This window comes from Cannabis sativa, chromosome 4 (assembly GCF_029168945.1).
Source record: "Cannabis sativa cultivar Pink pepper isolate KNU-18-1 chromosome 4, ASM2916894v1, whole genome shotgun sequence".
Classification (NCBI taxonomy): Eukaryota; Viridiplantae; Streptophyta; class Magnoliopsida; order Rosales; family Cannabaceae; genus Cannabis; species Cannabis sativa.
This window is the reverse complement of record NC_083604.1, coordinates 74,461,813-74,533,901: the sequence shown is the minus strand read 5'-3', so window position 1 is coordinate 74,533,901 and position 72,089 is coordinate 74,461,813. Positions and strand designations below refer to the sequence as shown.

The following is a 72,089-nucleotide window of genomic DNA, read 5'->3' as shown; positions in this document are numbered from 1 at the left end:
GAAAGCAATCATTTCCACCGGGTTTTTCTCAACAACCAAGACCTCAACAACCTCACCAACCTCAAGGCTCTCAAACTAGTTCTTTGGAGAGCTTAATGAGAGATTATATGGCCAAGAATGACGCTGTAATTCAAAGCCAAGCAGCATCTCTTCGGAATCTTAAAGTTCAATTGGGGCAATTGGCCAATGATTTGAAGAATAGACCACAAGGCACTTTGCCTAGTGACACCGAAAACCCAAGAAGAGATTGCAAAGAACATTGCAAAGCGGTAACCTTGAGAAGTGGAAAAATAATTGAGTCAAATGTGGCTGCAAAGGCAAGAAAGAGCCCTCTTCAATCCAAAAAGAGGGGGAAATGAAGAAAAACCAAGAACTTCACCGCCGAAATTCCCCCAATAGTTACAAAGCATCCACGCATTCTACGCGAGAAAAGTCTTTGCAAAAGCCACCGCTACCATTTCCTCAACGGTTCAAGAAGCAACAAGACGATGGTCAATTCCGGAGATTTCTTGATGTTCTAAAGCAGCTCCACATCAATATACCTTTAGTGGAAGCTTTGGAGCAAATGCCAACTTATGTGAAGTTTTTGAAGGATATTTTGACAAAGAAAAGGAGGCTTGGCGAGTTTGAAACGGTCGCTTTGACGGAGGGATGTAGTGCTATGTTGAAAAGTAAAATTCCACCCAAATTGAAAGATCCGGGCAGCTTTACAATTCCTATTTCTATAGGGGGTCGAGATGTTGGAAGAGCTCTTTGTGACTTGGGAGCTAGTATTAATCTCATGCCTATGTCTATTTTTAGGAAGTTGGGAATTGGAGAAGCAAGGCCAACCACCGTCACTTTGCAATTAGCGGATCGTTCCATGGCTCATCCGGAAGGGAAAATTGAAGATGTGTTGGTACAAGTGGATAAGTTCACTTTTCCGGCCGATTTCATTATTCTTGACTATGAGGAAGATAGGGAAGTTCCAATCATTTTAGGGAGGCCATTTCTTGCCACGGGAAGAACTTTGATAGATGTTGAAAAGGGAGAGCTTACCATGAGAGCTCAAGATGAGCAAGCCACATTCAAGGTCTTTCATCCTATGCGTGCTCCGGATGCAATAGGAGAATGCTTAGCAATTGGAGATATGGATCCTAACATGGTTGAGGAGTCCAAATTCAAAAATAGTAAGAAGGTGAGAAAGAAGATTCCCCTTAAAGAAATTGCTAAGGATCACGAGCCGCAAGAAAGCAAAGACAAAACATCATTTGACCCTAAAAAACCACCCAAAAGGAAGAGAAAGAAAAAGAAGTTTAGTAGAAAATTTTGGTCTCAAATGTTTGAAGTTGGGCAACAAGTGAGTTTTGCTAACTCTTTAACGAAGGCTACTCATGGACGACTAGATTCAAGGTGTGATGGATCTTTCTTGGTGGTGAGAGTGTACCCCGATGGGGTGGTAGAACTACGTGATGAACTTTCAAGAAGAAAATTTTTGGTGAAAGGCCAAGGAGTGAAGTTTGGGAGTGGTGAGGTTGATCGAGCAAAGATGTAATACCCGGAATTAAGAAATGGATTAGCAAAACCCTAACTAGATAATTATGTATAATGGAGGAATTATATTATTATATAGTTCAATATATGTGATTTATATGAATTTTAATATATTAAAGACCCCGTTGGTGAGCCAGGGGCATTTTGGTAATTATGACCCGAGAAGGGTAAAATGATGAAATTCATTTGATTACGTGCTTAATGGAACTATATTATTATATAGTATACCTGTGTTGTCTTTTCAGGTGTGTTCTGACAGGTTAGCGCGGTATAGTCACAACCGGGAATTTCGGGCCGAACCGGGTTCGGGCCCGAAATGTAAATTGGATTGATAATTTGGCATTTTATTTGATGAATGATAATCTGAAATTTATTTGAAATTAATTGAGCATGAAATGACTTATTTACCCTTGTGAGGGTGTAGATGTGAATAATAAGCCATGAGGGCATTTTGGTCATTTGACCCCTATTTACTATGTTTGATTAAAATTGATTTTTAATGAAATGAAATGCAAAATTCTGGTTTTACTTTCACTCTTGGCCGACCCCCTCTCTCTCCCAAACCCTCTTATTATTTCAAAGTTGAATTTGAAGAAAAGCTTGGTTCTTAGCTTGTTTTGGAGCTTTGAAGTTGTGAATTCTTGAGCTTGGAGTTGAGGTAGATTCTTGCGAAGTTTATGTGAAATTTATGGTTGAATTCTTGCTGAAATTATTGTGGAAAAAGCATGCTTTAAGTTGTTTGATCTTGGTTTGCATGTTTAGGGAAATGGATGTTTAATCTTGATAATTTGTGTATTAATCTCTTGATTTGTGTTTGATTGGGCTTAGAGTACAATTCAAGGATGTTTTACATGCTTAATCTAATTTTTTTATCTATTGTTTTACTGCTGGAAATTGAATAAGTATGTGTTGGGTTAAAGTTCATGTTCTTGAACTTGGAGTTTTGCTAGTTGAAGCATGATTTGTGATTATTGTGCAATCTGAAATTATGGGGTTTATTGTTGGATTTTGATGCATAATTATGTGTTTTAGACCCTATAATATTTGCTAGCTGCTGTAAGTGGGTTAATTGTGAAATTGGTAGTGAAAAGCAAGCTTGAGTTCATGGAACTCAAGCTTGAGTTCATGGAACTCAAGCTTGGTGCTTTAATGGCACTTTTTGATTTTTAGTGCAATTGTTGGGTTTAAGTTGTGGAATATGTTTATTATGACATATATTGATGCTCTGGAAAGTTTGGGAATGTTTGGGAATGATTTGAGTGAGTTTTGGGGGTTTAAAGATTGAGAAATTTCGTGTTCTCTGCCCAGACAACCGGAATTCCGGTTGGTTCATCCGGAATTCTGGTTGGAGTTCATCGGGAAATGCTGAAATTTGTTTTGGCCATAACTTTTGACTCGGGACTCCGTTTGGGACGTTCTTTATACCGTTGGAAAGCTCTTTTCGAGCTCTATATGATTATCTGTATTTGAAATGCCATGAATTTATTTTATGAATGTGAAATCAGGGGTTAACCCTATTTGTGAAAATCCCGGATTGTGTGTGACTAGGATTACCGGCACCTGGTCAGGAGCACCCGGGGATTTGGAATCTCTACTATTGCGGGACAACAGGTAAGACAGTGATTAGCACGTAGAGTATGCGCAGTGGCGCTTATGTTGAGAATGATATGCATGAATGTTAAGTAACCGGGATTAGGGTTATTACCCTAATAGGAACGGTCTAATAGCCTAGGGTTATTACCCTAGTGATATATGTGTATAAATGCCATGCCATGTTAATTGAAATGAGATTTAAGGATTATGTGCTCAAGGCATAATCAGGTTGGACTCGGTACTCATAACCGAGATGAACCGCTTCTAAGGCCTTAATGTATTTAGACGTGTGAGAGTAACACGTGGGTCTACGTCACGTAGATTTAATTAGATGTGTGAGCGCAACACATAGGTCTACGCCACGTAGACATAAATGGGCATGATGAAATAATGATCAGGTCTGTGCTATACAGACATATGTGAATGAGCATAATATATTTGTTATGATTTATACTGTCTTGCTGGGCTTGGCTCACGGGTGCTCTACTGTGCAGGAAAGGGTAAGGCATTAGCTGATCAACCATGAGTTTCAGGAGCAGGGCGAAGAATGTACATGTTCATGCCACTTCAGACCAAGCGGGTTATGGGTCTAACAGTGTTGACTTTTGTATTCTGTTTTGCCGCTTAGGTCGGCTAGTAAGAAAGAACTTGTAATAAGTTTGTAAATATTTTTGGGATCCCAACTATTTTGAAAAGTTTTAAATATATTACAAGTTTATTTTCAGTCTGTTTAATATAAAAGTTTAAATTCTGCGCTATTTTAATTAGTAATCCCGGTTAGGGGATTAGGACTTTATAAGTATTTTGGGTAGCGTGCCTAATTATTTAGGGCGTTACAATTTGGTATCAGAGCGCCAAGGTTTTTAAACTTCCTGTAGACCGGCCGAACATGTACATTCGTCGTCAGAGATAGGCTCGACTCATGGTGCAGTAAGTATTGAGAGTAAATACTTGACTGTATGTGTGATCATCTGTTTACCGCTTTCCATTTTAGGCAGTATGCAAGTATCTAGAGTATGTATGTCTTATGTGATGCCATGCTATAAATGCTTTTTGTTTATGTAAATATGTATGAGGTAAATAGATGAGTTAGGGTTTAAGGCAATAAGTGCGTAAGTGTGGTATTGGTGCTTAACTCGCTGGGGTTGTTGATTACAGGGGTACTAGTAATGGACCCTCCGCAATCATCTAGACCACAGGGCGAGCAAGTAGAGCCCGGGGTTACCCGAACCGATCCACCAGCACCGCCTCCACCTCCGCAAAATCCAGGGGATAATGCGGGGGCCGTTAATGCTAATCCTCCTGCTGACTGGCAGCAGATGTTTCATGAAATGCGAAGTGTCATACTTCGTCAAGGGGAAGAGTTGCAACGTTTAAGGCAACAAGCTGCCCCAGTTAATCAAGGGTTACCACCAGCTCCTGTGCCAGTGGTGGGTAACCAAGGGTATATTATGCCGCACCGGGACTCTGTGTTCGAGCGGTTTGTGAAGCTGCAACCTCCGGCTTTTCTGGGAGGCATTGATATTATTAAGGCCGATCAATGGATGAGCACTGTTACTCGTATCCTCGATAATATGGGTGTGACGGGAACTGAGAGGGTGAATTGTGCGGCCTTTATGTTTCAAGATCATGCCCGCGTATGGTGGGATATAGTGAATCAGACTCGAGATGTCAGTGTGATGACATGGGAAGAGTTCAAGAAACTTTTTGAAGAAAAGTTTTATAACGTTGCAGTGAGGACTTCACACCAAGAAGATTTTGTGAAGTTGACTCAGGGGAAAATGTCTGTGGCCGAATATACTCTGGAATTCGATCGGTTATCTAAATTTGCTGGTGATCTGGTGCCTACAGATTTTACCAGAAAGCAGAAATATGTTCGAGGACTAAATGCTACAATTAGTCGGGACTTGAAGATTACCACATCACATGACACTCTGTATAAGAGAGTGGTAGACTTGGCCTTAATTGCTGAGGAGGCCGAGCAGCAAGTAATGAAGGAGCAGGCTGCAAAGGATGCCGCCATGGCATCAAACCCTCCTGCTGGTGGTAATGTCAGTAAGGGGACCGACAGTGGCAACCCTGAGCACAAACGGAAGGCTGAGGCTTCCGGAGCTTCAGGGGGAAATAGATAGTTTCGGGGAAACAGAGGTGGCCGTCAGGGTCGTGGGTCCTTATTCCGATCATATCCAGAATGTTCTAAATGCAAGAAGCATCATCCTGGTGAGTGCCGAGCCAAGGCATGTTTCCAGTGTGGCATGGTGGGCCACTTTATCAGAGACTGTCCCCAAGCCAAGAGAGAAGAGCCTAAGAAGAATGTTGCTCAGAACCCGGGGCGACTTTTCACTATAACTCAGGCAGATGCTGATGCTAGTCCGTCAGTTGTGACAGGTCAGTTATCTATTAATGGTTGTGCTTATACTGTGTTATTTGATTCGGGAGCTACTCATTCATATGTATCGAGTAGAGTGATAGAAAGTTTACATAAGCCATGTGATATTTATGCTTTGGGGTTTGGAACCCTGTTACCCTCGGGAGACCTGATAGTATCCACAAGGTGGATTCGGTCCTTGTCTTTTTGGATTGACGGTTGTGAGTTGACCGCCAATCTAATTGAGCTGCAATTATCTGATTTTGACATAATCCTGGGAATGGATTTTCTGTCTAAATATGGAGCGATGATTGACTGCAAACGGAAGATGGTGGTGTTTGAGCCCGACGGTGCTAACCCAGCGGTGTTCGTGGGTAAAGTTCAAGGGGCACGCATACCGAGAATATCACTGTTGAAAGCTAAAGACCTGATGGGTAGAGGTTGTCTAGGGTTCATAGTTACTACAGTGAACACTAGCCAACCTGTGACATCAGGGCCTGAGAATACGAGATTGGTATGTGAGTTCCTTGATGTCTTTCCAGAAGATTTGCCGGGATTGCCACCTGTTCGGGAAATTGAATTTGTTATTGAATTGGCTCCGGGAGTGGATCCAGTGTCTAAGGCACCGTACCGAATGGCTCCAGCTGAGTTGAAGGAATTGAAGATACAATTGCAAGAGTTACTGAATCTGGGATTCATTAGACCGAGCTACTCACCTTGGGGTGCTCCGGTTTTGTTTGTGAAGAAGAAAGACGGAACCCTACGAATGTGTATTGACTACCGGGAGTTGAACAAGCTTACCATTAAGAATAAGTATCCTTTACCTCGAATTGATGATCTGTTTGATCAACTGAAGGGGAAGACAGTCTTTTCCAAGATTGATCTTCGCTCAGGCTATCATCAGCTGAGAATTCGAGAGGAAGATATCCCGAAAACTGCGTTTCGTACTCGGTATGGACACTATGAATTTCTTGTGATGTCTTTTGGACTCACTAATGCCCCGGCGGCATTCATGGATTTGATGAATCGGGTGTTTAAGGATTACCTAGATAGGTTTGTGATTGTGTTTATCGATGACATTTTGGTGTACTCTGAGACAGAAGAAGAGCATGAGTTGCATCTCAGAGCGGTTTTGCAAAGATTACGGGATCACAAGCTTTATGCTAAGTTCAAAAAGTGTGAATTCTGGTTATCTCGTGTCTCATTTTTGGGGCACATTGTTAAATGCCAAAATATTACATATTTCATAGTATAAAAATACAAAGTTAATTAAAATGAAATTAAAGTTATATATTTTTATATTGAAAATATTTTATTTAAGACTAGTTTTATCTTTGTTTATAAATACTAATTAATATTTATGGCATAATTGAGAAAAAGAAATAAAAGATAAAAAAAAAATGTATTATTTTTATTAAAAGAATTACAAATTAATTAGATTTTAAAATAAATATTTTCATCTCATGTATTTTGTTTGAGAATATTTTGTTTGGATTTAATTTTGTTTGTGTTTGATTGAGAAAATAGCATTTCTAAAAAGAAAGAAATAAATAAAAAAAAAAAGGGATGATAAAATTGTGGCCCAAACAAGAGAAAAGTGGTTTTTTTTGAAGACCAAATTGAGCCCAAGGAGCATCAGGCCCAACCGGCCCATTTCTCCTCTCCCAGCACATTGCAGCCACGTGGCGCCCTTGGATTCGCGCATAGCCACTGCGCAGCTCCTTTGTCTCCTTCACCTTCCCACGCGCATGTGCACTCCACCTCCTCACTTGGTCCAAGTGTGTATGTCACACAATAATCTCTCACGTGAACACTAAAGGCAGCCCACAAAAGTCAACATTTCAACTCCCAAAAAGTCCTTTTATCTTCTCTCTTCTGCATGCACCAAGTGGCGCCCTTTTGTCAAACTTGCTCCACTTTCAGCCAACATCAGCGCGACACGTGGCACCGACTCATCAAAGGCAGCCAATCCAATTGTGACACGTGTCACTCCGAATTAACTTTTTTGTATTTACATTTTTACCCACATGCAATTTGTAATAAGTTTAATTGCGCATTAGTCCTTTTACCCTTCTATAAATAGAAGCTTGGGTTTTTAGAATTCAGTGACAGTTTCAGAGTTTCAGACAGAAAAATCCAGAGAAAACGCTCAGTTAGTTTACCGCTTTTCTTAGTTAATTTTCTTATGGGTTTCTAAGTTCCCTTATTATTAAGGTGGACGATGAAACCTAGTGCATTTAATTAAGTATTTATTTTTATTTTGATTCTCAGTACAATATATGCTTATGATTTTCGCTTCTTAAAATAATTTCTTTCATCTTTAATATCAAGTATTTTTGATAGTTAGAAATTATTTATGCTTGGTTCCATATTTTATTAAAAATAATATTCTTTGATTTTTTGTATTTACATTAAATTGTTTCACATTTAATGCTTAGAAGTTATAATTTTAAAGCGAAGGAAAATCTATTTTTTTATTAGAAAATAATTGGTTTGATTACTGATTAAATTATGAGAATCAATATAAACATAAATATTTTTATATACACTTAAGTGGATTCTGAACCCTTAATAATATCCCAAAATATTTCTGAAAATATCTATTACTGTCATTTTTATCGTTTAAACACTTTATTTTATTTTGTTACCAAAAACCTCACCATTTTCGGAATTAGGTTAGAGTTTTATTAACTTAGATTAAATTAGTATTTTCTTCGATTTCACGCAATTCCCATGGGTTCGACCTCGTTCTTCACAATCTCCATACTACAATAAAGATTCGTGCGCTTGCGAGTTGATAAATGTAAAACTTACCATTTTGGTACACAACAAGTTTTTGGCGCCGTTGCCGGGGAGCTGCAAGAAGAAAAACTACTTTAATTCAGGTTGGTATAATTCTTCTACTAGTTATTATATTATATATATTATATATTACGTTTCTTAATAGTGAAGTAAGATTTATATATATAATTATATATTATTATTATTATTATTAATATTATTATTATTATTATTATATATTACAGTAAGTAACTTACGCGTTACTTACTGTTAATTATTTTTATATATATAAATTTATATTATATTATTATTATATATACATTACTTAACTATTAAGAAAAGCATATTATTAATATAATTATATATTATAAATTATAATTAATATTAATATTTATATTTCTGTCAAATATATATCTATATTATTTATTTCCCGCTATATTTTAAATTCAGTCTTTATTTCTGCACATATATTAATATTAGTATTTATATTTCTGTCAAATATACATATTATTTATTTCCCGCTATATTTTAAATTCAGTCTTTATTTACGCAATTATATGGTAGGCACCGCCTCCTAATTTTTTCTTGTTATTTTAATTTTTGTGATACTTGGTGTATGATTCGCTGGGAACGAAATTCTAAAAATCGTTTGGTAAAAAGAAAATTATTGTGGGTTGAAATTAAAAGTGAAAATTCTGACATCATGGAACCAAATCAAGTAAATGTGGAAGAAAAAACTCTTATTGATCATTTTTCTCCCATTTCTGCTAATCCACCATCATGCATTATTTTTCCTGAAACAAATGCTACACATTTTGAGCTGAAACCTTCCATAATTCAACTTTTGCCATCTTTTTATGGGTTAGGTAAAGAGGATCCATACATGCATGTAAAAGATTTTTTTAGAAATTTGCTCTACTTTTAGATTTCAAAATTTTTCTGATGAATCTGTTAGGCTTAGACTTTTTCCATTCTCATTAAAAGATAAGTCTAAAGCCTGGTTAAATTCACTCCCAGCCCGATCCATTTCTACTTGGGATGAATTAGTTAATAAATTTTTGTCCAAATTTTTTCCCATGTCTAAAACGGATAATATTAGGAGAGAAATCTCCGAATTTTATCAGAAAGATCACGAAGAATTTTATGAATGTTGGGAAAGATTTAAAGATTTATTGCTAAAATGTCCACACCATGGTTTTGAAAAATGGAGATTGGTAAAATACTTTTATGATGGATTATCTCCCTCAAACCGACAAATGGTACAATCAATGCACACTGGAAAATTTTTGCAATTTAGAGGGGATGAGGCTTGGGAGTCTCTTGAGAATCTTTCTGTAAATTCTCAACAGTGGAATTGCCAAGATCCTAGATCGAAAGCTTCCAACACACCTAAGAGAGGTGGAATTTACGATGTCAAAGATGACGTAGATATTAAAACATCATTAGCAAATCTAACTAGGAGAGTTGAAGCTATGTCATTAAGTCAATCCATGAATACTCCTATACATAGGAATGAAATTTGTTCCTTATGCTATAGTACAAGTCATAGTGCCCAGTCATGTCCATCATTGCCTATATACCAAGAGGCATTTTCTGAAGAAGTGAACGCTCTTCAAACTTATGGGAAATCATCTGATAGCCCATTTTCTCAATCCTACAATCCAAATTGGAGAAATCATCCAAATTTTTCATGGAGACAAAACCAGCCTCCAATGAATCAAGGGCACCAGTACAACACGCCCAATCAGAGTCAAGCCCAACCTAATATGCCATATCCTCAACAACAAAGAAAACCATCTTTAGAGGATACACTACAACAGTTTATGCAAACCACCCAACAAGCTTTACACACAAATTCTCAATCCCTGTTAAAGCTTGAAACACAAATGGGTCAGCTTGCTACTGCTGTAGCTGAAAGGGAAAAGGGAAAACTTCCCAGTCAACCCATTCCAAATCCAAAGAGTCAGTACGAGGTAAGTACATCTAGACCTACTGAAGAAGCTAAATCAATTTCTATCCTTAGGTCTGGAAAAATTATTGAAAAACCTGATTACATACCTCAAACTGATGCTGAAATAAACAAAGACTCATTGAAAGAAAATAAAAAGAGTCAGCCTGAAAGTTCACATTCCAAAGACTCGGTTGAAGAATCGAGTCAAACTTTACCGTTCATTCCAAAAGCTCCATTCCCACAAAGATTGCTCCCGATCAAAAGAGGTAGTCAGTATGGTGACATCTTAGAGGTATTCAAACAAGTAAGTATAAATATCCCTTTCTTAGATGCCATTAAGCAAATACCTGCCTACTCTAAATTCTTGAAAGATTTGTGTACTGCAAAAAGAAACACAAATGTTCCGAAAAAGGCATTTTTAACGGAACAAGTCAGCTCCATAATTCAATATAAAAGTCTTGTTAAACACAAAGATCCGGGGTGTCCCACCATTCCTTGTATTATTGGTGATCATGTGATTAACAAAGCTTTACTTGATTTAGGAGCTAGTGTGAATTTATTGCCTTATTCTGTTTATAAGCAACTTGGTCTAGGGGAACTGAAACCAACATCTATGACACTTCAGTTAGCTGATCGTTCTGTGAAAATTCCTAGAGGTGTCATAGAAGATGTTTTGATTAAGGTAGATAAATTTTATTTTCCTGTTGATTTCATTGTTCTTGATACTCATTTTGTTGAAGACATAAGTGCTCAAATTCCGATCATTTTGGGTAGACCATTTTTAGCCACATCAAATGCAATCATCAACTGTCGTAATGGTGTTCTTAAATTATCATTTGGAAATATGACTGTTGAGTTGAATGTTTTTAATGTTGCTAATAAATCTGTTGATTGCGATGATGTATATGAGGTAAATTTTATTGATTCTGTCACACAAGATTTCATGCTAAACAAAGATAATTCTTTTGAAAATTGTGTAAGTCATTTTGGTATGAATTTTGAAAGTTCTTTTGATAGTGTAAATTCTTTGTTAGAGTCTACACCATTGATAAACACAGAAGAGTGGAACACCAAAGTTGAGTCAATTGAACCCTTTCGCCAATTAGAATCACAGTCACTCCCTGAACCACCAAAGTTAGATCTAAAGGTTTTACCTGAAGATCTAAAATATGCATTCCTAGGAGAGTCAGAACCTTCCCTGTTATCATCGCATCTGCGTTAGACAAGAAACAAGAAGAGAAATTGGTACAAGTTCTTAAGAGTCACAAAGAAGCCATAGGGTGGACCATGGCTGACATCAAAGGAATTAGTCCTTCGGTGTGCATGCATCGAATCCATTTAGAAGAAAATGCAAAGCCATCCCGTGAGTGTCAAAGAAGGTTAAATCCAAATATGAAAGAAGTAGTGAGAGATGAAATACTTAAAACATTAGATGTGGGTATTATATACCCAATTTCTGATAGTTCATGGGTCAGTCCGATCCATGTTGTTCCTAAGAAGTCTGGAATTACTGTAGTCAAGAATGCAAACGATGAATTAATCCCCACTAAAATCCAAACTGGATGGAGAGTGTGCATTGACTACAGAAAACTGAATAGCCTCACCAGAAAAGACCATTTCCCATTACCCTTCATTGATCAAATGCTTGAAAGATTAGCTGGTCACGAGTACTACTGTTTTCTCGATGGTTACTCGGGATACAACCAAATCCCGATAGCACCCGAGGATCAAGAAAAGACCACCTTCACATGTCCTTATGGAACATTTGCTTATCGACGCATGTCTTTTGGCTTATGCAATGCACCTGCGACGTTTCAAAGGTGTATGATTGCAATTTTTTCTGATATGGTTGAACATTTTTTGGAAATCTTTATGGATGATTTTTCTATTTATGGATCTTCTTTTGATGAATGTTTACACCACCTGTCTCTTGTCTTGATTCGTTGTAAAGAAAAGAATTTAGTGCTAAATTGGGAAAAATGTCATTTTATGGTAAAACGTGGAATTGTCTTAGGACATGTGATTTCATCTGAGGGAATAGAAGTTGACAAAGCTAAAGTTGATCTTATTTCAAAACTTCCACCACCTAAAACTGTGAAAGAAATTAGATCATTCTTAGGTCACGCCGGTTTCTACCGGAGATTCATAAAAGACTTCAGCAAAATTTCACGGCCTATGTGCCATTTACTTGGAAAAGATAATGCATTTGTTTTTGATCATGATTGTCATATTGCTTTTGAGAAATTGAAAACTATGCTAACTACTGCACCCATTATTCAACCTCCTGATTGGAACCTTCCTTTTGAAATAATGTGTGATGCTTCTGATTATGCTATAGGAGCTGTCTTAGGGCAAAGAATTGATAAAATACCACATGTTATTTCCTACTCTAGCAAAACTCTAAATGATGCTCAATTAAATTATTCCACAACTGAGAAAGAATTGCTTGCTGTAGTCTTTGCCTTAGAAAAGTTTAGGTCTTATCTGTTAGGATCTAAAATAATTGTTTATTCTGATCATGCTGCTTTAAGATATCTTTTGTCAAAGAAAGATGCAAAATCACGTTTAATCCGTTGGATACTTCTTTTACAAGAGTTTGATCTAGAAATTCGTGATAAAAAAGGGTCTGAAAATGTTGTTGCTGATCACTTATCTAGGCTAGTTATTGAAACTAGTAAAGAGCCTACCCCTATCACCGAAACTTTTCCTGATGAACAATTGATGCATGTTTCTTCTCTGCCTTGGTATGCTGACATTGTGAATTATCTTGTTACTGGTGAAATACCATCTCACTGGTCTAAACAAGATAAAAATAAATTTTATTCTGAGGTGAAAAATTTTATCTGGGATGATCCATACTTGTTTAAATATTGTCCTGATCAGATAGTACGTAGATGTATCCCGAATTGTGATCAAACTAAAATCATATCTTTTTGTCATGATCATGCCTGTGGAGGCCATTTCAGTAGTAAAAAGACTGCTGCAAAAATTTTACAATGTGGTTTTTATTGGCCCACAATTTTTCGTGATACATATGCATACTGTAAAGCCTGTGAACGTTGTCAAAAGTTAGGAAGTCCGTGCTAGAAGAAACATGATGCCTTTAAACCCTATTCTTATTATTGATGTATTTGATGTTTGGGGTATTGATTTTATGGGACCTTTTCCTAACTCGTTTGGAAATTTGTATATTCTTGTTGGAGTTGATTATGTTTCAAAATGGGTCGAAGCTGTTGCATGTCACACAAACGACCACAAAGTGGTGGTTCGTTTCTTGAAAGAAAATATTTTTTCCCGTTTTGGCACACCACGTGCTATCATTAGTGATGGAGGTACACATTTTTGTAATAAGCCATTTGCACATCTCATGAAAAATTATGGCATTACACACAAAGTCACTACACCATATCATCCTCAAACTAGTGGTCAAGTTGAAATCTCCAATAGGGAAATAAAGCACATCCTAGAAAAAACAGTCAACCCAACTAGGAAAGATTGGTCCCTGAGACTAACTGATGCTTTATGGGCATATCGTACTGCATACAAAACTCCCATTGGAATGTCACCTTACCGCCTAAAGTGTATGGAAAAGCACGTCATTTACTCCGTAGAGTTAGAGCATAGAGCCTTTTGGGCAATTAAAAAACTGAATTTTGCTCTAGACAAAGCGGGAGAGAAAAGAAAGCTCCAATTAAATGAATTGGAAGAACTGAGAAACGATGCTTACGATTGTGCAAAAAGTTACAAAGAACGTACAAAGTTGTATCATGATAAGAACATCTTGCGAAAAGATTTCTCCACTGGTCAGAAAGTTCTTTTATACAACTCTCGCCTTCATCTGTTTCCCGGTAAGTTACGTTCCAAATGCACTGGTCCATTTACTGTTCGTACTGTTTTTCCTCACGGAGCTGTTGAAATTGAAAATTCTAAAACTGGTAACATATTCAAAGTCAATGGACAACGGTTGAAACCATTTTTAGAATTAACACCACCTGAAGTGGAGGAAACACTCCTTCACGATCCAATTTACCAAGGTTAGTGAATTCTTTCACTACTGGTCCTATCTTTAATTGCTTTCTTTATTTTTCAGTATTTTAGTTTATTTTCTGTCATTTGTTTTTTAGAAAATCAACATCTATCACTGTGCATATTCTCTGTTTTTTTTTCAGTTCTCATCTCATGTTCTTATCATATACATATTTAGACATTGAGGACACTGTCTCATTTTAGTTGGGGGTACTGAGTATATTCTTGCGTTAAGTTCGATAAATTTCTTACCTTTTTGAAAATTTTGAGTCAAATTCTGCTGCTAATTATGTGAATAAATAAATATTGTGTTAAACTAGTTTATACTATATTTAGTTACTTAGATAGTAATTCCAGTAAAAATAGCACAAACCAAACATATGATTTGATTGTTTTTAACACATTTAATTGAGAAAAATCTTAAGTTAAAAGCTTTCATTTTTCGTGAGAAGTGAGAATTGAGAAAACGACTTTTTGAACATATATTGATCTTCTGAATTGGTAAAATAGAAATTTTTTGAAATTTGAAAATATGACAATTACTAGAGGGAATTTTTTTTTTTAGAATTGAGCCTAATTGTAAATTTATTATCTTTATATTTTCTTATCACATGTTGCCTCTTGTAAAAAAAAAAAAAAAAGATATATATATTGTGGATATTGCCCCTAAAAAAAATAATAAATAAATAAATAAATATACATATATATCATATAAAGAGCAATATCTTACATACTATATATATATATAAAAAAAAAAAAATCAAACAAGAGCAACATTTCTCTGTCAGCGTAGCTTGGTCAAAATTCAAAAGATACCAAAGAAAATTTTGCTACGGTAAATAGTTATTGTGGATATTGCCCTTAAAAAAAAATACATATATATCATATAAAGAGCAATATCTTAGTTTTAATCATTTAGCAAAGTAAAAAATATATATATCGGTAAAAATATATATGCATATATAATATATATATATATAGAAAAAAAATAATATATCATCATCAATCAAAAGAGACTTTGCTATAGTTTATTTTTCGTAAATTTTAGTCACCAAATACAACAAAAAAAAAAAAAAAGAAGAAAAATCGTTGTTTATTTCTTTATTTTGGCTCTAGGTATTGTAATGAAATCCCGAAAGTTAACTTGTCATTTGAATTTCAAAATATTTTTTGGTTAGCCTATCTATGGGTCAATAATTGTTTACATTGTTCGTCCTAAAAATCTTTATCCATTTGAGCGTCAATTAATATATCTTTCCAACTCCTAGAGTGACAACCCTTCCTCCTTTCAAATATTTCAATACCTGTGAGGATTTGGAGTTGAGACTTTTTACTTTAAAGATTTTTCAATATTATCTGTGTTATGGATTAAAGCAAAGAATATGATTTGAAACACACACACACACAATCTGGAATTATATCTATTGTAATTTTTTATATAGTATTTTCTAGTGTTTACACCAATATTTTATTTTGTTTCGATTAGGCAGAGTTTGTTTTGATTTGTTCATCTTGGTAATATTTTGTTATCCGCTTGAATTGCTAGGGACTAGCAATAAGCTAGTTGGGGGTTGTGTTAAATGCCAAAATATTACATATTTCATAGTATAAAAATACAAAGTTAATTAAAATGAAATTAAAGTTATATATTTTTATATTGAAAATATTTTATTTAAGACTAGTTTTATCTTTGTTTATAAATACTAATTAATATTTATGGCATAATTGAGAAAAAGAAATAAAAGATAAAAAAAAAATGTATTATTTTTATTAAAAGAATTACAAATTAATTAGATTTTAAAATAAATATTTTCATCTCATGTATTTTGTTTGAGAATATTTTGTTTGGATTTAATTTTGTTTGTGTTTGATTGAGAAAATAGCATTTCTAAAAAGAAAGAAATAAATAAAAAAAAAAGGGATGATAAAATTGTGGCCCAAACAAGAGAAAAGTGGTTTTTTTTGAAGACCAAATTGAGCCCAAGGAGCATCAGGCCCAACCGGCCCATTTCTCCTCTCCCAGCACATTGCAGCCACGTGGCGCCCTTGGATTCGCGCATAGCCACTGCGCAGCTCCTTTGTCTCCTTCACCTTCCCACGCGCATGTGCACTCCACCTCCTCACTTGGTCCAAGTGTGTATGTCACACAATAATCTCTCACGTGAACACTAAAGGCAGCCCACAAAAGTCAACATTTCAACTCCCAAAAAGTCCTTTTATCTTCTCTCTTCTGCATGCACCAAGTGGCGCCCTTTTGTCAAACTTGCTCCACTTTTAGCCAACATCAGCGCGACACGTGGCACCGACTCATCAAAGGCAGCCAATCCAATTGTGACACGTGTCACTCCGAATTAACTTTTTTGTATTTACATTTTTACCCACATGCAATTTGTAATAAGTTTAATTGCGCATTAGTCCTTTTACCCTTCTATAAATAGAAGCTTGGGTTTTTAGAATTCAGTGACAGTTTCAGAGTTTCAGACAGAAAAATCCAGAGAAAACGCTCAGTTAATTTACCGCTTTTCTTAGTTAATTTTCTTATGGGTTTCTAAGTTCCCTTATTATTAAGGTGGACGATGAAACCTAGTGCATTTAATTAAGTATTTATTTTTATTTTGATTCTCAGTACAATATATGCTTATGATTTTCGCTTCTTAAAATAATTTCTTTCATCTTTAATATCAAGTATTTTTGATAGTTAGAAATTATTTATGCTTGGTTCCATATTTTATTAAAAATAATATTCTTTGATTTTTTGTATTTACATTAAATTGTTTCACATTTAATGCTTAGAAGTTATAATTTTAAAGCGAAGGAAAATCTATTTTTTTATTAGAAAATAATTGGTTTGATTACTGATTAAATTATGAGAATCAATATAAACATAAATATTTTTATATACACTTAAGTGGATTCTGAACCCTTAATAATATCCCAAAATATTTCTGAAAATATCTATTACTGTCATTTTTATCGTTTAAACACTTTATTTTATTTTGTTACCAAAAACCTCACCATTTTCGGAATTAGGTTAGAGTTTTATTAACTTAGATTAAATTAGTATTTTCTTCGATTTCACGCAATTCCCATGGGTTCGACCTCGTTCTTCACAATCTCCATACTACAATAAAGATTCGTGCGCTTGCGAGTTGATAAATGTAAAACTTACCATTTTGGTACACAACACACATAGTGGATAAAGATGGGATCATGGTGGATCCGGCTAAAATTGAAGCTGTACGGGATTGGCCAGTACCGAAGTCAGCTACAGAGGTCAGAAGTTTTCTGGGTTTGGCTGGTTATTATCGTCGGTTCGTTGAGGGTTTTTCAAAGATTGCTGTACCCTTAACGGAGCTGACCCGAAAGAACCAGAAGTTTGTTTGGACTGATCGGTGTGAGAAAAGTTTTCTGGAGTTAAAGCAACGCTTGATTACCGCTCCTGTACTAACTCTTCCTTCAGAAAAGGAAAAGTTTGTGGTATATTGTGATGCCTCGAGACAGGGTCTCGGCTGTGTGCTTATGCAGGCTGGGAGGGTAATAGCTTATGCTTCTCGGCAGTTAAAGGAGTACGAGCAGAGGTACCCTACTCACGATTTAGAACTCGCAGCAGTGGTATTTGCGCTAAAGATTTGGCGGCATTACCTTTATGGCGAGAAATGTGAGATATATACTGATCATAAAAGTCTGAAATACTTCTTCACCCAGAAGGACTTGAATATGAGACAAAGACGTTGGCTAGAATTGGTGAAGGATTATGATTGTGAGATCCTTTATCATCCTGGTAAGGCCAATGTGGTTGCTGACGCTTTGAGTAGAAAAGGTCAGAGTCAGTTGAGTACTATGAAGCAAATCTCCCAACAGTTAGCAAATGAAATGACTCGAGCTCAGATTGAGTTGGTTGTGGGGCAATTGGCTAATATTACCCTACAATCCACTCTTTTAGAGAGAATTAAAGAAGCACAAAAGCAAGATTCAGAGTTGATAAAAACCCGAGCTAGGGTTTCGGCTGGGAAGGCTAGTGACTTCTCAGTAGATGAAACGCGAATGTTAAGATTTGGAAATCGAATTTGTATGCCCATGGATGAGAACATCAAGAAAGAGATCATGGATGAGTCTCACACAACTCCTTATTTGGTTCATCCAGGGTCAACGAAGATGTACCAAGACCTGAAAGCCATGTTCTGGTGGCCAGGCATGAAAAACGACATCGTTGAATATGTTGCAAAGTGCCTTACATGTCAGCAAGTGAAAGCCGAACACCGGCGACTGCGGGGTTGCCGCAACCACCGAAAATACCGGTAATGGAAATGGGAAGATATAGCTATGGACTTCGTGGTAGGTATGCCTAGAACCACGGGACAAGTTGACTCTGTGTGGGTCATAGTGGACGGAGTTTACAAAGTCTGCTCACTTTTTACCTGTTCGGACGAATTTCTCCATTGATCAGTATGCTGAGTTATATGTTAGAGAAATTGTGCGTCTGCATGGTGTCCCAAAGTCCATTGTGTCGGATAGAGATTCGAAGTTTACATCGAGATTCTGGGAGAGTCTGCATCAAGCTATGGGTACTCAATTAAAGTTCAGCACAGCTTTTCATCCTCAGACGGATGGACAATCCGAGAGGACCATTCAGATTTTAGAGGACATGCTACGGGCATGTGTGCTTGACTTTGAGGGATCATGGGTAAAGTACCTTCCCCTGATCGAGTTTTCTTTTAATAACAGCTATCAGGCAACAATCGGGATGGCTCCTTATGAACTTTTGTATGGAAGAAAATGTAGATCGCCCATTCACTGGGATGAAGTGGGTGAAAGAAAGTTCTTGGGTCCGAAGGCATTCAGAAAACAAGTGAGGCAGTTGATAAGATTAGAGCGCGAATGCTCGCGGCTCAGAGTAGGCAAAAGAGTTATGCCGATCCAAAGCGTCGAGATATTGATTTTCAAGTCGGGGACATGGTATTTCTCTGAATATCTCCGATGAAAGGCATAAAATGCTTTGGGAAGAAAGGAAAGCTTAGCCCGAGGTTCATTGGACCTTTTGAAATCCTTGAGAGGATAGGGCAAGTAGCGTACAGGTTGGCTATGCCCCGGCATTTGTACATAATGTGTTTCATGTTTCAATGCTTCGGAAATATGTCTCAGACTTGTCCCATGTTCTGAGTTATGAAGCATTGGAACTTCAGTCGGATTTGTCATACGAGGAACAACCAGTGCAAATACTTGATAGAAGAGAAAAAGTCTTGAGAAGCAAGACAGTGGCACTGGTGAAAGTACTGTGGAGGAACAGTAAAGTAGAAGAGGCAACTTGGGAACTCGAGACGGATATGCAGCAGAAATATCCGGAGTTGTTCGAGTAAATTTCGGGACGAAATTTCTATAAGGAGGGGGTAATTGTAATACCCGGAATTAAGAAATGGATTAGCAAAACCCTAACTAGATAATTATGTATAATGGAGGAATTATATTATTATATAGTTCAATATATGTGATTTATATGAATTTTAATATATTAAAGACCCCGTTGGTGAGCCAGGGGCATTTTGGTAATTATGACCCGAGAAGGGTAAAATGATGAAATTCATTTGATTACGTGCTTAATGGAACTATATTATTATATAGTATACCTGTGTTGTCTTTTCAGGTGTGTTCTGACAGGTTAGCGCGGTATAGTCACAACCGGGAATTTCGGTAGCCAGGGTTCGGGCCCGAAATGTAAATTGGATTGATAATTTGGCATTTTATTTGATGAATGATAATCTGAAATTTATTTGAAATTAATTGAGCATGAAATGACTTATTTACCCTTGTGAGGGTGTAGATGTGAATAATAAGCCATGAGGGCATTTTGGTCATTTGACCCCTATTTACTATGTTTGATTAAAATTGATTTTTAATGAAATGAAATGCAAAATTCTGGTTTTACTTTCGCTCTTGGCCGACCCCCTCTCTCTCCCAAACCCTCTTATTATTTCAAAGTTGAATTTGAAGAAAAGCTTGGTTCTTAGCTTGTTTTGGAGCTTTGAAGTTGTGAATTCTTGAGCTTGGAGTTGAGGTAGATTCTTGCTAAGTTTATGTGAAATTTATGGTTGAATTCTTGCTGAAATTATTGTGGAAAAAGCATGCTTTAAGTTGTTTGATCTTGGTTTGCATGTTTAGGGAAATGGATGTTTAATCTTGATAATTTGTGTATTAATCTCTTGATTTGTGTTTGATTGGGCTTAGAGTACAATTCAAGGATGTTTTACATGCTTAATCTAATTTTTTTATCTATTGTTTTACTGCTGGAAATTGAATAAGTATGTGTTGGGTTAAAGTTCATGTTCTTGAACTTGGAGTTTTGCTAGTTGAAGCATGATTTGTGATTATTGTGCAATCTGAAATTATGGGGTTTATTGTTGGATTTTGATGCATAATTATGTGTTTTAGACCCTATAATATTTGCTAGCTGCTGTAAGTGGGTTAATTGTGAAATTGGTAGTGAAAAGCAAGCTTGAGTTCATGGAACTCAAGCTTGGTGCTTTAATGGCACTTTTTGATTTTTAGTGCAATTGTTGGGTTTAAGTTGTGGAATATGTTTATTATGACATATATTGATGCTCTGGAAAGTTTGGGAATGTTTGGGAATGATTTGAGTGAGTTTTGGGGGTTTAAAGATTGAGAAATTTCGTGTTCTCTGCCCAGACAACCGGAATTCCGGTTGGTTCATCCGGAATTCTGGTTGGAGTTCATCGGGAAATGCTGAAATTTGTTTTGGCCATAACTTTTGACTCGGGACTCCGTTTGGGACGTTCTTTATACCGTTGGAAAGCTCTTTTCGAGCTCTATATGATTATCTGTATTTGAAATGCCATGAATTTATTTTATGAATGTGAAATCAGGGGTTAACCCTATTTGTGAAAATCCCGGATTGTGTGTGACTAGGATTACCGGCACCTGGTCAGGAGCACCCGGGGATTTGGAATCTCTACTATTGCGGGACAACAGGTAAGACAGTGATTAGCACGTAGAGTATGCGCAGTGGCGCTTATGTTGAGAATGATATGCATGAATGTTAAGTAACCGGGATTAGGGTTATTACCCTAATAGGAACGGTCTAATAGCCTAGGGTTATTACCCTAGTGATATATGTGTATAAATGCCATGCCATGTTAATTGAAATGAGATTTAAGGATTATGTGCTCAAGGCATAATCAGGTTGGACTCGGTACTCATAACCGAGATGAACCGCTTCTAAGGCCTTAATGTATTTAGACGTGTGAGAGTAACACGTGGGTCTACGTCACGTAGATTTAATTAGATGTGTGAGCGCAACACATAGGTCTACGCCACGTAGACATAAATGGGCATGATGAAATAATCATCAGGTCTGTGCTATACAGACATATGTGAATGAGCATAATATATTTGTTATGATTTATACTGTCTTGCTGGGCTTGGCTCACGGGTGCTCTACTGTGCAGGAAAGGGTAAGGCATTAGCTGATCAGCCATGAGTTTCAGGAGCAGGGCGAAGAATGTACATGTTCATGCCACTTCAGACCAAGCGGGTTATGGGTCTAACAGTGTTGACTTTTGTATTCTGTTTTGCCGCTTAGGTCGGCTAGTAAGAAAGAACTTGTAATAAGTTTGTAAATATTTTTGGGATCCCAACTATTTTGAAAAGTTTTAAATATATTACAAGTTTATTTTCAGTCTGTTTAATATAAAAGTTTAAATTCTGCGCTATTTTAATTAGTAATCCCGGTTAGGGGATTAGGACTTTATAAGTATTTTGGGTAGCGTGCCTAATTATTTAGGGCGTTACAAAAGACCTCCATCACATTGGAAGAGGCTTGAGGAAGAAGGGTCTCGGGTTGTCATGGCTGTAGTGAATCACATTTGGACAACCTAAGAGCGGAGGAACAAGATTATATTTAGTTATATATATGCTATGTAATAAGTTTGGGGTGTGCCACCCCTTGAAAAAAATATATATGTATTTACAATTAAGTTTGGGGTGTGCCACCCCTTGAAAAAAAAAGAAAGAAAAAAAAAGAAAAAAAGAAAAAGAAAAAAAAAAGAGGAAAAGAAGAAAAAGGAAAAAAAATTAGTATATACATACTTATATAATTACATATACATATAACTTTTAATTTCCTACATTTACTAATGATATTGCTGTAGTGTGGTGATCTTTATTGCTGGTGCAAAGCAAGGAATGACAGAAAAAAGGGGCTGCTGCAATATGGTGTGAGCAAATTTGTATGTTGAAGCAGTAGGTCCCAGTACAGCATTGGATCAGCATCGCTTCAGCATTTTGAAGCAGAGACTCTAGTGGGGAAGAGTTCAAATCTTGAGGGAGTTTTCTTTTTTTCCTTAGTTAAATTGTTATTGCTGGTTGTGTTTGATTGTTTACTTAGTTTATTTTTATTGTTGTCTTTAGTTGTGTGAGTAATAAATATTATGTGGATTAGATGTGTATTAATCATGTAGTTTTGTCATGTTTGTTACGTTTTGTTTTAGCTTGCAAATGAGAAAAATACTGCTTGTATTTTCAGCTTGGTTTAGGGTAGCGCTCGATGATGAAAAATATCCATTTCCCTCCATTTGTGGAGTGCCTTGGTTTGTGTGTTGAAAATGCTAATTTTAAGTGTTATTTTTGTCCAAATGTGTAACACCCTAACTAATTTAGGCGTATTACGTGATTTTTAAACGTACTGTGCAGCTCGTTGCTAATCAACGAGGTTTATGGAAAAACGTGATTAATTAAAATTTTGCTTTTTAATTAAACTTATAAACCATATTATAAAAAGTCTCGGGATCCCGATTTATAAAAATATTTACAAACGTTTTTACTGTTTAACTTTTACATCAAAATAAAGTCGTCTAACGACATTTACAAAATCTCAGCCGTGCTGTCCCGAGGATCGTACGCTCCAGGCCTAACCGCCCCGACATGTACAATCCCATAAGCTCGCTCACGGTCCATCAACAACTGCCTTGCCTTTACCTACACATGCAACGTAAACTGTGAGTCGACAGACTCAGTAAGAAAAGCATAATAATATCATACATAAAACTGACTGCCGTGTCCAACACGATACTGAGTCCCGCTACTGCCATGTCCAACATGGTGCGAGCACTACCGCCATGTCCAACATGGTGCGAGTTTTGAACGTTCAGGGGACGGTACTATTGACACGTAACAACTCGATCGGTCGAGCCGGTCATACTCCGCCGCCGGTCATACTCCGGCTGTACCGACGTGTTACTATATCCTCTGATCGGTCGAACCGGTCATACTCCGGCCTTGGTCATACTCCAGCTGTACCGACGGGATACGTCAATAGCACGGAACCACCAACCAAGTGTCGGCTGATCGGTCAAGCCGGTCATACTCCATTGCTGGTCATACTCCGGCACTGTCACCGACGTGACGGGGTTGGAAGGTTCGAAGCCTAAATACATATCTAATGTAATCTAACAGGCTTCCTACATGCACGCTACACATGTAATCTACATATGCATCTTTGTTATACTAATCTTACCCGGATTCCGATTTCGGGTGTGCGGTCAACCCGACCGGAATCGAAGGCGAACGGCGGATTACGCTCCTAAACCATAAAAATCACAACGCTATAAGTGACACGCTAAATCACTTCCCGGGGACTAAAACTTGAAACTAAAAGTTTCCCTATCGATGAAAAGCATGGCAATACCCCTAAAAACCCAAAAACGAGGAAAACTAGGGTTCTGAAAAATCCCCCATCCGGAAGTCCGGTTGCCCAACCGGAATTCGGTTCGGGAAAATTTCGAACCCCATCCGAATTCCGGATGCTCAACCGGAATTCCGGTTCCTCGCGAGCAAGAACCAAAAATTCCCATATCTCGACCAATTTAACCCCAATTGATCCCAAACTTTCCAGACCTCCTCTATAGGTCCCAAATAACAAATCCAAGGCAACAAACCTACCCAGAAACCACACATACAAATTTTGCCATTGGAGCTCAAGCTTTGAGTTCCAAACTCAAGCTTGAGCAAACCACCTAAACAAGCATGCAAACCAACATAATTCAACATAACTAAGCATAATCTAACCTCTGCAAACTAACAAGAACAACAGCAACAACACAGAACATAAACACAACACTTTCCATCCAAAATTCATACTTTTTCATAAAAATAACAAAGCTTAGCTCAATCTAACTATCATGCTTTCAACATAGCTTAAATCCTATCAAAATAACATGCTTGAACTACACAAATCAACCACAAAATTACAGCAGCAACAACATCTAAAACAACATGCATGCATCATAATTTTTCACATAGTTTTTCAAGAAATTAAAGGAGAAAGGGTTAGAATCACCTACCACAATCAAGAGCTCACAATTAGGATGAATTTAGCTTAGAGAAATGAAGAAAAAACCCAGCTTTGCACCCCACAATACCCAGCCGAAAGTGAAGAGGAAAAGAGAGAGTTTTGTTGGAAAATTTTCTATTTTTTCTAAGTGTTGAGAAAATGAGGGAAATTAAAAGAAAATTGTCATATAACTAAACTTATTTCAGCCAACTCAAAATAACCAAATAATATTTAATTTCCATTTACAAAAATCACATAAGACAAAATATTAATGGGGCAAAAAGACCATTTTGCCCCTCCACCATAAAATCATGAAAATCATACTAAAGGGGTATTTTTGGGACATTCTAAATTCCGGCCATTCCCGACATTCCCAATGTCTAAAACCCGTCCCCAAAATACTAACATACTAAGTTGTGATTTCTGCGAGCCAAACGCCGCGTTCCAAATACGGACACGGAAATGCGAAATATAAAAGCTGGCGATAACATACACATGCATATCTGAATTCCATAATAAATTATTTAAATGGCTATAAATAATTTCTGATTAACATAAATAATCGCTAATTTCCAAATTAACTAAGCGGGCTTTACAACTATCCCCCCTTAAAAGGATTTCGTCCCCGAAATCTAACACGAATAACTACGGATATTGAGCTCGCATATCCGACTCAAGCTCCCGGTGGCTTCTTCCACCTTCTTGTTTCTCCGAGAGAACCTTGACCAACGCTATGGTCTTATTCCGAAGGACTTTATCCTTTCTATCCGGGATGCACCGGCCGTTCCTCATAGGACATATCCGATCGAAGCCGAAGGCTCTCATAATCGATTATATGAGAGGGGTGCGAAACGTATTTTCTCAACATTGAGACATGAAATACGTTGTGCATCACCGATAAAGCTGGAGGCAATGCTAACCGATATGCCACTTGACCTATCTTCTCGAGAATCTCGAATGGTCCTGTAAATCTAGGGCATAACTTGCCTCTTTTCCCGAAACGTTTAATCCCCTTCATCGGAGATACTCGCAAAAACACATGGTCCCCTACTCGGAACTCAACATCTCGACGTTTCGGATCTGCGTAACTCTTCCGTCCGCTCACGGGAGGCAAGCATTCTAGCTTTAATCTTCTCTATTGCCTCATTGGTCCGCCGAACCGACTCGGACCTAGATATTTCCTCTCCCCTGTCTCATCCCAGTGGATAGGGGATCTGCACTTCCTACCGTACAACAGTTCATAGGGTGCCATCCCTATCGTACTCTGATAACTGTTGTTGTATGAAAACTCTATTAATGGTAGGTATTTATTCCATGAACCCTCAAAGTCCATAACACAGGCTCTCAGCATATCCTCCAATATCTGAATTGTCCTTTCGGACTGACCATCTGTCTGAGGATGAAATGCTGTACTGAATTTTAGCTTCGTACCCATTGCCGTTGCAAACTACGCCAAAATTTGGAGGTGAATTTCGGATCCTGTCCGAAACTATAGACTTCGGTACCCGTGAAGTCTCACTATCTCCACGACATATAACTACGCCAACCGATCCACCGTAAACGTTGTTCTAACCGGCAGAAAATGAGCAGATTTCGTAAATCGGTCCACCACTACCCAGATGGAATCATACATACCCGTGGTCCTAGGTAACCCGACCACAAAATCCATCGTAATATCCTCCCATTTCCACTCTGGTAAGGTTAAAGGCTGCAACAACCCTGCTGGTCTCTGATGTTCAGCCTTGATCTGCTGACACGTGAGGCATCTCGATACGAATTCTACCAAATTCTTCTTCATACCGTTCCACCAGAAGTACGGTTTCAAGTCTTGGTACATCTTGGTGGTGCCGGGATGCAGAGAATACGGGGTAGAATGAGCCTCCTCAAAGATCTCGTTCCTCAAGTCCACAATGTTCGGGACACAAACCACGGCTTTATACAAAAGCATTCCGTTGTCGACAACGAAAAGTCTTTGGCACGACCACCAATACCTCATCTCGGATCTTCACTAACTCCGGATCGTCGTACGAGCAACCTTTATTCTTTCTAACGGATCGGATTGCGGCGTTAAGTTGTGAAGGCGACCTACCACAAACTCAATGTCGGACACGACCATATCCTCTGCTAGCCGAGGTGAGATACGAACCATGCTAGCCACTTGCCGGGACCACTTTACGCTCGGGGCATCGGCCACTACATTGGCTTTCCCGGGATGGTAAAGGATCTCACAATCGTAGTCCTTCACTAATTCCAACCAACGCCTCTGTCTCATGTTCAAATCTTTCTGAGTAAAGAAATACTTGAGACTCTTATGGTCGGTGTAGATCTCGCACTTCTCACCATACAAGTAATGCCGCCAAATCTTCAGTGCAAAAACCACTGCGGCTAATTCTAAGTCATGAGTTGGGTATCGCTGTTCATAATCCTTTAGCTGACGGGAGGCGTAAGCGATAACCCGATCGGCTTGCATCAATACGCACCCCAAACCCTGTTTGGATGCGTCACAATAGACCACGAACTTCTCCTTGTCCGAAGGCAAAGCTAGTACCGGAGCAGTAATCAACCTCTGTTTCGGCTCACGGAAACTAGCTTCGCATTTATCCGACCGGATAAATCGCTGATTCTTCTTTGTAAGCTCGGTTAGGGGCATTGAAATTTTGGAGAACCCCTCCACGAACCTACGGTAGTACCCGGCTAATCCCGAAGCTTCGATCTCTGTCACTGTCTTCGGTCTCGGCCAATCCCTGACGGATTCGATCTTCCCGGGATCCACCTTGATCCCATCTTTACTCACTATGTGCCCTAGGAAGGACACCTGAGACAACCAGAACTCACATTTCTTGAACTTGGCGTAGAGTCTATGTTCTCGAAGTCGTTGCAATACCATCTGAAGATGTAACTCATGCTCCTCTTCTGACTGAGAGTACACGAGGATGTCGTCGATAAACACAATCACACAGATATCGAGGAAATCCTTGAATACTCTATTCATCAGGTCCATGAATGCTGCAGGAGCATTGGTTAGTCCGAATGACATAACCAGGAACTCGTAGTGTCCATACCTAGTGCGGAAAGCCGTCTTTGGAATGTCCTCCTCTCGGATCCTCAACTGATGATAACCCGAACGGAGATCAATCTTAGAAAAGACCGTCTTCCCCTGAAGCTGATCGAACAAGTCATCGATCCTAGGTAATGGATATTTATTCTTCACCGTCAGCTTGTTCAACTCTCTGTAGTCGATGCACATCCTCATAGAGCCATCCTTCTTCTTCACGAACAAAACCGGGGCTCCCCAAGGTGACACACTGGGCCGAATGAACCCTATGTCAAGCAACCCCTGGAGCTGAATCTTTAACTCCTTAAGTTCAGCTGGAGCCATCCTATACGGGGCTTTAGAAACCGGATCCACCCACAGTGCCAAGTCAATCACGAAGTCAATCTCCCGCCGAGGTGGTAACCACGGAAGTTCTTCGGGAAAAACGTCCAAAAATTCCCGAACCACGCCGATGTCCTGCGGCCGAGATGGTGTACGGCCGAGTGGTGTCCACCACCACGGCCGAAACCCTAAGCACCCACCGTGCAATAATTCTCTCGGCCCGACATAGCCGAGATCACCGGGATCCGAGATCCCCGAACCGAACCCACAAATACGAACGGTTCTTCACTTTACGGTTGGAAGACCACCATCTTCCTCTTGCAATCAATGCTCGCCGAATATTTAGATAGGAAATCCATTCCTAAAATAATATCAAATTCGACTAAGCTCATCTCTATCAGATCAGCGCTCAACTCTCTACCATCTATCCTGATTGGCATAGACCTAATCCACCTATTGGAGATAACCAATTCTCCGCTGTAACGGGGTTCCAAACCACGATTCATATCTATCAAAGGGTCTACCCAACTTACTAAAGACTGCGGCCGCCACATAAGAACGTGTAGCCCCGGAATCAAACGACCTTTGAATAAAGCGAGTCGTTAATAAGAATCGACTGTAACAACCGATGGGCCGGCATCCGCATCGGCTGCGTGATCGCGAATACTCTGGCTGGAGTGGGCATCGCCGGAGCTCTCGGTGCCTGCGGCCGAGCCGGGGACATTCCCTCTTGAAGTGCCGGGCATGCCACAATGGAAGCATCCCCGCCCCTTGCACTCTCCCCGATGATGCCTCTTGCGGATAGGGCACTCGGGATAGGAGAAGCGAGTCTCATTACCACCGGGACGACTCCCTCGTTGCGGTTCCCCCGAACCTCTTGTTCGACTCGGGCCGCCGAGCGATGGGTGCCCTCTTCCTCGATCAATGGCCGAACCACTACTCCCCCTGCTAAAGCCTGATGCAGGAGGGGTAGGAGCTCCGCCACCAACCGAGTATCGGGCCGAATCGACATACATCCCACCGCGCCCTCGGCTCGCGGTGCCTTCTCCACCATCCGAGCGTAGGTGGTGCGTCGTCGGATGGTAATCATCAGGTCATGCCTGATCTTGGGATTCAACCCGTCCAGATACTTCTCCTTCCTACTGAAGTCGGTCGGCACAATACCCGAGGCTAACCTCGCCAACCGGTCAAACTGAGTAGTATACTCAGTGACACTCATGTTCTCCCGCTGAGTCAGGTGAACGAATTCCTTTCTCTTGGCGCTTCTAACCGCCTCATTGTAGTACTTCGCGTTGAAGAGTTCCCGGAACCTCTCCCGAGTCATGGTGGTGACATCGTGAATGCGAGACACCATGTCCCACCATACCGGGGCATCCTCCCGGAACCGGAATGTGGCGCACACCACTGCTGTCGTTGCGGTGACACCCATAAAGTTCAAAATTCTGTGATCACCGTAAGCCACTTGCTCGGCTTTCGACACATCCGGACCTCCCAGAATACGGAGGTGCTTGCTTCCAGAACCGCTCATATAAAGGTTCCAATCTGTGGGCCGCCACTACCATCTCGGCCTGGGCAGCAGGGGCAGGTGCCGCTGGAACTACCGGCACTGGAACTGCAGGAGCACCCTGCTGTCTCAACCTCTGAATCTCGAGGTCTTGCTCTTCGATCCTGGCTTGCATCTCCGCAAACCGCAACTCCCCCGGGCTCCACGATCGGTGGGGAGCACAGGCAGCCCGTGGCGGGTTCTCATCACCCCGACCACGAGCCCCGCCTCGGGGACCTCTGCCTCGGCCCCTAGCAGGTGGGGAAACCGAGCTCCCCGTCCCCGATTCGACCTGCGGAGTTGCCACGACTCCTCGTGGTCCGCCCGGCGTCCATCTAGCTAGAACCGCACTTTGCGAAACCAAGAGTTGGCATATCGGTCGTATTCGGGCGAGCTTACTAATGCCGCTTAATTTGGAAATTAGAAATGAAACATGCGCCTATTCTACTATCAGGGCTACTAACATGCTTCCTAACGAGGCTTTTCTTTTTCATAACCGAATAAAATAAACTACTAAAGCAATAAAGGCTTACCGAACCGTGAACCGAGCTAGCTGGCGATGATGATTGTACATGTCGTGACGATCTTCGGAAGACAACTGGCGGCTACGATACCAAATTGTAACACCCTAACTAATTTAGGCGTATTACGTGATTTTTAAACGTCTTGTGCAGCTCGTTGCTAATCAACGAGGTTTATGGAAAAACGTGATTAATTAAAATTTTGCTTTTTAATTAAACTTATAAACCATATTATAAAAAGTCTCGGGATCCCGATTTATAAAAATATTTACAAACGTTTTTACTGTTTAACTTTTACATCAAAATAAAGTCGTCTAACGACATTTACAAAATCTCGGCCGTCTTGTCCCGAGATCGTACGCTCCAGCCTAACCGCCCGACATGTACAATCCCATAAGCTCGCTCACGGTCCATCAAGAATCGCCTTGCCTTTACCTACCCATGCAACGTAAAGCGTGAGTCGACGGACTCGGTAAGAAAAGCATAATAATATCATACATAAAAGCGATCGCCGTGTCCAACACGATGCGAGTCCCGCTTGCCATGTCCAACATGGTGCGAGCACTACTTGCCATGTCCAACATGGTGCGAGTTTTGAACGTTCGGGGGACGGTACTATTGACACGTAACAACTGATCGGTCGAGCCGGTCATACTCCGCCGCTGGTCATACTCCGGCACATGTCTGACGTGTTACTATATCCTCTGATCGGTCGAACCGGTCATACTCCGGCTTGGTCATACTCCGGCTGTACCGACGGGATACGTCAATAGCACGGAACCACCAACCAAGTGTCGGCTGATCGGTCAAGCCGGTCATACTCCATTCTTGGTCATACTCCGGCTGTCCGACGTGACGGGGTTGGATGGTTCGAAGCCTAAATACATATCTAATGTAATCTAACGGGCTTCCTACATGCACGCTAAACATGTAATCTACATATGCATACCGTTATACTAATCTTACACGGATTAGATTTCGGGTGTGCGTCAACCCGACTGAATCGAAGGCGAACGGCGGATTACTGGCTCCTAAACCATAAAAATCACAACGCTATAAGTGACACGCTAAATCACTTCACGGGGACTAAAACTTGAAACTAAAAGTTTCCCTATCGATGAAAAGCATGGCAATACCCCTAAAAACCCAAAAACGAGGAAAACTAGGGTTCTGAAAAATCCCCCATCCGGAAGTCCGGTTGCCCAACCGGAATTCCGGTTCTGGGAAAATTCTGAACCCCATCCGAATTCCGGATGCTCAACCGGAATTCCGGTTCCTCGCGAGCGGCAACCAAAAATTCCCATATCTCGACCAATTTAACCCCAATTGATCCCAAACTTTCCAGACCTCCTCTATAGGTCCCAAATAACAAATCCAAGGCAACAAACCTACCCAGAAACCACACATACAAATTTTGCCATTGGAGCTCAAGCTTTGAGTTCCAAACTCAAGCTTGAGCAAACCACCTAAACAAGCATGCAAACCAACATAATTCAACATAACTAAGCATAATCTAACCTCTGCAAACTAACAAGAACAACAGCAACAACACAGAACATAAACACAACACTTTCCATCCAAAATTCATACTTTTTCATAAAAACAACAAAGCTTAGCTCAATCTAACTATCATGCTTTCAACATAGCTTAAATCCTATCAAAATAACATGCTTGAACTACACAAATCAACCACAAAATTACAGCAGCAACAACATCTAAAACAACATGCATGCATCATAATTTTTCACATAGTTTTTCAAGAAATTAAAGGAGAAAGGGTTAGAATCACCTACCACAATCAAGAGCTCACAATTAGGATGAATTTAGCTTAGAGAAATGAAGAAAAAACCCAGCTTTGCACCCCACAATACCCAGCCGAAAGTGAAGAGGAAAAGAGAGAGTTTTGTTGGAAAATTTTCTATTTTTTCTAAGTGTTGAGAAAATGAGGGAAATTAAAAGAAAATTGTCATATAACTAAACTTATTTCAGCCAACTCAAAATAACCAAATAATATTTAATTTCCATTTACAAAAATCACATAAGACAAAATATTAATGGGGCAAAAAGACCATTTTGCCCCTCCACCATAAAATCATGAAAATCATACTAAAGGGGTATTTTTGGGACATTCTAAATTCCCGGCCATTCCCGACATTCCCAATGTCTAAAACCCGTCCCCAAAATACTAACATACTAAGTTGTGATTTCTACTGAGCCAAACGCCGCGTTCCAAATACCGGACACCGGAAATGCGAAATATAAAAACTGCTGATAACATACACATGCATATCTGAATTCCATAATAAATTATTTAAATGGCTATAAATAATTTCCTGATTAACATAAATAACTGCTAATTTCCAAATTAACTAAGCGGGCTTTACAAAATGCTAGCCTATGAGGAATGCTTTCAACAATTGTGTGCTTGTGTTATTCCACCATACCTTGAGTTTTTAGAATAGCTAACACTTTGAGAGAGTTTAAGCATCTAGAATTAGCTAGTGTAATCCTTGAGGCGAAATCCTAGCGAGCTTTATAACTTAGAAATGATTTAGGCCATCTTTGGACGTTTGAGCCTTTCTAACCTTCCCTATAAAATCAATTTTTCTCTAGTCACCCAAGTTTGAGCCGTTTAGCCTATTCTTGTTGTGCAACCCAATCATACATCTAACGCCAATCCTAATTTGCATTTCCACATATATCCTAACTTAATTGCTCACTTGTCAAGAGCCAAGTTTCACATTAAGTTTGGGGTGAGTGCGGTGAGTGTAACTTGTGGCGAGCTAATTCAAGGTTATACTTTTAGCCACATTGGGGACAATGTTGGATTGTAAGTTTGGGGTGGGGGAATTAGCTCACAAAGTATATGAGTATGAACTTTCAATTAACCTTCTCTTGCTATTTATTATATAAGTATAATATAGTAATAAATGTCTTTCTAATATATGAAAAAAAAATCAACAATGAAAAAAAAAATAAGAAAAAAAGAAGAGAATAAACATAGCAAGAGAAGTCAATTTTAATATCAAGTACTTGTGAGTATTAAATTAGGGAAGAGGGTCAAGAGAAAAAAAAATTACGGAAGAGACTCGGTTTTTGACAAGTGAAGTGGTTAGGTGTTGAGCTAGCTTAAATACATCCTATACCATACCCTAACCCAAGCCTAACATTCAAGCCTAGTCAAGTCCTTTTGATCTAAGTTGCAAAGCTAAGCTACATTAGTGGAGAGGATTGCACTAATCAACTTATGGAAGCAAACTTTTAAACTTGAGGATCAAAGGTGGTTGTTATAGAAATTCAAGTTGTTGGTGGGAAGTATTTGCACACTTATTTGATCGAATTACTCTTGATAAGTTTTAAGGACATAAATAGCATGCAAAATTCTGTTGAAACACACAAGTTCGAGGCATATTCACTACTACCAATTACATTTCCATTTCATCTAATTCTGAGAGCAAATTTCGTCCCTAGACCAAGTGTGAAAGAGCAAGATTTTCTCTACTGCAAGCGTGTTAGTGTCGCTGTCATTTTCTGTTCTTATTGTTTAGTTCTTTGTGTTTTTCATTACTCGAGGACGAGCAATACTCTAAGTTTGGGGTGTGATAACTCTATGTTATAGAGTTAATTTTTATGCTTTTAAACTAAAGTATTGTGAGGAGAGTAGTGAAAATGTGTTTATTTTGCTTAATTTTAATTAGTTTTAGTGTTATTTTCTATTTAGTAATCTAACCTTTAAGTTTTGTAAATATTGATATTGTTGGGTGTGTTTTTCCAATTAACTGTGCTTATTTTGTTGAAAAATGAGGAATTAAATTGATAGGTAAAAGTAAAAGAAGCAAGGAAGAAAAGGAGCACAAGCTGAAACTGGGCTGATTGCTGAAGCAATGCTAAAGCAATGCTGAAGTGAATTCAGCATCCTGGCAGTGACGTGGAAACACGAATTTCACTTATCCACCTCAGCAACTTCGGTCCAGTCACTCAAATTTCACCAGCCAGCTGACGTGGAAGAAAGGGGTCTAACCCTAGTGGGCCAAAGTGGAAAAGTTTGGGCTTCTATTTTGGGGTATGAAGTTTGTACCCTAAAAACCCAACAACAAAAAGAGAAGGAAAGAGGAAGTACACCATAGTCATCTTCATCATCTTGTATGTACAGTACGGGGCAGCTGCCATTTTTTCTATGGAGGAGCTTTAATTGCAGCAGGAAGTACAACAAAGAAGAAAGAAGAGGGGACCAAGCCTAGTGTTTGAATTTTCTTTTACCCTTTCTTGATAGTCTTCTTTATTTTTCTCTTTGTTATTGTTGTTTGTACTTAGTATTCAAAACTTCTTGAGACTGTGAATTTGGGCAGCAGCCATGGATGAAGTATTTTTAGCTTGGATTTTATCTTCTTATTTGAATATGAGCTAAGCTTTTGAGGCTTGAATGACTATGAACTTCTAAGTTGGGTATGATTAAATTTTAAGCTTACTTTAGTATTTGTTTGCCTTTGTTCATTCAAGTGAGTTTCATTTTAATTGATTGTTGTTTTTTGGCCATGAATAACAATTTGCTAAGCTAGATCTTGTACCGGAAGGGCTAGATCTAGTAGTTCAACTTGAATGGAGCAAGTGAAAACCTAGGTTTAGGCTTTTCTTGTAAGTGGAATAGGAATATTTCATTTACCTTGCATAACTTACTAAATGAATGCTTGAATGGTGTCCTGCTTGCTGGTTTGATATAGGAATATATTGAGCTTAAAGGTAGGATTAAAGTTGTGAGTGTTGGAAAATTCTCACAAGCCTAGAGGACTTTTTTGTTATCTCTGTGCAGAATGCTAGAGTAATGCTGAACCGATGCTGTACTGACTAAAAAAACCTGACTAGAAGGAATTAGTTATTCAAGCCATTTTTTGCCATATTACACTTGTTATCTTGCAGCCAATTTTTCTTAGCAGCAGTAGTTTAATTCTAGCAAGTTTAATTCAAGTCAATTTTAATTTTGAATCATTACTCAACCATTTGCATATTATTTGCTTTTACTTTAAGTTGTAATTAGTTGGTTTTACAAGATATTTTTGTTTGCAATCCCTGTGGAGACGATCTTACTTATCACTTTATTACTTGTGTGACTGCGTATACTTGCGTATATAATTTTTCACAACACTCTTGGTTGGAGAATTTTCCTCCTTCCATTTATTGTAAATGACACTGTTTAATTTATAATAACATTGTTTATTCTCAAAAAAAAAAATAATTAAACAATAATTATTATTATTATTTCTATTGTTGTTGTTGTTGTTTTGAAAAGAGAAAAAAAAATCCATGAATATAAAATGTGATTTTTCTTTTTTCGATATGATTTGAATAAAAAAGTGTAAAATTCAAATATTGAAAGAAATGGCGGTTATCTAACAGGGCAGTTTATTTTATTTTAGTTTTGATTTGATAATAAAATTAAAAAGAAAAGAAAAAAAAAAAAGAGGCTATTTGTTCGAAAATTGGTGTGTGTTTCAATCCGGTAATGAAAATGGCGGAAAAGGAAGGTAACCTCCCTTTCGTTTGCCTCTCTTCCTCTTCCGATGACGACGCCACCACCGACTATATAGATCTAGAAGAAGAAGAAGAAGACGACGACGACGACGACGACGATGATTATGATGATGACCAATCCGAGGACTCGGAGTATTCTGAAGAAGATAGCAATGGTCACGGCGATGACGTTGACGTTGACGTTGAGTCGCTCTCTAACAATATTAACAGCCGTTTGAAAGGTTTTCTTCTTCTTGAGGATATTGATAAGAGTTTTCATTCCAACATTCTATTGAATACGCTTGATTTATGATTCATAATATTTTATTTTTCAGTTTCCTTCCTGAGATTCTGAATATTTTCTGGTATTTTTATTGTGTTTGAGTAGAACATGATGGATTAAAATCTTTAAAGCTCAATGATTGCAAAGCATATTTGCGGAAGCATGGCCTCAGAGTAGCCGGGACTAAGTCTGTTTGTATACAAAGAATTAAGGAGTATTGCAGGTAAATGAATGAATCCTTGAAACAAAATAATTTAACTTACCAATGCTGGGTTTTGATCTGTAGTAAGGGTTTGTAAAATCATGCTATTCATGTTTATGCCCGGAATTTTTAGTCATTTCTTAACCTAACCAGCATAGTAAAATGGCTTCTGTTGAAGATAGATATAGTCAGTAATTTGGGTACTTTGTTGCTTAAAGTTATGAAATTTGTTATGCCTAAATTATAGTTTATTCAAATATTAATGTATTCATTATGCCTGATGGTATGTTCAAACTTTCAGATTGTTCTGGTAGATATATATATTCCTGTAAAGCTTTTGGTCATTAATAAGTGAAATTCTGTGTATGTTATTTTTTATTTTATTTTTTTGTTTTCATTTTACTCCAGTTGCTTTTTAAGTATCTGTTAGTTATTAATTATGAGCTACTTTGTTAGGTTAATGGATGGAAATGGTGAAGCACTTTACCCTAGTTCATCATTTGACATCAATTGTACTGGTAAATGGTTCTTTTGCTTTTTAACCTTTGAAACCATTTTCTTACCTATAATTATGAGAAAAATTTACCATCTGCTCAAGCAATGTGTGACTTGATGTAGGCGATGTTTGCAAGGGAGATGTTGTCCTCTTTACACAAAAAGTTTATGAGAGGTAGTAATATTTTACACCATCAATTTTTCTGGTCTTTTAGGTATATGATGACATTTCTTAGAGCCTAAAAATTCTTGCACTATGCCAGGTTTGATAAAGTGACGAGACATGGGAAGGTTTTAGGGAAGAGAACTGTTGCTGGAAGAGTTGTTAAGGAAAGCTATGGTGCTGCAAAACAACAACATACATTTACGGTGAGGCTTTAGCAACTCCTGATTCCTAGAAGAGATATAATGTTTTTTTATTCTGCCTTGTTAATGCTTTTGATGATTTTAGGTAGAAGTTTTCTGGAGTAGAGGAATCAAGAAGTTGTCTCCGCTCTATCCTTTGCTTGTAAAGGGTCGCAATCTCTATAAAATGAGAACTTTCAGACAGGTGAGCTCTTTGGAATTTATCTATATAATTATTTATGGAGGTGGGGATGGTAACTACGTGCTGTTAAGATTCTCTGTTTGTCCACATTTTAGTGTTGGAGTGACGAAGCATTGCGGCTGAATGTACTTGCTGAAAAGCATCAACGAGGTGCAGCTGCTAGGTTTGAGAGAGCTATGAAGAGAACAAAGAATGGGATTGCAAACAAAGGTGAGGTGGGGGAGGGAATTCTTCATGTGGTGAACATGAGAGAAATAAGTAAAAAAAAAAGGATTGCTTCTATTTGTTTATGTTGCTGGTATTGGTTTTGTTTGTTGATTGCTTCATTTGATGGCGTGATTAGGTACTAAAGATCAGAAAAAATTCCCCTCTGCAGGACCGTCACGAAAGAGAAAGGCCAGCGAAACAATGAAGAGAAAGGATAACTTTGATAGTCGTGGGAAAACTCCACTTAGAGAATCTAGAAATTATAATAATAGTCGTCAACATCATGATTCAACTTTTAGATCATCTGAACATTTTAGGGAATATCAGAAATTCTCACGTCCATTTACAAGTAATTTTCCAAATTTCCAATCACATGCAGATCCTCCATGGGTTAATGATCATTCTCAGATAAGATCTCATTACAGGAGTGCACCTGACCCCTTTTCTAGGCATGCTTGGAGCTCCAATCCTTATGTTACTATGCCTGGACCACAGTTTGGGCATTTTGACCACACTTTTAATACTAATCATGCTTCTCAAAATCCTGGATACTACTTTGAATCTAGAAATTGGAGTGGGCAATGGAGGTAACAGGTAAGTCTTTTTCACTTTCTTTCTTACTGTTTTTGTAGATCTGCAAGCTGCTAAATACAAAAGTCTACACTCATTTCCTCAAGTGATCATATCCTACAAAGGTCATGGTTGTCCAGCTGTAATTCCTAAAGTGTACTTGTTTATCTCACACAGACCAAAACTAACAATTATACCTTATATTGCTTGAAGCAAACATTTGGCTGTAAATGTCTGAGCTTGTGGAATTATCTTCTTGTCTAGTTTGTAAAGCAGAGGTTCACAGACAGTTATTGGTGTGGTAATTTTTAGTATCGAAACTTAAAATAGGATTGAACTTGAATTGAATGAATCAAATGAAATTTGTGGAGTGGGGGCAAAGGGCATTTGCTTGAGAGTCTCTTGATGCAATGCAAACCATACAATGGAACGACAAAACAAGCATCTTTAGAAATATTTATTCCTGTTTGAGGCATGACAACATTGGGACCAAAGGGTCCGGCTGGGCTGGCCTTGTCATTGGCCTTTCAATCATATGCTATGGAAAGTAGATTCTAGATATGAACCAAACTTATTGACTCAAAAAGTAGTTTCAAAGTAACTAGAAAGTAGTAGGACTTAAAATCAACTTGACTTCTCAACTAGATATTGAACTATTTAAACCAAAAGCATATTATTGCATGTGTTGTGTTCTGTGACTTGGTTGGTTCCACGTTGAATTGAACCACACTAAAATTCCTGGTTTTAACCGTCAAAGTAAAAGTTTCATTACTCAGTGAAGAATTTACTCAACAATTTTCTTTTTGATTATAAGGATGAAAGAAAGGCTGCTTTTATCAACTTTTGAGATGGGATGGGACATGTATAAATGTTTCCCTCTTTTCCATATGGGAAAAAAACAAGGGAGTGAATATGGATTTTATAGATGGGACTTATGCGTGAATCAAATACACAATCCAACCCAACTCAAACACCATAGCCTGGGGCTAAATTCAGCTGTGACATCCAACTAGTCACTAGTGTCAGGATTCACCAGTTTTAGACCCCATATCAAATGACGGCTCTTCCTAATTAAATAGGCAGCCTTTCTTGACTGACACCTCCACCGGACCACCCTCTTTGTGTCATTTTCCACCCAAATTAATTGTGCTTGATTTTTTACTCTTTCAACTTGCACGTTCATTTTATCGTTGTGGAACTTTTTTGGGCAATTTTTCAATTTTTTTTTCCAAATAAAATGGAGAGGTTAATCAGAGCACAGGTTTTTGTGTGTCCTAAATTGGAACACGAAGTCCTTATTCTATCCATGAAATTCTGTCCCTATAAGTCCTACCTCCTTTTCTGCTGGTGGGTCATCCCTTTTTTACACGAAACAAAATAATGTAACATCATTACTGACCCATTTAGACATTTTCATTTCCTTTAATCATATATATTAATACCGTCAACCCAACAACAAATCAACAATAAAAGAAAAGAAAAGAAAAAAAAAATATCATCTATAATTCATTAATAACACTGTTCTTCTTGAAACCAATATCGAAACCAAACCAAGTGAACAAACTTAGAAGACAACAACAATGAAAGTAAACACAAAAACAAAACAGTAATAATGTTGATTGAATACCCCAAGTCAAGTGGGAAAATATCATTTTGGATGATGTGGTATTGGCCCCTCTCAGTGTATGGCTGCTCGTATATATGTGATGATTATGGTATTGGCCAGTTGAGAAAAGAGGCAAATAATAATCTCGATGGTGATGGTGATAGTGGTGTTTTTGGAATGAAACTGTGCATGTAATAATAATTGAGAACGTAATAGTAGTAGTAGTAGTATACTGAAACCGTTATTAAAAATAATGATGGGCAAGTAAATAATGACCCAACATTTTTTTTAATTGAATATATATATATGATATAGAGAGAGAGAGAGAGAGAGAGAGAGAGAGAGAGAGAGAGAGTTTGATTTGATTTCAGGTGAATGTGGTGGTAGAAGGACGAAGATCGATCTCTTGGGTCCAAGTGGTTCGATCTTGAAGATGCAAATACCAATAGGTTTGAGCCACTGCATCTGGATCCATTACTGACCCATCTCCTCCTCCTCCTCCTCCGCTCTGTATAGTATGTTCTCCAATACCCGACGACGTAATCCTCTGTGCTGAGGAACTCCCTGATCCCCTGCTCCACCACACACACAAATATATATATATATATTATTTGAACGAGAAAAAGATTGATAGGTGGAATATTGGAATTATTAATTAATTAATTAATACCTTGGTGAGCCAATGAGTCCATCGATGATGACATGAGCGATGTGAATTCCGAGTGGTTGAAACTCTTTAGCCAAACATTGGGAAAGTCCTCTCAATGCAAACTTCCCACAGCCTGATATTAATTAATTAATCATTAATTAATTAAATTTCCAATCATTAATTAGTCAATTCATTAATAATAATAATAAGTCAAATCAGTAATATTAATTAGTTAATGAATTAATTACATAGTTCAGAGTAACCAGCAATGCCATTAAGAGAAGCTGAACATCCAGTAAAGAGAATAGTCCCTCTTCCTCTTTCAACCATACCCGGAAGAACCTATATATTTATATATATATATATAATCACAAGGACCAGTTATATATGTGGGTGTTTGGTTGCCGAGAAAATAGGAGAGAGAGAGAGAGAGAGAGAGAGAGAGAGAGAGAGAGAGAGAGAGAGAGAGAGAGAGAGAGACCTGCTGGGCGCAATGGAAAGCGCCGACAGAGGAGACGGCGAGGGATTTCTCGAAGGAATCGATTCGAATGTCGGTGAAATTGGAAGGGTGCCAATTATTAGAGAGTGGTTGGTATGCATTGTAAACAAGTATCTCAACAAATCCCAACGATAAAACCCCTTCGAATGCCTCTTTCACACTCCGTGAATCAGAGCAATCGATTCTTATGGCGAACACTTGAGCTTTCTCCTCCCTAGCTATTTCGTCTGCAAATCTCGACAACTTTCCTGTAATTCCATCATTATATATACATCTCTCTTAGTATACATATATATATATATAGAGAGAGAGAGAGAGAGAGCGATTAGTACTTACCTAAGTCGCGAGCGAGGATGGCGACGGTATAGCCTTCATGGGCGAATTTCCGGGCGATGGATCGACCGAGCTTGGGTCCAACTCCGACAACCGCCGCAATGCCTCGATTCGGGTTTGTGCTTCCCATGTTCCGCATCATCATTACATATATATATGATTAACTATTAATTGCACTCACTCAATAAATATATATACAACTTATTAATTAATCATTCTTAGATTTCTCTTCTCTCTACAACACACTCATATATATTATATACAACTACATGTATGTGTGTGTGTATATATATAATTAGGTTGAGAAGAAGTAGTGAGTAGTGAGTTGGTATATATTTTGGGGCAAATTAATTAATATTGGTCTCTCGTACTTAATTTATAATAATGATATATTATGTATTCTATTGTCAATTAAATAAAGAAAGTCTCAATTTGTATATAAAAATATATATTCGAGATATATGGGGAAGAGAAGAGAAGGGAAGGGAAGGAGTTGATTAATAAATGAGCTCTTTTTCTTTTCTTTCAAATAAATTATTTTATTTCATATATTATTTTTACATCATTTTCTAACTTATTGCAGTGGACGTAAATGGAAAGTTTTTCTCATCACACCTTTGTCAAAGTTTTGTTTCTATTTATAGTTAAAAATAAAATATAAGAGAAGTGAAAAATATAATAATTTTTTAGGAAATTTATTTAGTTTACTTCTCTAAAGGATGCTTTGGTAGACTGTTATTTCGTTGTTTAGAAAAAAAATTAATTTATTTATTATAGTCGGGTACGTTGTATTTATTTAAAATTACATGTAATTTTTTTGAATATTTTATCGTATCAAAAATAAAGTTAAAACAATTGTTTATTATACTTAATAAGAAAAAATAGTCACACGTGAAAAAAAATATTTGAATTTTATTTTTGACACTGTATAGTATTTAATTTTTTTTTTTTGAAAATTTACAAGCAATCTTATATAGCCGCAACAAACCTGGTCATGAAAAAAAAACGCTTGCCCATGCCATTTCCGACCGGCAATCGTCAAAACCTACACCACCACCATGATAACCCATGGTTCATGGTTCGCGATCAGTCCTCACGTGCACCGTTGCTAGCTCTGACAGAGGTGTTTTCGCCATTTATGGAAGAGGCGGACTACGAATCGAGCTTCCCTGCAACTCGAAACCTCTAGCCCAAAATTCTCCTTCTCACCCTCTCTTTCGATCAAGTAATGAATGACTAAGTTGTTGCAGAAAGATTGCATATGGAAACCAAACGCCCGCATCAAAATTAATGAAAATCTTGACGCCTCACTTATAATAAAACCCTAAAAACCCTTGAAAAATGCCCCCTCTCTCTTTCTCTTCTCTTTCTCCCGCCTACTGTCATCACCTCAGAAAGTATGTTTTTTTTCTTTTTTCTTTTCTTTTTTCTCTTTCTCAGTGTCTTTTAGCCCAACCATCGTCGGCCCTAGCACCGACGATGCTTCATTACCATTTTTTTTATTTGCAAGTGATTCTTTTATTTTGTTTATAAAATAAATTAATTATGTTAATATCATTATGGACTGCTAATATCATTCAAAAAATCCATTCTAGATTGTTTGTATCAAACTCTCTTTCTCTACATGTATCAACCATTCTCTACTGAAAATAAATAAATAAAATTACCTATGGCTTTAGTTATTTAGGTAATAACGAAAGGCATAGGTGTCATGGTTCTGCATATATGGCCCCTTATGGCTTCGATTATCAGCTAAATAATCGAATCCATATAAGGCCTTTTACTTTTGGTTTTTTTTAACCCTTTTTGCTTTGTTTGAAACGGTTTTGGTTGCAAATTTTGTAAAAGGAAAGAGGATGAAATTACATTGTATACTCACTTTACTTGTTTTAATTTTTACCTCTATTTATATTCTTTAAGATATACTCATTTTTATAGATGATGTCCTCATTAGATTCTTTAGGTTAATGTAAATTATATGCTAAACTTAAGTAGAGAGAGAGCATATTAGGCAACCTACTCAAAAAAGCGGTTATATTTTAATAAAATATAATATGAGGGTATTTTTTATTAATGGATACAAAAAAAGATATTTTCAACTTATCTCAAGAAAAAAGAATTATTTCACAAATACACAAAACACAATAAAAAAATTACAAAAATACGGTTTCACAGAATTTTAAATATTTTTATGATTTTTTTAATTTTAGTTACAAAAAATACGGTTTTTTTATGTTGTACTCTTATTAATTTGTTGTTGATTTTTTGTTATCTGTATGTTATTTTTTGTTGTTGTTTTTATATTTTTTAAATGTTATTTTTATGTAATTTTCTTGTTATTTCTATGAAAAATCGTAAAAATGTAGAAAAAAAATTCAACATAAAAATATAATTTTTTTTTTATAAAAAATAATGCCTTATATAATTATTCTAAAAAAATAATTCTGAAAAATTGAAGCTTTTTGGCCATTTTGTAGTAATAATGTATTATCCACCTGTCCTATGGGCACACACATAAGTATTTTAAAACTTTCTAGATTCTAGAATTTTATAACTTTCCAAGTCACATTTACTAGTCTATACTATTCTGTATAATTATCGATACATATTTTAAGTCTTTTGGTAGTATTTCTCCAACATATAATATTTATTAAAAAAATTTATATACACTTAAAAATTTATAAAGACACCTATTTTAATGATTTTTAATTTTTATTTTATATAAAATTTATATTTTAAATTGTATTAAGTTTTTTATAATTTTTTTCTTCCAATTCATAGTCTTAAAAAATATACCTATCAAATAAAAATAAATTATATTTTAAATATTATGATAAATAAATAAAATAAAAAATTATATAAAATTTTCTTAGAAAAAATAAAAAATATATATATAATCAAGAAATTTTTTTTAAAAAAAAATATTAAGAGATTTTTAAAAATTATTTAAGTTTATACTTTTTTAATAATAAAATATATTTATTATTTTATGAGGTATAAATATAACTTCTCTATTTATTTTTAACAAGCATTTTTTTTTTTTGATTTATTTAACAAGGATTTTTAAGTTATACTAAAAGTTAACACTTAAATATATAAATATTTATTTTTCTACCGTTTCTCTGATATTTATTGAATTGTCGGTACCTCATCCAATGAAAATAAAGAAAGTGAAACCTCATATCGAAAAGCCTTTTTCTCTATATTATATTCATGTTCTTTGCCCTTTTAAGTAGCCACGACTAAAATGACAAGTCCCAATATCCCTCACATACTTTTAGTTTAATTATTCCCTACAATCTATAATTTATCCTCTTACTAATTTTTGTGAAATTTATAATAATTTCTTGTGTCCAATTTCGGCTTTAAAATAACCTTTTTATTATAAAATAACACAATTTATAATATACATGAAATAGCTCGAATGCATGGTAACTTATCTAGGGATGTACACGGAGTGGGAAATTAGCGGGGAGTGCTCCCCCGTCTTTATCCCTGTTAAAGATTTTAATTTTTGTCCCCGCTTATTCTCCATCAAGAATGGGATGGAGAATCTCCTAATAGGGACGGGGATGGAATGAGAAATCCCCTAATAAAAAAATAAAATTTATAATAAAAATTTAAATATATAAAAATATTAAACTACATAAAAATTAAAATATTACACATTAATTATTATTTAATAAACTAATTATTATCCAAAACACAACTTAAAATTCATAAAAAGAATACTAATATACTAAAAAAATACAAACATAAATTATAAATTATAAATTATTATTACAAATATAAAGTAAAATACTAAATGGATCCCCGTCGGGACAAGGAGTGTGATCCCCATTCCCGCCCCGTTTAACATTCGGGGACAAAAGGTAATTCCCATCTCTGCCCTGCTCCCCATTTAGACGGGAAATTCCCACCCCATTAAGGGCGAGTCCCCGCAGGACCTATCCTCATGGAAGAAATGTGCATCCTTATACCTATCCATATGTGCTAAAAACTTAAAAATAAATTGTTTTGAAATTTATTTTGATAACATAAAATATCTAAATTTTTACAAAAAATTATAAAGCGGGGTTTAAATAACTACAATATATATAGGAATATTTGCAAAAATATGAGAAAATAAATTAATGCCATTAAATATGATATTTTATAAGTATTTAAATAAAAAAATGCCATAAAAATATTAAAAAAGATAATCAATTTTTTAAAATAGGATCATGCTCTCTTCAGCCACACAATATTTTTTTTCTCTCTCCCACAATTCAAATTGCTTATTTTTTCATGCGATCAAAATCAATCACCAAAGATCCTTTATCAAGAAACTTATTTTTTCATCAAGAAATTGGTTTCTTTATCAAGAAACTGGTTTCTTTATCAAGAAACTGGTTTCTTCATCACGAAACTGGTTTCTTCATCAAGAAACTGATTTTTGGTTTCTTCATCAAAAAACTAGTTTTTTTCATTAAGAACTAGATTTTTTATCGAGAAACTAATTTGGATTATATAAAAGTAAAATTTATAATAAAAAACCTATAAATCCAGTTTTGACCCTATAAAAAGATAATATGACAAACTTATAATAAAAAAAAGATAAAACACAATAAAAAATAATGAAGCAACCCAATTACAGTAAAACAGAGGTGCTCAAAAAAACACAAAAATCAAACTACTCTCTCTAGCCACACAATATTTTTTTTCTCTCTCCTGCGATTCAAATTGCTTAGTTTCTCATATGATCAAAATTAATCGCCAAAGATCCTTCATCAAGAAATTGATTTTTTCATCAAGAAATCGATTTCTTCATCAAGAAACTGGCTTCTTCATTAAGAAACTGATTTTTTCATTAAGAAACTAATTTCTTCATCTGAAAACTGTTATTATATAAAAGTAAAATTTATAACAAAAAACTTATAATAAAAAAAAAAAGACAAAACACAATAAGAAAATAAAAACAACTCCATTAAAGTAAAATAGAGGTGCTCAAAAAATTACTAAAAATTATCCTATAAAACTGCCTAAAAATAAATAAAAACATTAAATGTGGGCTTTGAAAATATAATTTACATATATATAGTATATCAAATACCATAAAAATACCTGAAAAAAAATATTATATAAATTGGTCAAACCTAAAAATGTCATATTTAAGTAAATTTTTAAAACTCACAATATTGAGTGTAAATTCCTCATATATATATATATATTGTTATCTAAGTCTGGCTTTAGGCATAAGCGATCAAGGTTCGTGCCTAGGTCCTACCTAGTCCAGGGACCAAAAAAAAAAGGAATAAGTTGAAAACTACCATTTTTTATTACACATTAATCAAATAATTCCAAAATAATTTTAATTGATAAATACTCTCTTTTATAATCAAAGTACTATATATAACCTCACATAACTTATTAAAATTAGAGTTTTTAATGTACATAATGAGGATATGACTTAAAAAATTGGGTATAAATTAAAGAATAATAAAATGAAGGTAAAAATTAAAATAAAAATTAAAAAGTGAGTATAGAGTGTAATTTTCTAAAAAAAAAAAAAAATTCCTTTTAAAAGCAAAAAATATTACTATGTATTTTAAGGGTCAAACACCATAAGAGATAATATGTATTTCAATATTAGTTCCACATATTTGTGGTTGATCAATATCATGTTCCTTCATAGAGGGACCATTTGATTGAAATCACTTTCAATTAGTTGTACTCCTCTGTTTGGCTAGCAAGCTAGCTCCTTTTAGAGGATTCTTATTACTATCCTTTACTAGAATCTTATTGTATGTGTGTATAGTAGATAAAGCAATCATTTTATATGATTGGTAGAATGTTGATGTTATTCTTATATAATATATATATATATAATTAAATTGCTCTTTACGTGATAGTTTTTCTTTCTTTCTTAGTGTACAATAGTGCCTTTTTGTTATCTAATATAATAGTCCTTTATATATTGTAGAAATATACTACATTCTATTCCCATTGATGTTGGATAAGGACTAAAGCTAGACTATAGTATAAGAAAGCAAAGAAGATACTCATGACTAATTAATAACCATTTTGAATTTGAATGTAAATATACTATATTTATAATTAAATTATTATTATTTATATATATGTTGTATACCGATTGGTTTAATATCTATACCACTGCCAGAAGGCACTCTAGCTCAACACCCTAGAAAATGACAATGCAATTTGGTAGGAGGAGGTTATAAATATTTACCGACCTGATCATATTCATTAAATTATAAGATCGGAGAACACATTCCATAATCTATTTGAATAAAAAGATACTATCTTATCTGTATAGGTACTCTTTTGTTACAATATTAAAAAAAAAAAAGGAATTTCCCAGTTTGGTAAATTATATTGTTGTTTGGTTTTAAAAGCAAAGCCTATACCACCGAACGGTAAAATTGAGTAGAATAGACATTGATAGAAAAAAGTCGATAATAAATGTTATCGACCGTTTACAATCGACGGCAAAAGTGAGAACAATCGAGATAAGCACTTTTCCCTCAATTTTGGACAGTTGCAGAGTAAAAAAAATTATAAATATGATCTAAATCTCACGACCGAAACCAAATCTTAGATATCACCACCCAAATACACAAATATTACCATACTAAAACCATATATAATATACAACATAGAACACATATACAAAAATGACTTAGATCTAATATAAATATTTTAAAAATATATATTTCATTATAAACTGTCTTGTCTCTTCAACTTTATTGGAAAGCTTTTTGACATATCACATCAACTTTATTAGTAGTTGTGTTAGTTAGTTGGTGGATCATTATTTGTCCTTGTTTAACGAAAATTGGGATAATATTTAGCCTAGAAGTTTTTATTCGGCCTTTGGTCAATGAAGACTTAAGACTTATCTTGTTTGCATTAGGGATGTGTGATTAATTGTTGTGGTGACTCTAAAAAAAAGCAATTGGATAGAGCCTAGAGGACATTGGTCTCATTCACCAGAGCCCATCGAGCGTTAGGGCGTTAGAGATTTTTACACAAAGCCTGAAGACATTGTTCTTATTCCCGAGGTGGAAGAATCTCAATTAGAAAATAAAGTCTTGAATGGGAACGACTTCTTTAAGTGTGCTAGCGGAGTTGACACTTGAAGTGAATCACACCAAGCTTGGAGGCATTGGTTTTACTCTAAAAAGTTCCCAAACCTTAGTAGCGTTAGGATGTGGGGAGAATTGCACCAAGCCTGTAGGTCTTAGACTTATTCTCTAGGTGCGCCTAAGCCATGGCAGCATTAGGACTTGGAGAGAATTGCACCAAGCTCAAAGGTGTTAGTTTTCCTCGAGGTTCCTAAGCCATGCTAAGATTAGGACTTTGAGAGAATTGCGTCAAGCCCGGAGGTGTTGACTATTCTCAAGGTGCATAAGCCATTGACATTAAGACTTGGAGAGAATTGCGACAAGCCCAAAGGCATTGACTATTCTCAAGGTGCCTAAACCATTGGCATTAGGACTTGGAGAGAATTGCACCAAGCCTAGAGGCATTGACTATTCTCAAGGTGCTTAAGCCATTGGTATTACGACTTTGTACTTAAGCCATTGACATTAGGACTTTGTGCCTAAGTCATTGATGGCATTAGGACTTTGTGCCTAAGTCATTGGTGGCATTAGGACTTGGAAAGAATTGCGCTAAGCCTGGAGGCGTTGGCTATTCTCAAGGTGCCTAAGCCATGCTAAGATTAGGACTTTGAGAGAATTGCATCAAGCCCGGAGGCGTTGACTATTCTCAAGGTGCCTAAGCCATTGACATTAGGACTTGCAGAGAATTGCACCAAGCACATAGACATTGGCTATTCTCAAGGTGCCTAAACCATTGGCATTAGGACTTGGAGAGATTTGCGTCAAGCCTAGAGGCATTGACTATTCTTAAGGTGCCTAAGACATTGGTATTACGACTTTGTACTTAAGCCATTGGCATTAGGACTTTGTACCTAAGTCATTGGTGGCATTAGGACTTGGAAAGAATTGCGCCAAGCTTGGAGGCGTTGGCTATTCTCAAGGTGCCTAAGCCATTGGCATTAGGACTTGGAGATAATTGCGCCAAGCCTGGAGGCGTTGGCTATTCTCAAGATGCCTACGCCATTGACATTAGGACTTTGTGCTTAAGCTATTGGCATTAGGACTTTGTGCCTAAGCCATTGGCATTAGGACTTAGAGAGAATTATGCCAAGCCCAGGCATTAGCTATTCTTAAGGTGCCTAAGCCATTGGCATTAAGACTTGGAGAGAATTACGCCAAGCCTGGAGGCATTGACTATTTCCAAAGTGCATAAGCCATTGGCATTAGGACTTTGTGCCTAAGACATTGGCGTTAAGACTTTGTGCCTAAGCCATTGGCGTCAAGACTTTGTTCATAGAGGAAACAAAGCCTCCTTGAGCGAGGAGCAAAGCTACCTTGATGTGGGAGTAAAGGCTCCTTGAGGGAGGAGCAAGACTGTTACGAAAATTATAAACACTACACAAGTATACGCAATCAAGTAGTAAACTCACACAGGTGAGGTCGAATCACAGGGAATTGGATTAACTACTACTAAACTATACCTATAATTGTATTTGGCAAATTGAAAAGAATTTTGATTTAAAAGAATTAAAGTAATTCAGAAAACTTATAACACAGTTAAAGTTTAAGCAAGATGAGATGATAGGGAGGAGAATCTTGTTATTGTTTACCCAAATTGTTAATGCCTAATTGCTATCCTATTCTTGAAGTGAATGACAGATTATAAAGTAACCTAGCTCTTTTCAGATCTTCTAGGTTCTAAATCACATGTTATCTAATTAATTCCTTAATTAAACTAACATGAAATCAGCATTAGGTAATAATCTACTTGTCACATAAGTCATGTGAATACTCTCGTTTCACATAGAACATCGGTTATCCAAATTTTAGCATTCTCAATTCTCACTTTTCAGATTTCGAATTGAGATCATAAAGCATGCACAAGGTGATCAATCTTAAACATGAAATTAAGCACAAATAAATATTATTTCACAACAAGAATGGAGGAATGGCAATTAAACATTAACTAGGCAAAACATTAAACAACAATCATCATCCTCCCTAAATGCGAAATTTAGTTCAGAAATAAATCCATAACCATTCCTATGACAATATTCAACATAAATAAATTAAAGAGGAATAAAGAAAGAAACTGTTGGTGGATGAATTCTGGATCTTCACTTTGAATCACTCTGCTCTTCCTGCCGCTCTCTCCTGTGTTTTAGGGTTCCAAATCGCCTCCCCTGACTTCCAATCGCAGTTTTCCATTTATAACTAATTTTTAGGGTTCGATGGACAAAAATACCCCTGGGCCGTACGGGATCTCGCCGCGGCCAAGCTTCCTCTCGCTGCGACCAGATAAGTGCCTAAAAATACCTCTCTGTAAGTTTCCAATGGCCGCGGTGAGGGTGTATCTCGCCGCGGCGACTGTAGCCTCGAAAATCCTGCACCTGCTTCACGATCTAGCCATGGCCAAGCTGTGTCTAGCCGCGGCCAGATATGCATTTTTCCTCAAAAAGTGTTTTTCTTGGCTCAGCTCGTCTTTTATTGGAATTTTTCATCCTGAGACCTCTATTATTCCAAAGAACCTGAAAGCATAGAAAACAAGCGTAATTCCGTCCCAACACAGTGAAAAACGTACATAAAATCGATCCAAAATATAGGCTAAAAATAGCCTAACAAAGACCACTTTCAGTGAGGAGCAAAGCCACCTTAATATGTGAGTAAAGGCTCCTTGAGGGAAGAGCAAGACATCCTTGAGTGAGGAGTAAAGCCACCTTGATGTGAGAGTAAAGGCTCCTTGAGCTTGATGTGGAAGTAAAGGCTCATTGAGGGAGGAGCAAGGCCTCCTTGAGTGGGGAGCAAATCCACTTTGAGCATAATGATCTTGGAGGGTATATCCTTGAGCATAGGATCCTGGAGGGTGCATGCTAGAGAAAGGTCTCGAATGGTACCTCTTAAAGTAAGGTCTTGGATGGTACCTCCTGGAGCATAAGATACCGGAGGATGCCTATTTGAGCAAGGTCCTAGATGGTACATCTTGGAGCATGGGTCCTGGAGGGTACATCTTGGGGCATGGGTCCTGGAGGGTGAATCCTTGAGCATGGATCTCGGAGGTGCCTCCTTAAGCATGGATCCTGGAGGTGCCTCCTTGAGCATTGATTTCAGAGATGCCTCCTTGAGCATGGAACTCGGAGATGCCTCCTTGAGCATGGATCCTAGAGGTGCCTCTTTGAGCTTGGATCTCAGAGATGCTTCCTTGAGCATGGATCTTAGAGGTGCTTCCTTGAGCATGAATCTTGGAGGTGCCTCCTTAAGCATGAATCCCGAAGATAACTCATTGAGCAAGGATCCCAGAGATACCTTCTTGAGCATGGATCTTGGAGGTGCCTCTTGATCCTTACTTAAGGATGAGTCATTCACCAAGATCTTTGCATAAAGATAGATCTTCTATCAAGGATGATACTTTTATGGAGGTGAATCCTCGACCAAAGATAATTTTTTCATAAGGATATATCTTCCACCAAGAATGGTCAAGGAGGGTTCATACATGATGATGGCTCTTTCACAAGGATGATCAAGGAAGGTCCTTGCATGAGGATGGATCCTATATGGGGGACCATGTCTTGGCTTTGCATTTTGTTACCGTCATCTAAAATTTTTGGTTGTTCGCTGGATCTAGCTTCTGTTCTGATGCCAACGGAGGTGATGGGTATATGAGGAGTCACTATCGTTATTTTTCTCATGTTTTTTTTCCCATTATCGACAAATCTAATGGGCGTTTTGCCGGTAATTGATATATTTTGGATCATGTGAAAAAAATGTTTGTTATAAGAAACCACTATTAATGTGGATTACAAGCTTTCTCTTCAAGTTCTCAATAAAAGCGCTAAAATATGGACCAAAATTTTCGATAACTAATTAAATAAATAAAGATTTAGAGCAGGAAAAGAATATGGAGACCATGATTTTTACGTGGTTGGGACGTTAATGAGCCTTAGTCCACGAGTTACTTGTATTGAGATAGGGAAGATGGAGTTCTCTCTCTAGAATTTAGCAGCGTTTTAGCTTAATACCCATGAAAGAGAAAAAACAGACCCCTTTTACATGTGATCCCATGTTCCTATTTATATGGTCCTATTTATAGGCAGCCATGGGGTTTGTTTCTTTTATTCGTCTAAATGCTTCACTTGATAGAAGAAAATACATTGATAGACATAAATAAATCAATAATTGTAGGCACATGAGTTTGTCTTGCCTTGTCTCTTTATCTTTATTGGGAAAGCTTCCTAACATATCACATTAACTTTATTGGCAGTTGTGTCAGCTAGTGGGTGGACCATTATTTGTCTTTGTTTGACAAAAAATGGGACAACAAGAACAATTACTTTAAAAATGAAATTAGTATCAGCTATAAAGTCTAAATCGTAGTTTCAAACTAAACCAATTCGTTATTAAGTGGACTAGTTTGGTTTGGTTTGAGCATTTTATTGGTCTAGTTTGTTTTTAAATTTTTTAAGAACTCCATATTGGTTTGGTTTAAAAAAACAAATAATTTGGACCAAACTAATCTATGAACACCCCTACTAACCCCGAAGAGGGGCATCGTGCGTGGTTTGGACCCCACACTAAATAAGGCAGGATCTTGCCTCTGCATCCGTACTTTAAGAAGGTTGCGAATTACTATAAAATTTGCCTGATCTAGTTCACTCCGAAGGGCATCAAGTATTTGATCGCGCTATTCGTGTTGTATGCCAAACAAGGGTGGGGCCAACCTTCTGCCCATGATACAAACTAGTTCTTCGATTTAAAGTCAAGCCCAAAACAAAATCGGTCAAGTTACTTTTACTTCTCACAAAATGAGTATCAATATTTGAGGGACACAACACACAAGGATGTCTCAAAGATCGGGGGTTCATCCAAGATTACTATATCAAAAAGGACGTGTAAAGACCGCTTAGTTTAATTTAAAAATTAGCAGTTAATTATGATAAATTATGGAAAAGTATTTATAGATATTTAAATAATTATTTATGCTGTTATTTGAATTCAGAATGCATTTTATGTCATATAGTGAAATTTCATAATTTTGCTCGTTCGGTGCCCAGCAACATGGAACTCGGCGTTTGGCTCAGTAGAATCACAACTTAGCATGTTAGTATTGTGAGGCGGTTTTTTAGACATTGGGAATGTCGAGATTGGTCGGGAATTTAAAATTTCCCAGAATACCCTTTAGTGCCCTTTTTTGTCATTTTAGTGTGGAGGGGCAAAATGGTCATTTTGTCCCAATGATATGTTGTCCTTTAGTGGACTTTATGTTGTGAAAATATGTGATTATGTTGGATTTGTATTAGCTGAATAAAAAGTTGAGTTATGCATTTTATCTTTTATTTCAAATTGGAAAAAATTAGAAAAGAAGCAAAACCCAAATTTTCTCTCAAGCCTCTCTCTCTTTCGGCCTCTCTTTGAGCAGCAAGGAGGTGGTGTTCTCCTTGGAATTTCAAGCTGATTTTGACAAGATTTTTGTGTTCTCTAGTGCTTGGTAAGATCCTTGTAGCTTCATTTTAGTTTTATTGGTTTTTAAGAAAAGTTAAGTTTTGCATGCTTGAGAATTTGTGGCTGTAGTTGTTGCTAGGTTTTAATTTTATTTTCTGTAGCTTAATTAGGTTTCAATATGTGGATTCAAGCAAGTTTTTGTTTGTGTTTAGTTGATTTTAAGCAAGTATGAAGTTTTGAGCTTAATCTTGATTTTAGTGGTGGATTGTTCAATTAGCTTGCTGTACCTGTGGGATTTGTTTAGTGTTGTTTTCTGCAGTTATTATATGCTTAATTGAGTAGTTTAAGCCAGGTTTGAATGCATGTTTGTGGAGTTTAACCAAGTTTGAGTTTTGAACTCAAAGCTTGGGCTTTAATGGTGCTTTTTGATTTTGTGCATGAAACTTGGTTTTCTTGCTTTGAAAATGCTTATTGGGGGTATTTAGAACAGGTCTAGAAGGTTTGGTATGATTTGGGTTTTTTTTGAGCAAGTTATGAAATTTATGTTTATTTCCTGCTCAGAACCGGAATTTCGGATGGTGTTCCAAGATTCCCAAAACTGGAATTCCGGTTGCAAAACTGGTCTGCCGGTTGGGGGATTTTTGGGAACCCTAGTTTTTCCCATTTTTATGTTGTTTAGGGTATTGCCATGCTTTTTATCGATAGGGAAACTTCTAGTTTCTAGTTTAAGTCCCCAGGAAGTGCTTTAGCGTATCACTTATCTGTGTTGTGGTTGTTATGGTTCAGGAGCCTGTAAATCGCCGTGCAGTTCGTTCCACTAAGGTTGACCGGCACACCTGAATTCAGAATCGAGGTAAGATTAGTATAACAGTATGCATATGTATTACATGTTTAGCGTGCATGTTAGGAAGCCTGTTAGATTACATTAGATATGTATGTTGGCTTCGTACCATCCGACTGTGTCACATCGGTAAGGCTAGAGTATGACTAGCAGCTGGAGTATGACCAGTGTACTGAGTATAGGGTGACACTGTATAACATCGGTAGGGCTAGAGTATGACTAGCAGCTGGAGTATGACCAGTGTACCGAGTATAGGCTGATACTAGGGTTGGTGGTACTGTACTGTTTGACCGTATCACATCGGTAAGGCTAGAGTATGACTAGCAGCTGGAGTATGACCAGTGTACCGAGTATAGGCTGATACTGTAACACATCGGTAAGGCTAGATTATGACTAGCAGCTGGAGTATGACCAGTGTACCGAGTATAGGCTGTTACTTTGTCAAAAGTACCGTCGTACGAACGTTCGGGACTCAGTATCGTGTGGGACACGGCTGTTAGGGTTATGGTCAGGGGTATGGGCGTCTGATCATAACCCGGGATTTATGTATGTTCTATGATTTATGCTTTTCTTACTGAGTCTGTCGACGCACAGTGCTATGTTTATGTGTAGGTAAGGGTAAGGCCAAGGCCAAGGCTGAGGAACCGTGAGGACGAGCCGATGAAGATTGTACATGTCGGGGCGGTTAGGCCTGGAGCGTACGATCCTCGGGACAACAGTGCGCTTCTGTAGTTAGTCGCTGGGCGACAAGTATTTTGTAATAGACAGTAAACTTTTTGTAAAGTATTTTGTAAATGGGATCCCAAAGTATTTTGTATGAAATATTATATAAGTTTAATTAAAAAGCAAAAATTTTAATTAATCACGATTTCCATAAATCTCGTTGATTAGCAACGAGCTGCACAGTACGTTTAAAAATCACGTAATACGCCTATGCTAGTTAGGGTGTTACAAGACGTGGATGTCGACCACCTTTCATTCCATTTGGCTCTAAGTTATTGTCGTCCCCCTTTTACTTTAGGGTTGAGGTCAAGGGCGCAGGCTATTATTCTTCAACTTCTAAAATCTGCTTCGCAACATCTCTCTCTTGGCTTTCACTAAAAATTTCCTTATACAGGCTTTATTTGACTTTCAGGGTGTTGGTTCGTGTATTTTTAGCTCTCGGGGTCTAGATTTGGTTGATCGATGTCTTCATGGGACAAAGTACTGAAAGATAATGAGTTGTAAATGAGTCATCGAAGTCCGAACTTCCATTCTAGAGTTTCTGAAGTCAACCCGAGCGTAAGGCTAAGAACCATTCTCAGGTCAACTGGTGTGACTTGGGACTACTCAACTTTAAGAGGTCATTTTTTTTTATATGTGTCAAATATTCATGTTCACGTCACTAGAAAAAATTTTAGGATGATAAAATAAATCACGTTTTTCGTTAAAACTCTTTGATTAGCAAATACTTAAATAAATAGGGTGTTACATAATCAATCTCCACTCTTAATTAGAGTGATCTTCAACAATGGTTGATCTCGAACATTTTGTTCAAGATCGGACCCTCTCTCTAACTCTCTTATTTTCTTTCTCCCTCTCTCTACAATGATCTCTCTAACTCGAACTAACTCTCTAAATTGGAGTAGTCTTTAAATAGTTTTAAGTTCGAGTGAAGGAAGCAAGGTCAACTGTCATAACGGTTGACAGTTAATTTGGTTAGGTAGGCACTTAGAGCTTTGACTCCAAGATTGATTAAGAGTTAATTATCTTGACAGGTCAACATATGGTGAATTTACCAACAATATATATTTTTTATTAATTAATATTTAAATCGGATCAGCTATCACCTGAATGTTGGATTAAAAATCATTTGTGGGCACATATGTATAATGTATATGCTATTATAAAGTGTGATACAAAATTAAGTGACCAATTATGTTATGGGTATCAAAAGGGTATTAAAGTGTCATGGAATTAATGTGTAGATACCATAAGTTAATTTATAATTTGTTGAGGGGCCAAATTATAAATACCCAAAACTCATTCTTAGATGAGTCTATAAATAGGTAGTGGTCCCCAAGAAACACTAGGGTTTCTGTATTCTCTCCTTCCCCATCAGAGAAAATACTCTAGAAAATAGTGTATTCTTGGAAGATCAAAAACCTTCTCTACAATCTCCAACAATGGCTTCAGGTTAGTGCTTCCGCTCATATTTTATCATCTTCTTCTTCTTTAATTTAGCAAAGGCTTTAAGATTTATGATTTAGGGTTTTCTATATTAAAGCATTTTTAGGAATATGTTTGAATCTGTGATTTATATATTTCTTGAGTGTTTTATAAACTCTAACAAGTGGTACCAGAGCCACCTTTGTTAAATTAATTGGAGATCTGATGATTTTGTTTATGAAATTTGGGGATTTTAAAAATTAGGGTTTTGATATTTCTTTGAATAATATTGCACTGCAAGCTTGAGTTAATTGATTTATGTACCATATTTAATGAGCTTGATATTATATATGTTAGTGCGCCTGAGGTTTAATGAGCACGAAGTTTTTCTTTTATAGATTGTATATATATACGATTTGATGTTATTGTTTTCGGCTTGTAATATTTCTCTATATCTTGGTGATTTCTTTTTGTTTTGATGTACTGCTCTATTTGTTTTATCGATAAAAACAATGGCTTCAGTACTATTATGATATAAATACATATGCGGTAAAAATTCCTCCTCTGACATGTATATATTTTATTATGTATGTAAGATATATATATATTGAATAATTATTGGGTAAGGTTACGCATTGATTTTTTAGGCATATTTATATATATATATTATTTCTGTGTTATATATATATATATGTTACAGTATAGTTTGGTAAATATGTATTTTGGTACAAATAATTTAATTCAAATTTTGGTGTTGGTTTATGACTAATATTTTGAGTAAATTAATTGAAACAATATGTCGCCAAAGTGACCTCTTTTGTGTAGATTAATTTATTTAAATATTAGGTTGGTTGTGTGTTTGTAATTGATGCTTATATTGACTAGCCCAAAGGTAAGTGAATATTTTGCTAGATTTCAAACATACCTGTGGCAATAAATATGTGACAATTATAAGGTATTTTGTGTGAGCAATACGTTAGTCCAAAGATTAACCTATTGTTTGACACAGTTTTATTGTCAATATTTGATTGCTGCACCAAGAGTACCGCTTACAGTTAATATTACTGTCCAAAGACTTGATATTAATGTGTGTTTGGTATCTTGAGATGGGATTAACCAAATTTTGAATTTATTGTTTAATTATGCATATTAATGTGAGCTTGTTTTATTTGTTCTATATTCAGCTAGTTCATCTTCTGCTGCTTCAATATCTGCTAACATTAATTCTATTCCTATGCTTAATGGGACCAATTTCAAGGATTGGAAAAGGAACCTACTTATAGTTCTGGGATGTATGGATTTGGACCATGCACTAAGGAATGAACAACCTGCACCTCTCACTAAGGAAAGTTCCCATGATGATAAAAGGGAATTTGAGAGGTGGGATCGTTCAAATCGCATGAGTCTAATGATTATGAAACACAGCATTCCAGAAGCCTTTTGGGGCACAGAATCCGAAGGGGTTACTATGGCTAAGAATTTCCTTGAACAAATTGAGGAACGTTTTGCTAAAAACGATAAGGTTGAAATGACAACACTTCTTGGTTCTTTAATGAACATGAAGTATAAGGGTCAAGGAAATGTAAGGGAGTACATTATGGAAATGCATCATATTGTCTCAAGATTAAGGACACTTAAGATTGAGCTTTCAGATGATGTACTTGTACTCATGGTTTTGTTAACGCTTCCTCCACAGTTTAACCAATTTAAAATTAGTTACAACTGTCAAAAGGAGAAATGGACTCTCAACGAGCTTATTTCTCATTGTGTGCAAGAGGAAGAAAGGTTGAAAAAGGACAAAACCGAAAGTGCTCATTTGGCCACTACTCCTAAGGATAAGGGCAAGAAAAGGAAATTTGAGAATGAAGCTGCTAAGGGTCCAGTTCAAAAGAAACAACAACAGAATTCTAAGGGTTGTTTCTTTTGTGACCAACCTGGACATGTGAAGAAAGATTGTGCCAAATATCACGCATGGCGTATAAAGAAAGGTATTAATCTTGCTTTGGTCTGTTCTGAGGTTAATTTAGTTTCAGTACCTAAAAACACTTGGTGGATAGATTCTGGTGCTACTACTCACATAAGTGTTTCTATGCAGGGTTGCCTGAGCTACCGAAAGCCAAGTGATGGTGAAAGATACATCTTTGTGGGCGATGGTAAATCGGTGGAAGTGGAAGCAATTGGGCATTTCAGATTGTTATTAGGAACTGGTTCTTATTTGGATTTGAAAGACACTTTTGTTGTGCCGTCTTTTAGGCGGAATTTAGTTTCTGTTTCTTTGTTGGACAAATTTGGATATTGTTGTTCATTTGGAAACAATCAGTTTACTTTGTCTTTAAATTCAAATATTATTGGAACTGGTTATTTGAATACTTATGACAATCTTTATTTGTTAGAAACAATTGCATCCTATAATGAAACCTTGCATGTGGAATCACGAGGTACTAAACGCAAATTAAATAAAGAAAATTCAGCGTCATTATGGCATAAACGCTTAGGTCATATCTCAAGAGGTAGAATTGAGCATCTTGTGTCTGATGACATTTTAGAGTCTCTTGACTTCACAGATTTCAATGTCTGTGTAGATTGTATCAAGGGAAAACAGACCAAAACTAAGAGATTAGGTGCCAATAGAGCTTCAGAAGTCTTAGAATTGATTCACACAGATATTTGTGGGCCATTCCCTACGGCATCTTGGAATGGTCAACAATATTTTATATCATTCATAGACGATTACTCACGTTATGGGTACCTATATCTCATTCATGAAAAATCTCAGTCTGTGGACGTGTTCAAAGCTTACAAAGCTGAAGTTGAGAATCAACTCAACAAAAGGATTAAGAACGTCAAATCTGATCGTAGTGGTGAGTACTACGGTAAATATGATGGCTCAGGTGAACAACGTCCAGAACCATTTGCTAAATTCCTAGAGGAATGTGGTATTGTCCCACAGTACACCATGCCAGGATCACCTAGCATGAATGGTGTTGCTGAGAGACGAAATAGGACTCTTAAGGATATGGTAAGGAGCATGATCGCTCATTCTACCTTACCCGAGTCCCTACGGGGAGAAGCATTAAAGACAATGACTTACATTCGAATAGAGTACCAAGTAAAGCAGTTGCAAAAACACCTTATGAGCTTTGGACAGGTCGAAAGCCTAGTCTAAAGCATTTTCACATTTGGGGATGTCCAGCTGAGGCAAGGCCTTATAGGCCACATGAAAATAAATTGGACTCCAAAACAGTTAGCAGCTACTTTATTGGTTATTCTGAGCGATCTAGGGGCTATAAGTTTTATGATCCCACTGTCAGAAATATATTTGAGACGGGAACTGCAACATTTTTTGAGGATGTTGAATTTGGGGGGAGAAATAAGGTTAGAGACATTGTTTTTGAGGAGGAATTGAATTCAAACTCAGTTCCTACTATCATTTTAGACAATGTTCAGGCTTCCACACCTGTCATTGATCAAGAAATGAATCCGGAACCTCAACAAGACAATGTTGAACAACTCCCAAATCAAAATGAGGCTATTGTTCAAGAAGAACAAATTCAACACCCTCAAGAACAAGAGCCATTAAGGAGGTCCACAAGAGAGAGAAGAAATGCTATTTCAGATGACTATTTTGTATTTCTTCAAGAACATGAGGATGAAATTGGAATGATGGAAGATGATCCAATCAACTTGCATCAGGCCATGAAAAGTTCTAACTCTCAAAAGTGGATTGATGCCATGGATGAAGAGAATAAGTCTATGCAAGACAATAAAGTTTGGGAAGTTGTCCCATTACCAGAAGGTGTAAAACCAATTGGTTGTAAGTGGATACTTAAAACCAAGAAGGATGAATATGGTAATGTGGTGAGATTTAAGGCACGTCTTGTAGCAAAAGGCTATACTCAGAAACAAGGCATTGATTATACAGAGACTTTCTCTCCGGTTTCATCGAAAGACTCTTTTAGGATAATATTGGCACTTATTGCTCATTTTGACCTTGAGTTACATCAGATGGATGTCAAAACAGCGTTTCTCAATGGCGACATTGATGAGACAATTTATATGGAGCAACCAGAAAACTTTGTGGTTGGTGACCCAAAGTTTATGGTTTGCAAATTAAAGAAATCTATCTATGGACTCAAGCAAGCTTCTCGTCAATGGTATCACAAGTTTCATCAAGTAATTATCTCATTTGGTTTTGAGATGAATATTATTGATGATTGTGTATATCACAAGTTCAGTGGGAGTAAATACATATTTCTGGTTCTATATGTCGATGACATATTGCTTGCCACTAATGATATAGGATTATTGCACGAAACCAAGAGATTTTTATCTAAGCAATTTGAGATGAAAGATCTTGGTGACGCCTCTTTTGTATTAGGAATTCAAATACGTCGAGATCGTTCTCGGGGTATTCTTGGATTATCACAAAAGAGCTATATCGATAAAGTACTCAAAAGGTTTGGCATGCAAGATTGTAGACCAGGTGATACCCCTGTTGCTAAAGGAGACAAATTCAATCTTAGACAATGCCCTAAAAGCAGCCTTGAAATTCAGGAAATGAAAAAGATTCCCTATGCATCAGTTGTAGGGAGTCTAATGTATCTTCAGGTATGTACGCGTCCAGATATTGCGTACATTGTTGGGATGTTAGGCAGATATTTAAGCAACCCTGTTATGGACCATTGGACAGCAACCAAGAGGGTTATGAGGTATCTTCAGAGAACAAAAGATTACATGCTCACATACAGGAAATCAGATCATTTGGAGGTCATAGGGTATTCTGATTCTGATTTCGCTGGATGCTAAGATAGCAGAAAATCTACATCAGGCTACATTTTCTTGTTAGCTGGAGGAGCTATATCCTGGAAAAGTGTCAAACAGACACTTGTAGCTTCTTCCACTATGGCAGCTGAATTCGTAGCGTGTTATGAGGCATCAAATCAGGGAATATGGCTAAGAAACATTGTCACTAGGCTGCGTATTTTGGAGAATGTTGAAAGACCACTTAAGATATTTTGTGACAATAAATCAGCAGTGCTGTATTCCAATAACAATAGGAGCTCATCCAAGTCAAAGCATATTGACATAAAGTTCCTCGTTGTGAAAGAAAGAGTGCAGAGTGGACAGATTTCCATAGAGCATATTGGGACAAACTCCATGATAGCAGATTCGCTCACAAAAGGATTACCACCCAAGGTCTTTCATGGGCATACTGCTCATATGGGTGTAGTATTACTTGAGGATATCATGCTTTAGTGGGAGTTTGTATTTTCCTTGCTTTATGTTTGTTTAAGACATTTATGTATTTGGTTATTTTCTGATCAGAAATAAAGTTTTCAGTTTATTCACTCTGTTTTGGTATGTTTAAGTTTGACCTCACTTTGGTTTAAGGAGGACCAGTTGGAAATAGGCATGTTCGGTTCACATTGCATGTAATTTCCATGCTACACATCCATGATTGATCTATGTCATTTGGCTGTATTTGTATATGTGACCATTGATGGGTTTAGTCATGATTGATATGACGAAAATCGCTTTGATCCTATATGGGTATAGTTGATGGACAAGATTGTTGAAATACCTTTACATAATAGCAAATTTTGAGCTCATAAGGTTATACATTTATCAGGTAACATATGTTGCCCAAGTGGGAGATTGTTGGATTAAAAATCATTTGTGGGCACATATGTATAATGTATATGCTATTATAAAGTGTGATACAAAATTAAGTGACCAATTATGTTATGGGTATCAAAAGGGTATTAAAGTGTCATGGAATTAATGTGTAGATACCATAAGTTAATTTATAATTTGTTGAGGGGCCAAATTATAAATACCCAAAACTCATTCTTAGATGAGTCTATAAATAGGTAGTGGTCCCCAAGAAACACTAGGGTTTCTGTATTCTCTCCTTCCCCATCAGAGAAAATACTCTAGAAAATAGTGTATTCTTGGAAGATCAAAAACCTTCTCTACAATCTCCAACAATGGCTTCAGGTTAGTACTTCCGCTCATATTTTATCATCTTCTTCTTCTTTAATTTAGCAAAGGCTTTAAGATTTATGATTTAGGGTTTTCTATATTAAAGCATTTTTAGGAATATGTTTGAATCTGTGATTTATATATTTCTTGAGTGTTTTATAAACTCTAACACTGAAAACATATTATATATATTTTCTTTATAAAAAAATGGTTATATATTTTTGAGCAATGAACCGCAGCACATTACCAAGAGGGTGTTATTTTTTTTTTTAAAAAAAAATTCTGTGTTTATGCAACCCAATTGCTTTTTATCTATATATTTAAGGTATATATACATATATATGGTCCTAGATTTAAGGGATACAGTCTTTCCTTTTTCCATTGATGTTGGATAAGGACTACAGCTAGACTCAGTAGAGTATTCCTCCTGAAATCGAATCGTTATGAATGTGAAGTAGTTGAACTAGACCATGACAAAAACAATAAACAAAAAAACTGGATCATAGCCAATTCATGATCTCATCTACCTTATTAGCTTTATATTGAGTAGTAATAGTGCCTGTACTTTAGTGAAGAATTTATTTTATTTAAAGTAATTTGTGGTATTTATATTTAAGTTTTATGTTCACTATTAAATAAGTAGTCGTATTTTTAGCAATAAAAATATTTTCCGTTAGTAGAATTTTCATAAGTAGTAGTCGTTAAGTACGAGGTCAGTATTCACATGTCAGTTCATTAGTCCATATCATTAATTTTTAATTTATTATTTAAATAATTAGTTAAATATTTAAAAACGAGTTTAAAATTATAAAAAGTAATAAATATAATCAATTTTTTTATCTTTAATTTTGTATATATTTAAAAATTAAATAAAAATTATTTTTAAAATAAAAAATTACAAAATTATCAAACACACAAACTTAAAATTTAATCCTATATTAATAAAAAAATCCAATAAAAGAGGATTGTTTTGTTAAACACAAAAACAGTTAAATATACAAAATTAAATTTAAAACCTAAAAAATCTGAGAACATAAAATCCTTAACCCCTAAAATCACGTTCTTCTCCCTCTTCACTTCTGCGAACCATAATCGGTTTCATGTATTTCTCTCTTCTGTGATTCAAGGGGTCAACTTCATCCCTTATCGTCTTCTAGGAACTATGGGGCCATCGTTCTTCTCCCTCATCGGCGTCGACCTGCGAATACTCATCATTGATGTCTTCTTCCTCCTTACCATCGGAACAACCCTATTTCACCATAGTGCATCCTCATTTTCCTCTCTTCTCGACAACATGCGAACCAGATGCTTGCTTTCATCTGCTTCTTTATGTCTCTCATTGTTCCCAAATCGTAGAAAGACCACAAATCCCTCATTAGAGTAGTTTGTGGTTTGCGCTTTTATTTCTGAGTTTGAGTTTTTATTTATATTTCTAAATTTGTGGTTTTGGCTTGGGCATGGAGTTAATCGATATTTAATCTACCCCATTTAAGGGTTTCAAAATCGGAGTTTTGGTTTGATCTCATTGTTTAATTTGTATTTTGTTTGTAATATTTAGTGTATGTGTTAAACAAATTTTATATAATTTATGAATATTTTGTTCAAGAATTTAGATTTATTTATATTTAATAATTTTTAAAAATAATTAATTTTTAACACTTATCTACTACTTGACATAAAACTTAAGTATTTATACCATAAATTATACTATTTTATTTATTTGGAAAGGGGCTACTTTTCATATGAAAGATTGAACTGTATATAGGGACACGATTTTGTCTCGTGATGTACTTCACGGAATGTATTCCGTGGTACATTAGATGTGTCTCAAGTACATTATATGAGTGTCAGGGTACGTTACTATTTTTTAATCCTAATTACCTTTAGATCAATTTCAGCCCTCAGATCAAATAACTCTCTCATCTAACGGCTGTCGTACATCACAGAATACATTCCGTGAAAGTACAATCATGGGACAAAATCATCTCCCTTAATTATATACTAGTTGGAACAACACGTGCTACACACGTGTAATTTTTTTGGAAGTAAATATATAATTTTTATTAATGTGCTAAATCAGTTAAAAGATAAGATTTTTCCTTAATAGAAACATCGCTCTTGTTGAACACTCGAATTAGAAAAGAACAAGATGCTCAAGCAAAACTATGAGCAACTATCATTAATAAAAAACAAGGAACTATTGTGTAAAGATGAAAGAAGTTTACGATAATCTTCTATAATAACCTCAAAAGAAGAAAACATAGGTAATGAATTTCGAATAGCTTGTACTGCTACTAAGCAATCTGACTCCAACTCCATTTTCTGCCAAGGTTGAGTTTTAATTCAGTATAGCATGCGTCATGTACAAATTAAATGTTTGTATAAAATATAACATAATTTTTATATTTCTCATTGAATACGATCTGAACATTTTATTAACTATATGCGATAAAATCTAACATAATTCATTTATATTTAACAATAGGATTAGTTCAAAGATAATCTTAAAAAAAAATACAATTTAATAGTGGTCCTAAAAAATCTTTAATAAACACTTATTTTCTCTTCTTAAAAAAAAAAGACCGAAAGAAAAAAAAAATGTATACTATAAAAAGTAAAAAAAATAAAAATATTAAAATTATTTTTTTAATGTGAAATTATGTTATGTAATTCTTTACAAAAAGTAGAAAATTAAAAATATTAAAATTATTTTTTTAATGTGAAATTATAATATGTAATTCTTAGTAAATTATATAGGGTGATAAAGTTAAGGCTAAGTTTGCTAAAAAAAAAAACTCTAAATATTTATTTTTGCATACTATTATTCTTACAAATATGTATATATATATGCAACTATATTGAATAAAAAAAAAAAATAAAACATGTTTTTACATATATTGAGTAAAATTTAGTTTTATTAATCAATTAAACTCAATCATTCACATATAAATGATAATTTAGTCAAAAAAACAAAATCAACATAATAAATTTAACATGTGGAAGCCCAAAACAAAATTGTTACTTTTATAGTAGTTATTAATAAAAAATAAAAAAAAGCAATTAATCACCACATATTTTGTATATGATTAACCTCAACATAATAAATTAAAGGTGAGAAGTGGGGACTTTTTAGTAATTTAATATGTGGAAGCCCAAAATAATATTCTCACTTTTATAGTAGTTATAGATGTACCTTTTGAACAATGATCAAGTTGATGAAAAGAAACCCCCACATCCTACCTTTTTACAATGTACAGCTGTGCTATGTCCCGTTCCATGTAGTCTCTCGATTCTTGTCCATGCATGTGTCGACCCTACTATATATTATACATATCTTTATACCTAACTTGGTCAATTATATATTATATATGTATATATCATGTTATAATAATTATCTATATATGTATATGTATTTGAAGAAAAAATTATGTGGTATAGCGCCAGCTAGTTTACCCTTCATATCTATATATACATACATGGCAGAACTCATGACTGTCACTTAATATATTAATTAAGTGTATATCGATTAACAATATTACCATGCAAATATGATAAAGGGATCATATTGTATCATTTAATAGAATACTATCTAGATTAAATTTTGTATTACATTAATATTATTGCAATCATAAATCTTAAAATAATACCATCGAATCATATTATTTAATACGTTAAAAAAAGTTTGTATTAGCTTAAGCATTTATGAATTTAATTTGCATCTAAGCTTTAGACTACGTTTCATTTGGTTGCCAATAGTTTCATTATGGACTCCCAAAGCAAACAATAAAAAAAAAAAAAACCAATACGTTTCATTTGGTTGCCAAGTTTCATTATGGACTCCCAAAGCAAACAATAAAAAAAAACAATGAAAATCAATTTTATGGAAAAACATTAAGGCATAATAAGTGACAAAATGCTTGGAAGGGTTAATTAAAAATAAACAAAGTTCTGGAAATTTTAGAATGAGTTAATCTTTAAGACTATTAAGGTTCGTTTGGCAGGTCGTATAAGGATCATATTATATATATATATATATTAAATAACAAGTGTTGGCATCATTTCTAGTCAATAACGCAGAGTCAATAAAATAATGATATAAATGTTTGAATAATTGAAATATGAAAGAGCAATAAATGATACACGAGTATTATAAAGGTTCGGTCTCTGAATCGGTAATGATCTACTCCCTTTTTAGTTGTATTTTTCTAAGAAATAGCAAGATCACATGAACTTGTCAAGTGAGTTTCCTACTAATTCCTTTGAATATTACATGTAATTTCGCAAGGTAATAGCTCTCTTGAGAATACAGAATTCGGTCCCCGAATTGTAAATATGATCCACCTTTTATAGGAAAAAGAATGTAGAATATTTACATTTAATTACAAAATAATGCATTTAATATTTGAATGAGTCAATCCCATCAAATTCTCTAATTTTTTATTTTATTTTCGCAATCTCTCAATTATAGGTGTGCTGAAATAGGTTGAGGAAACGAATCTGGACATTTCCTCTCGCAAACTTACTAGTCGAACGTTTTCTGTTAGATGGCCCTTTGATCCCCCCTAAAAGCTAGTCGATATACTTCATCCAACACATATATGATGTTAGACGGCTTTATCCGGCCTATACAACCGACTAACATCTTCTGGAGAGTCTCCTCAAAGTTCTCTTGTTGTTCGTCCAACCTTGATCTTCTATACTTGCCATGTGTCACATCTTCTGGGAACTTCTGGTCGCATGAGGACTTTTTGGCTTCTCTCTTTGCACGGTTAGGTGACGTGTGGCCTTACTCGAATGGTTTACTTAGACTGAGCATCGTACCAACCTGAAACAAATCTTCTCCTTGTATTTTCTCTTCTTTATATATATAGATATTTTTTTTATAGAAACTTTATTAAAATAATAGTAAAATATCATTTTATAGTTTCATGCTTTAATAAAATATTAAAAATAAAAAAATTAAAGAGAGAAAGAAAAATAGCTCTGAAGAGATTATAAAGAGCCGTATCACCGCTCTATTCCTCTCCTTTATATATATAGATATGGATACACTAACGTCACAAAGGATTATTTTTGAGAGAATAGTAAATCTAGTGGCTAAATAATAAGAATACCATATAATTTAAAAATATTACCAAGTCAAAATATTGAATGAGCCATGTTTTTTTTTTTTTTTGAAATATGTATGATATTATAAATATATTCACATAGCTATAATTTACAATATTTATTATGTGAGTTTATTAAGAATTTAAGTAATTTTTACTTACACAAAATTATGTGATATTAGTTTAACTAGAGGCACACACATTTTGTACAACATACTATAAATATACATAAACTCATGTAAAATTATATTATGTTTAAATAATTGATGTTTTGTAGTGTGGAGCCACACTATGCTACATCATAAACAGTGTATAAAATGTGTGTTATACATAACAAAAATATCCCCTAACAATGACAACAATTATCATATATAATTTTAAATATTATTTTATTAATAAAATTATAGAAATCAAATTGTAGTAAAATTAAATTTGAAATCTTAAAACAATATTTATGTAGGCACATATTCCAATTTGATCTCTAAAACTAGTATGATCAAAATCAATATTCAAACTTTTATGAACTCGTTGGTAAGTTATAGAAAGATCATATTATATTAAAGGGTAAATATTATTTTGGACTCTGTATTTTGCAAAATTTATTGATTGGACCCTCAGTTTTGTTAAATGACAAAATAGACCCTGTATTTTCTAAAATGGTAAAAATAGGACCCTCATGAACTGATTTTTGTCAAAATAAAATTTAATAATAATTCGATCTAAAAGTGTTATGACAAAACTGTTTACATTTTCTGTATCTGTTCGTATTTTCCAGTTGGTTATAAAAAAAGTTGTCAAAAATTAAGTTAAGGGTCCTATTTGTACCATTTTAGAAAATACAGGGTCCATTTTGTCATTTAACAAAACAGAAGGTCCAATTGGTAATTTTTATAAAACACGAGGTCCAAAATGGTATTTATACTATATTAAATAATAAATAATATAATATTTGGATAATAATGAAATATATTGTATTAATTATTACGACAAATTTTTTTAAAACAATGTAAGATGTATGATTCAATACATAATAAATAATTCATATTAGCTTGTATTATAATATTTACAAAAGATTTAGAATCAACCCCAATCATTGATCTAGATCCAGGGACTCGGATTGGAACCTGAATTCAGACTCAGACCCAAGACGCCGAACCTAGGGCCCAATCTGGACGTCAAACCGGACCCGGACCCAACCCATAATCGGTGTTGGAGTCGAGTTTATTAGAAATATATTCTAACTTCATACAATTTATTAAAACAAGTCAATGATAAATATAACATTATATTAAATAATAATAATAATAATACAATATATACAATACAACACAATACAATATAATACAATACAGCGTACCAAACGAGTCCTAAACATTTAGTTTAACAATCTTATTAAAATAAAAATTAACCCAACATAAAATCAATTTTGTTGAGAACTAATGAGTTCATAACTAACTCTTATTCGAAATTATAAACCTAACCTATTTGTGATTATCTTAGAATTGCAGTTCAATCATGATCAATGTATGAAAAAAAAAACAAATTTGTCATATAATAGATGATCCATCATCATATTATATAGGTAGATATTAGTGTCGTAATTAGATTGCTTACTCTAAAAATGTGAAAGTTCGAGAGTTTCAATACTAATTATGATCACCATTCCTTTCTCTTTCTCTTTCTATATAAACCCAACTCCATTAATAAGGACCACAATCAATATGCATTTATTTAAAGTGGGGAAATTGAAAATGAAAACTAAACATGTGCACAAAAAATAAAAGATTATATATGCTTTTGTTTGTCAACAATATTTATGTAAGACCCTACTCTTTTAAGGGATGAAACCCCACTTGTACAAAGCACATACATATATTATCATTGTTTATTATTATTTAACAACTGGCCAAATACAGTGACTACTGCTACTTTGCACCCTCTCCACTCTCTTTAATTTATATTATTTTACACATTTATGTTTTTTTTTTATTATTTTATCAAATTATATTTATCCAATTGTATTTTGAGATATTCTTCTCGAAATTGGTATGGTATGTATTTATCGACATTAATATATATATACCCTCAAATGATATTTAAACAGTTGGGTAGAATTATAGGATGACGGATGAAATAAAAATAATAGTTAGCTTTGCATGACACGTAAGTAACAATTTGATGTCTTCATCCTCATCTAACATATTTACAATATAAGAGACTTCATAATTTCAAATAAGAAATATATATCCATTTAATGAATGTACATGCACACATAAAACTCACATTTTATCCCTCATTCCTCATTCCCATAACTGTGTAGCTCATGCTTTAACTAAGAGAAATGACTTTTCCTAATTTGATTTACTTTTGTGTTTTCAATAAAGAATAAAAAAAACTATAAAACTAACATTTCATTTTGTATTCACAAGTGAATTAATATATCTTGTAGCTCATCCCTTTTTGACAGGAAAAATATTTGTGTCCAATTACTTACACTATTAAAATAATCTCACCCTATAGAAAAATGCTTAATAAAAATAATTTGTGGACTAAATAGAATTAATTATTGAATAACTATGTAATTTCTTTTTTTGTTTCTTCTATATTTATTATTTGTTTAATATATATAGAAGTACTGTTTATCAAATCGCTATAGCATCACATAAACTGACCCACTACTAAAATTTACATAATATCCGATACAAGCTGGAAATCTCAACTGCTATCTAAAGCAGGAAGAGCTTGCCTAATACAAGCTGTGGGATCCTCTATGGCAACTTATGTGGCTGCAACAGATCCGATACCGCTGAAAATTTCTCGTAAAGTGGATCGAACTCTGAGAGAATTTTGGTGGGGTGATACTGAGATCAAAAGGAAGTTGCACCTTATCAATTGGGGTGTGCTGTGTAAACCGAAACTCAGAGGAGGCTTAGGATTTCGAAGTGTGGAAGAGATTAATAAAACATTTATGACTAAATGGGCTTGGAAGGCTCTCACTGAGAAGGAGAGTATTTGGAGTTCCATCATTAACGCAAAGTACATCAAAAGTGGAAACTTCTTGGATATTGAAAGCAGGGGCAGCGACTCAGGGATGTGGAAAGCGGTTCTACAAGCTCGGTCGACTTTACAGAAAGGGCTATGTAGATCAATTGGTAATGGCAATAATACCTCAATTTGGTATGATCCTTGGGTGCCTTCTTCGAACCGTACCCCCATTCCCCTTAAAGATGCTACTCATGGGGTGTCATGGGTAAGTCAATTTATTTTGCCAAACAATCGGTGGAATGTTGACATGGTTCGAGACTGGTTTTCGCACTCTGATGCGGATGCAATATTGAACGTTGATTTGCCTGAGGAGAATAAGGAAGACTCCTGGATTTGGATAGGAGAAAACAGTGGCAAGTTCTCCATTCGATCAACCTGCAAACTTATTAAGGGAGGCACTTCTGAGAATGATGAAACTGAAATATGGAAATTGATTTGGCACTCCCCCCTTCACTCTCGGCTGAAATTTTTGTGGTGGCATCTTTTACGTGATGTTCTTCCCACAAAAGGTAAGCTTTCTACGTTTTTGGAAGGAATTTCTGATAGTTGTATCTTGTGTAATGAGGCTACGGAGTCTTCTTTGCATCTGTTCTGGTTTTGTCCTTTTGCGAAAGCCCTGTGGTTTCAACTTGGATGGAGCATTCGCACTGAACTTGTGAATGTTCAAAGTTGGATGCAATGGACAGAGTGGTTCAAAATGGATTCAAATAGGCCATCCAGTATGTCATTCAGCGATTTTATGGCCCACACATTATGTATTGTGGAGGGTATTTGGAACGAGCGAAACCGAAGGCTTGTGGGGGAGAAAGAAATGGATATTTTGCGTGTCAAGGAGATGATCCGCCTCAAAACCTTAGATCATATCTTGGTCTCTTCGAAGGCTGTCCCTGACATTTTAAGTTGGGCGCCGCCTCCTCCTTCATGGCTGTGTTGTAACTCGGATGTGGCGATTTCTTCGGCTGGAAGTATGTTAGCTGCTGTGTTTCGTGATGAGTGGAGCAATATTATTGCAATAAAAACTTCCAGGACTAATGTTAATGATCCGTTGCTTGCGGAGGCTCTGGCTGTGAGTATGGCTGCGGATGAGGCGAATTCTATGGGAGTCAACAACATCATTTTCCAGAGTGATAATCTAAATGTTGTGAATGAGTTCCAAGATCAGACATCTCAAGTGTTCAACTTTAGAATTCGGTATGCCAAAGCTCGGTTGTCAAATTCTTGTTCTAAGTTTAAGGAATGGGGTATTATTCATATTCCAAGGAGATGCAACTTTATGGCGCACAATATCGCCAAATGGGCAACTTGTTACAAGGTTTCTGGGAGGATTAGCTCTGACGCTCTGCCTCCGGCGGTGCTTGATGACCTCATTGAGTGGGATCCTGGACTTTAATTAGTTTTCTTGGTCCAGTTCTTTGTTGTAGTTTTTTTTTCGGTTTGTTGTTTTTTCCGGATATTAGTTTGTTTGTTTTCCCTGTTTTGGGGTGTTTTTTGCA

General features: G+C 36.0%; 3 protein-coding genes, 1 long non-coding RNA gene and 1 other non-coding gene across 6 annotated transcripts in view; 3 read left to right on the top strand and 2 right to left on the bottom strand.

Annotated features, from left to right (window-relative positions):
* LOC133037145 (uncharacterized) overlaps window positions 1-359 on the top strand; it is a 1,524-nt gene extending 1,165 nt beyond the window's left edge. Inside the window, exon 2 of the mRNA XM_061113986.1 lies at window positions 1-359. This exon is cut by the window's left edge and continues 787 nt beyond it. Coding sequence (XP_060969969.1) covers window positions 1-359 — 359 coding nt within the window.
* Window positions 360-9,366: 9,007 nt separating this feature from the next.
* Window positions 9,367-9,473, bottom strand: LOC115721567 (small nucleolar RNA R71). Its single transcript, XR_004012582.2, has one exon. It is a non-coding gene; the product is annotated as a small nucleolar RNA R71 (small nucleolar RNA).
* Window positions 9,474-20,186: 10,713 nt separating this feature from the next.
* LOC133036565 (uncharacterized) lies at window positions 20,187-21,942 on the top strand. The gene is made up of 3 exons (XR_009687166.1): window positions 20,187-20,304; window positions 21,174-21,236; window positions 21,713-21,942. It is a non-coding gene; the product is annotated as an uncharacterized LOC133036565 (long non-coding RNA).
* Window positions 21,943-35,376: 13,434 nt separating this feature from the next.
* LOC115712102 (zinc finger CCCH domain-containing protein 62) lies at window positions 35,377-38,135 on the top strand. Of its 2 annotated transcripts, none has more exons than XM_030640333.2 (8): window positions 35,377-35,784; window positions 35,931-36,048; window positions 36,484-36,545; window positions 36,646-36,697; window positions 36,786-36,891; window positions 36,974-37,072; window positions 37,165-37,279; window positions 37,413-38,135. In XM_030640333.2, the coding sequence occupies exons 1-8, from the start codon at window positions 35,535-35,537 to the stop codon at window positions 37,865-37,867; spliced, it is 1,257 nt and encodes a 418-aa protein (XP_030496193.2). In that variant the 5' UTR covers window positions 35,377-35,534; the 3' UTR covers window positions 37,868-38,135. The 2 variants fall into 2 exon arrangements, with proteins under 2 accessions (XP_030496193.2, XP_030496194.2); XM_030640334.2 differs by having other exon boundaries at window positions 35,393-35,784; window positions 37,446-38,135.
* A 1,193-nt stretch (window positions 38,136-39,328) lies between these two features.
* On the bottom strand, window positions 39,329-41,399 carry LOC115715111 (uncharacterized). The gene is made up of 5 exons (XM_030643920.2): window positions 40,937-41,399; window positions 40,583-40,848; window positions 40,350-40,443; window positions 40,123-40,234; window positions 39,329-40,024 (listed from the first exon to the last, which is right to left on the bottom strand). The coding sequence occupies exons 1-5, from the start codon at window positions 41,076-41,078 to the stop codon at window positions 39,820-39,822; spliced, it is 819 nt and encodes a 272-aa protein (XP_030499780.1). The 5' UTR covers window positions 41,079-41,399; the 3' UTR covers window positions 39,329-39,819.
* Between the last annotated feature and the right edge of the window lie 30,690 nt (window positions 41,400-72,089).

Bases quoted from the DNA above. Each gene is read 5' to 3' on its own strand.
- LOC115712102 (XM_030640333.2), top strand. From the start codon at position 35,535: ATGAAAATGGCGGAAAAGGAAGGTAACCTCCCTTTCGTTTGCCTCTCT. The intron at 37,073-37,164 runs GTGAGCTCTTTG...TCCACATTTTAG, and splicing joins AAATGAGAACTTTCAGACAG to TGTTGGAGTGACGAAGCATT. The intron at 37,280-37,412 runs GTGAGGTGGGGG...TGGCGTGATTAG, and splicing joins GAATGGGATTGCAAACAAAG to GTACTAAAGATCAGAAAAAA.
- LOC115715111 (XM_030643920.2), bottom strand. From the start codon at position 41,078: ATGATGATGCGGAACATGGGAAGCACAAACCCGAATCGAGGCATTGCG. The intron at 40,849-40,936 runs GTAAGTACTAAT...ATGGAATTACAG, and splicing joins CATCCTCGCTCGCGACTTAG to GAAAGTTGTCGAGATTTGCA. The intron at 40,444-40,582 runs GTCTCTCTCTCT...ATAAATATATAG, and splicing joins CTTTCCATTGCGCCCAGCAG to GTTCTTCCGGGTATGGTTGA.